The sequence below is a fragment of the Pectinophora gossypiella genome, unplaced genomic scaffold, assembly GCF_024362695.1.
Source record: "Pectinophora gossypiella unplaced genomic scaffold, ilPecGoss1.1 Pgos_52, whole genome shotgun sequence".
Lineage (NCBI taxonomy): Eukaryota > Metazoa > Arthropoda > Insecta > Lepidoptera > Gelechiidae > Pectinophora > Pectinophora gossypiella.
In genome coordinates, this window is record NW_026063262.1 from 318,392 (window position 1) to 390,480 (window position 72,089).

General features: G+C 38.7%; 2 protein-coding genes across 2 annotated transcripts; both read left to right on the forward strand.

The window, feature by feature from the left end:
* The first annotated feature begins 13,804 nt into the window (after positions 1 to 13,804).
* Positions 13,805 to 26,315, forward strand: LOC126381431 (uncharacterized). The gene is made up of 2 exons (XM_050030903.1): positions 13,805 to 14,791; positions 26,227 to 26,315. Exons 1-2 carry the CDS (start codon positions 13,944 to 13,946, stop codon positions 26,237 to 26,239), a joined length of 861 nt encoding a protein of 286 aa, XP_049886860.1. The 5' UTR covers positions 13,805 to 13,943; the 3' UTR covers positions 26,240 to 26,315.
* A 5,194-nt stretch (positions 26,316 to 31,509) lies between these two features.
* On the forward strand, positions 31,510 to 33,828 carry LOC126381438 (uncharacterized). Its single transcript, XM_050030911.1, has 4 exons — positions 31,510 to 31,599; positions 31,918 to 32,040; positions 32,305 to 32,497; positions 32,813 to 33,828. The coding sequence occupies exons 1-4, from the start codon at positions 31,510 to 31,512 to the stop codon at positions 33,793 to 33,795; spliced, it is 1,389 nt and encodes a 462-aa protein (XP_049886868.1). The 3' UTR covers positions 33,796 to 33,828.
* Positions 33,829 to 72,089: the final 38,261 nt, after the last annotated feature.

The following is a 72,089-nucleotide window of genomic DNA, read 5'->3' on the forward strand; positions in this document are numbered from 1 at the left end:
ATGCGTGCTAGATTGAATCAATTGATTGAATTGTTTTTTTTTTAATTGATTGTTCATTGAGTTTTAATTTTAATACACACTTCCTCTCTTCCCTTCAACGTTGCTGTGCCCTATAGGGTCCATGTTTTAGTTCCTATGCCTATGTAACACCCTATTGTACTACATGGAATGCAATAAATAATTTAATTGAATTGAAAATATCTATCTTACGCGGTTTCGATTTTTTCATACAAATGTTTTTTTCCCACTAACTCCCGTTTCCGTGGGAATTTTGCAATATCCTGTTGCAACTAAGCTTTAAGTTAACTAAGGTACCTGCATGCCAAATTTCAAGCGTCTAACTTAAGCGGTTTAGATTTTTCATACAAAAAGATTTTCCCGCTAATTTCCGTTGCCGTGGGAATTCCGGGAATTCCTTTCTTAGTGCACCTCTACGGTACCTAAGCTATGTCCCTTCCAAATTTCAAATGCCTACGTTTAGCCGTTCAGGCTATGCGTTGATATATGTCAGTCACTGAGTCAGTCAGTTTCTCTTTTTTATTTAGATTTGATTTTTTCATACAAATGTTTTTTCCCGCTAACTACCGTTCCCGTGGGAATTTTGTAATATCCTGTTGCAACTAAGCTTTAAGTTTACTAAAGTACCTGCATGCCAAATTTCAAACGTCTAACTTGAGTGGTTTAGATTTTTCATACAAAAGGATTTTCCCGTTAATTCGCGTTCCCGTGGGAATTTGTGAATTCCTTTCTTAGTGCACCTCCACGGTACCTAAGGTACCTGCATGACAAATTTCAAAGGTCTAACTTGAGTGGTTTAGATTTTTCATACAAAAGGATTTTCCCGCTAATTCCCGTTCTCGTAGGAATTTCGGGAATTCCTTTCTTAGTGCACCACTACGGTACTTAAGGTATCTGCATGCCAAATTTCAAACGTCTAACTTGAGTAGTTTAGATTTTTCATACAAAAGGATTTTCCCGCTAATTCCCGTTCCCGTGAGAATTTTGGGAATTCCTTTCTTAGTGCACCTCTACGGTACCTAAGCTATGTCCCTTCCAAATTTCAAATGCCTACGTTTAGCCGTTCAGGCTATGCGTTGATATATGTCAGTCACTGAGTCAGTCAGTTTCTCCTTTTATTTAGATTTGATTTTTTCATACAAATGTTTTTTCCCGCTAACTACCGTTCCCGTGGGAATTTTGTAATATCCAGTTGCAACTAAGCTTTAAGTTTACTACAGTACCTGCATGCCAAATTTCAAACGTCTAACTTGAGTGGTTTAGATTTTTCATACAAAAGGATTTTCCCGCTAATTCCCGTTCTCGTGGGAATTTCGGGAATTCCTTTCTTAGTGCACCACTACGGTACTTAAGGTATCTGCATGCCAAATTTCAAACGTCTAACTTGAGTGGTTTAGATTTTTCATACAAAAGGATTTTCCCGCTAATTCCCGTTCCCGTGAGAATTTTGGGAATTCCTTTCTTAGTGCACCTCTACGGTACTTAAGGTACTTGCATGCCAAATTTCAATTGTCTAACTTGAGTGGTTTAGATTTTTCATACAAAAGGATTTTCCCGCTAACTACCGTTCCCGTGGGAATTTTGTAATATCCTGTTGCAACTAAGCTTTAAGTTTACTAAAGTACCTGCATGCCAAATTTCAAACGTCTAACTTGAGTGGTTTAGATTTTTCATACAAAAGGATTTTCCCGTTAATTCGCGTTCCCGTGGGAATTTCGGGAATTCCTTTCTTAGTGCACCTCCACGGTACCTAAGGTACCTGCATGACAAATTTCAAATGTCTAACTTGAGTGGTTTAGATTTTTCATACAGAAGGATTTTCCCGCTAATTCCCGTTCTCGTGGGAATTTCGGGAATTCCTTTCTTAGTGCACCTCTACGGTACTCAAGGTATCTGCATGCCAAATTTCAAACGTCTAACTTGAGTGGTTTAGATTTTTCATACAAAAGGATTTTCCCGCTAATTCCCGTTCCCGTGGGAATTTCGGGAATTCCTTTCTTAGTACACCTCTACGGTATCTAAGGTACCTGCATGCCAAATTTCAATTGTCTAACTTGAGTGGTTTAGATTTTTCATACAAAAGGATTTTCCCGCTAATTCCCGTTCCCGTGGGAATTTCGGGAATTCCTTTCTTAGTACACCTCTACGGTATCTAAGGTACCTGCATGCCAAATTTCAAACGTCTAACTTGAGTGGTTTAGATTTTTCATACAAAAGGATTTTCCCGCTAATTCCCGTTCCCGTAGGATTTTCGGGAATTCCTTTCTTAGTATACCTCTACGGTATCTAAGGTACCTGCATGCCAAATTTCAAACGTCTAACTTGAGTGGTTTAGATTGTTCATACAAAAGAATTTCCCTTCACTACTCTGCTCCTATTGATTGTAGCGTGATGAAAAGTAAACTATAACCTGTCCAGGAGTGTGAAGAATAATTGTACCAAGTTTCATTAAAATCCGTCCAGTAGGTTTTGTTTCTATAAGGAACATACAGACAGACAGACAGACAGACAGACAGACAGACAAAAATTTTACTGATTGCATTTTTGGCATCAGTATCGACCACTTATCACCCCCTGATAGTTATTTTGAAAAAATATTTAATGTACAGAATTGACCTCTCTACAGATTTATTATAAGTATAGATTAAAATATCCCATACAAACTTTCAACCCCTATTTCAATCTCTTCGTCCCTTCTTTTCGCAATAAAAGGTATCCTATTTTCTTTCTCAGGGTCTAAAGATTGTCTGTGCTAAATTTAATCAAAATCGGTTGAGAGGTTTAAGCGGGAAAGCGAAACAGACAGACAGGACAGAGTTACTTTCGCATTTATAATATTAGTAAGGATTATTTTCCCTCGTTAAATAGTAAACAAACTAAGTGTAGGTGTTATAATTTCGTTGACGAACTGATTACCTATCCGTTTCTTTGTCTAAAATGAGTATTACCTTATTACTATGATTGATTACTGGGCTTAAAGTTCGTATAAATGTCTATCGAATTACCTCCTCAAGTTTAAAGCGTAGCTAGTCATGTAGTACTATATTAATTATGTGGTGTAAGTAATTAGATTTTATCTGTATGTAATGTAACAGTCAGTTGAATAAAAAAACTTATACAAATCAGATCAATTAATTGGCGTAATGTGATTCTAGAAAGAGTTTTAATGTAAATAGATAGCTAGCTATAGCTATGTGTAGGTTCCTGTAGGAATGAGATATAACTGTTTAATAAAGACAGTTGCATCAAAATTTTATCATAAATTCCCTAAATTATGGCGCCTACCTACCCTCTAAGTTAGAAAAGTGATCAAATACTAACTTGAAGTCACTCAGTTTAAAAAAAAACATCGAAATCATTCCAGTAGCTATGGCGTCATGCGCTTCTTGACACGATCACGAAATCTAGATTTCCGCGGGAATGAGGTATTTTCCCGCCATAAAAAGTAGCCTGTGTCCGTGCCTAAGATCCTATCTTTAAATTAACCAAGTCTTATAAAATTCCGTTCAGACGTTAAGGCGTGAATGAGGCAAACTTTTAAAACAAACAATTAAAAATCACTAATCTAATTAGTTTTCTGTCTACTGCCTACGCCTTAAGTACGATAGCATAAATATTAATAGGCCATATCCTTTTCTAGATTACTATCTATCAGCTAACTAAATTTCATCAAAATCCGTTGAGCCGTTTAGGCATGATAGACAAAACTCCCAGCAAAAACCATAAAAAAATCACTAACTCAATTCAGTTTTCTGCCTACTTCCTACCCCCTAAGTACGATGACGTGATCAATTTGATCGTACAACCGTTTTTAGATAACCAACTATTACCTTACTAAATTTCATTAAAATCCGTTCAGCCGTTTAGACGTGAAAGAGCAAAAGTCCCAACAAAAACGACTACAAATCACTAAATCAATTTAGTTATCTGCCAACTGCCTACCCCCTAAGAACGATGGCGTGATTATTTATAGCCTATGACCATTTCTAGGTTATCATCTATCACCATACCAAATTTCATCAAAATCCGTTGAGCCGTTTAGGCGTGAAAGAGTAACAGACAGACAGACAGACAGACAGACAGACAGACAGAGTTACTTTCGCATTTATAATATTAGTATGGATAAAAGCTTATGCTTTCCCTATGATTCTGGCAAAGTTCTATCAGATTCTGTCCCGGGGTTCTTTTTTTACGGCCATGTTTGTCCTGGCTAAAAATGTGATAAAATACAGTGGGAGCTAAAATCGGCTCAAGATTTGTTGCTGGATAACTAAGTCTACATAAATAATTATGTATCATATTGTATATCATTTTAAAGAGGATCTTTTCCAAAATCCGAAATATAAAAAAAAAACAAAAAAATCTTTATGTAAGCGAATTAAAGTCAATTTACTTCTGCAGCGCCATTGTTTCTCGGTAGCTAAGTTCAAGTTTCATGCCTTTTACCCCTTCCAAAAGTATCTTACCGATTTTTTTTATATTGCTTCCTGAATTTGATCTGAGTGATAATAACAAGAAAAATAAATATACACCTCTCCGATAGAGACCGCCTAAGCTATTGCCTATTGCAAGAAATCGTCATCATTAGCAAGTCATTACGGTATTGCATATAAGCTTATCAGCAACTTGGAACTTGGTCCAAGAACCTCCACTGATGAGACTTGCATGTAATGATAGCTTATACTTGTCCTATGATTCTGGCAAAGTTCTATCAAACTCTGTTCTAGGGTTTTTTTACGGCCATGTTTGTCCTGAGTGTAAATACAGTAGAGGACTGCAAAATCACCTCAGGATTTGTTGTCGAAAAACTATTTAACTAAGTCTATATACATAATTATATATCATAATGTATATCAATTTTAAAGGGGAAGGTTATCAGAATCAGAAACACAAATAAAAAAAATGCATTATGTAAACGACTTTTAGCCAACTCACGTCCGTAGCACCATTTTTCTCAGCAGCTACGTACGAGTTTCGCGCCTTTCAACCTTTCCAAAGGAGTCCAATCATTTTTTCCTTCTTCTGATATTGATTAACCTGACAAGTGATTCTGTTTGTTGTACCATACGGCATTGTTTATAAGACAAGCCATAAGCCTGGATTAATAAAACAAGATTGTGGTGAAATAAAACATACTAGATTTCCGTCCTGCCGCATTCTAATCATGTTACGTCTGTTGGATTATAATGACTAGCCTTTGAGTACGTTATCTTGCAATAGGTCCATAGCTTACGCGGCCTCTATCGGAATGTTATCTTTTTTTTTCTTATTGTTGTCACTTGTCAGGTTAAGAATGCAATATCAGAAGAAAGAAAAAAAGGATTGGACTCCTTTGGAAAGGTTGAAAGGCGCGAAACTCGTACGTAGCTGCTGAGAAAAATGGTGCTACGGACGTGAGTTGGCTAAAAGTCGTTTACATAATGCATTTTTTTTATTTGTGTTTCTGATTCTGATAACCTTCCCCTTTAAAATTGATATACATTATGATATATAATTATGTATATAGACTTAGTTAAATAGTTTTTCGACAACAAATCCTGAGGTGATTTTGCAGTCCTCTACTGTATTTACACTCAGGACAAACATGGCCGTAAAAAAACCCTAGAACAGAGTTTGATAGAACTTTGCCAGAATCATAGGACAAGTATAAGCTATCATTACATGCAAGTCTCATCAGTGGAGGTTCTTGGACCAAGTTCCAAGTTGCTGATAAGCTTATATGCAATACCGTAATGACTTGCTAATGATGACGATTTCTTGCAATAGGCAATAGCTTAGGCGGTCTCTATCGGAGAGGTGTATATTTATTTTTCTTGTTATTATCACTCAGATCAAATTCAGGAAGCAATATAAAAAAAATCGGTAAGATACTTTTGGAAGGGGTAAAAGGCATGAAACTTGAACTTAGCTACCGAGAAACAATGGCGCTGCAGAAGTAAATTGACTTTAATTCGCTTACATAAAGATTTTTTTGTTTTTTTTTTATATTTCGGATTTTGGAAAAGATCCTCTTTAAAATGATATACAATATGATACATAATTATTTATGTAGACTTAGTTATCCAGCAACAAATCTTGAGCCGATTTTAGCACCCACTGTATTTTATCACATTTTTAGCCAGGACAAACATGGCCGTAAAAAAAGAACCCCGGGATAGAATCTGATAGAACTTTGCCAGAATCATAGGGAAAGCATAAGCTTTCATTACATGTAAGTCTCATCAGTGGAGGTTTTTGGACCAGATTCGCCCATTCTCCTTTATAATCTGTGCAAACGATATACTCTGTACATTCGTACCATTCATTCTTCCCTTCCAAATAAAGACGCGAACGGAGCTGCAAGTAATTTCAGTTTTTTATTTAATTTCACCGAAAAACTAAGTGCTTCCCTCTTCATGGTCCTTCTTCGCCGACATAAAAGTGTTTGAATCATTTTAAGAAGAAAATCACAGTGGATCCTGCATTATAGTGAAATTAAAACATACTAACTACAACAGTGAGCAGTTTTGGATCGCCATTTTACTTTGGCTTATTGCAAAGCGAATATTCGTTGATTCGCTCACTCAAGGTCACGCGGTCCAGTGTACGCCACGATTTCGGTTCCGTTCCGGTCATTCGTTCCGTTCGTTCCCGTCACACGAAAAACGACGCAATTTATCGCCATTTTGTTTATTCATTTGTCTATTGCAGTGTAAAACAATTTTATTAATATTTCGTGTGAACAAGCGAGCTTACAACAATGGATAATACGAACGAACAGTTATTGAAGCGTCGTTCTGTCCTGAAGGGATGCCTTACAAGGTTGGACAACGGTTTGACACCAGAATTTCTACAAACTGCGTCAGCGCAAATGTTGAAATTAAAAGAAGAACGCGCACAAGAAATTTTTCATGAATATATGGAATTGCTGTCACAAATCGAGGACGATGACGATGATGATCCCACGAAGATGGAAGATAGATACTTCCACTGCATGGACGTGCTCCGAGTAAAACAACAACAGTTGTCCACGCTGTTAAAAAGTGATTCCTCCAAACGCGGCATAAGTGCTCCAGTGAAGTTACCAAACATTAACATACCCGATTTCAATGGTAATTATTTGGAATACAAACAATTCATCGAACTTTTACTGCATTGGTGGATAAAAATGAAACTATACTAGATATTCAAAAATTCATGTATTTGCGTAGCTTTCTGAAAGGCGAAGCCTATGATTTAATAAAAAATATACCTGTCCAAGGGTCCAGCTACGAATGTAACTTCATTGAGGAATTTCATATCAGAGGCAAAACAGCATGTTGCAGCGCTCAAAAACTTAAAGGAGCCAGTAGATCACTGGGATAGTATATTGGTGTGCATTTTAACACGAAAGCTTGACCAATTTACAAGCAGGGCATATTGTTTAGATAGAGATGTGTCTATTAAACCCACCTTTTCAGATTTTATAATGTACCTGGAAGCCAGAGCACTCGCATTCGAGAACTCTGACAACGGCAGAGCAACTACAAGTGGATGTCCACCTCCAAGAAGGAGCCAAGGTGAATTTAAAGTAGCTAATGTAGCCTCACAATGCCTCTTCTGCAGTAAGTATGATCACAAGCTTTTCAGTTGCCCTAAGTTTCTTTTGACCAATCCTACACAGCGGATTTGTGAATAGCAAAAAGCTTTGCAAGGTTTGTTTGAATGGTCACAATGGCAAATGCAGATTTTATTTTAAGTGTGCACATTGTAAACAAGGCCATATAAATAAATAAATAAATAAAATAAAATGCATTTATTTCAGGTAGGCACCCATATTGTAAGATATAATTATGTCCAATATATTAAAATTAAAAATAATAATAATGAAATAAAGTTAAAAATTATTAAAATCAAAACTTAAAATTAAAATCATATTTATTAAAATGAAAAATTAATTAATATTGAGTTAAAAATAAATAGGTATAATAATAAAATCCATTTAGAAGCGCCTTTCCGGCACTGGCACAGAGAGGTGTCTGTCACAGCAATGCCGAAGAAAAGGGCAGTCCAGCCTGGATGCAATCATCATCAGGACGCTGTTGGAGCTGGCCCGCACCCTGCGCACCAGCGACGTGGCGCGCGCGCGCATCGTCGCGTGAAAGCAAGCAGTTCTTGCGTCCGCGAACATCCCCGAAGCACTGCAATGCCGGGGCATACCCAACAACATCCTGAAGCTATTGTTATACAGGACTCGGAGGTCGCTGTACCGCTTCTTAGCATAATCAGCCCACAGGCTGCACGTGTAGAAAGACGTACAGTAAGCTCTAAATAGAGTTACTTTCACCCTAGCTGAGCAATATGCAAACCTGCGGGCTATCATATTAGCTCTGACCGACAGCGACCTCCTTTCCCTGTCGATGTCATCGTTATCTTTGAGGTCGGAGGTAACAATATGCCCGAGATATTTAAATCGAACTACCCTTTCCAGAGGGACACCATTCAAAAGAACGGAAGGAACTTCCTGAGGGACCTTTCCACCCGCACCAAAAACCATCCATTGGCTTTTCCTTACATTATACTGCAGACCATGGCCACACGCGTATTCCTCACAAAGTTTGATCAACCTTCTCAAGCCACAGACCGAGGCACTCAGCAGCACCATGTCATCAGCATAACTTAAATTATTAACACAAACTCCGTCAACGTGGCAGCCAACATGCTGACTGCTGAGCGCACCGATCAGCCCGTTGATGTACAGGTTAAACAGGGTTGTAGAAGTGATCCCACCCTGTCTGACACCGCATTCCAACCGATAGGGACCCGACATGGCTCCCGCCCACCTGACACTGTTGACCTGGTGCGTATACCAGTACTGGAAAATCCTAATGAGTTCTTCGGGCAAATTAATTTCCTTCAACTTAGTCCACAGCAGGTCATATGACACCAGGTCAAAAGCCTTGGTCAAGTCCAAGAAGCAGGCATAGACGGGAGTGTTACGATCAGTATAGTATCTGACAGTGTGCTTAAGGGACAGTATAGCACCTTCGGTGGACAGCTGGGGACGGAACCCGAACTGATTATCGTGCAGCGTGACATACTTATTTAACTGCGCATCAAGCAAGCCGTCGAACACCTTCGCTATTACAGTAGCTAAAGATATAGGTCTGTAGTTATATTTATCAGTATGATCACCTGTTTTGTTCTTAACCACAGGCACTACTACCGTTCTCATACATTCAGCTGGTAGATAAGAATGGCTCACGCATAGCGAGTAGAACATAGCCAGAACCCTACTAATATGAGGCCCCGCATTTTGAAGATGCTCCACGCTGAGTCCGTCGTGTCCAGGGGACTTCCCTTTCGCAATCTTCCGAATGGATTTAGCTACATCTTTAGCACGGAACATAGTCCCTACTACTTGCCCCTCAACGCTAGCGTCGAGCACCCCCAACGCAGGTCCTAACGGTGACTTCACGGTAAACTGGTCTTTGAAAATATTTGCTATGCCCCTCGGTTCGTTCACACCCGAGATACTCGCAGGTAAGCCAGGACGTACATGTATTTTAGCGGTGTCACGCCAGAACCCGCGAAAATCACCCTTGCCATGTTTTTCCGCAAGAGCGTCCATTTTTAAACGTTCTTGATTATTTTGGCACCACTTTAGTTTGCTCTTAAATACTCTGCGGCTATCGCACATATCTCGATAAACAAGACCAAATCTTGGCCTTCCACACATCAACCACTCAGCGAACTTAACCCTGGCTACCCTGTGAGCGTCACGAACGTGTTTATTCCAACCCATGAAACGAGACCCCTTCCTGCCGCCAGTTACAGACCCCCGACTCACCCGCGCCGCGTCCCTAAGGGCAGCGACAATATCGGCGTACAGCCGATCCAAAACACGCCTGTGACCACGGTTATTACAATATTTATCTGCACACATTAAACAATCTGAAGGAAAGTCAATCAGTTTTAAACGGCTATGACACTCCCTGATGAAAACAGAAACCTGCTTATCACTCCTTTCACCCCATATAACATCTTTATTTACGTTAATAACATCAGGCGCTATCTTACGTGCAAGCACTGCCAAATTACATTCAATAAAGAGCGGGTAGTGGTCCGACCAGCGAGTGTCATGTTTTACATAAACATTAGTCACTGATTGACTAGCCGAGCGAGTCGCCACACAGTGATCAAGCCAACTGTTCGTTCCAAATACCTCATGTGTGAACGTAATTGTACCAGAATTAATTCCTAGCATATCCACGTCCACACATGACCATTGTTGCTCTTCACAAATTTTAACAAGTTCACCGTAAAACGACTCACCCGGGTTTGCGTTCAGATCTCCCAAAACAAACACCGACTCGTTCTCGTACTCATCGATAATTGCACTTACTGCACTCAGACAATTAACAAACTCCTCTAAATTTTTAGGACAGTCCGTCGGTAAATACACGCATAACACAATAATACATTTATCACTAGCTGCAATTTTAACTCCACAGATGCGAGGATTACCACACTGTATTACTGTAACCTGTTCGAACGCACTATATCTCCATAGCAACGCTACCCCGCCGTACGGGCGGCCGTTTAATATACCTACACTAGTGTCCACCGCTGACGTCGCCGTATAGCCGAACTTACTGTCAATCGTACCAACAATTGGGATATCGTACGGCATAAGCCAAGTCTCCAACAGGCACACTATGTCACATTCATTACACAATCGTCGTACATCCTCAATCGACCGTTTTACGCCCTTACAATTAAAGGTTGCAAAGCAGTATGCGCGACTACCCATTACCGAGATGATTAGAGCCACCTGCAGTAGCTGAACTGCTCGCATTCCTCTCTTTATAATGCACAAAGCGGCGAAATATCACACCCGCTGGCCATAGTTTCTCATCCAGATATTTGTGTAAGTTGGCCCCTGATATCATAAATTTGTATGCTTTATGACCTCTTTCGTATTTCATATTAATTTTCTCCAATATAACCTTCTCCTGCGTTTTGCTGTAGATATGTTTTATGATATCATTCTCAGTCGTAGACACGTGAACATTTGTTATAAACATAGGGACTTTCTTATCTGCAGCGCGAAAACTACACTCCATATCCCTGGCTACGCCCGCTTTTCCTTGAAATCGATACTTTGTTTGCTTTTTACGATTAACAATAGTTTGCCATCCAACTCGGTCATTATTTTCAACCACGGATACTCGTAAATCTCGCTCTGGCTGGTTAATAACATCTGATCCGCCACGACCAGTATTTTCGTTTGTTTTGTTCTGTCTCGCTGTGTCTGTTGTGTAACTACGCTCGCTATTGGCAGTCGAGACGGTCAGCTGATGCGCCACCTGTGCATATGCGCTCGGTGCGTATGACGTCACCGCAGAACAGGTCCGCGCACTCGCCTCCGGCTGACTCATGGACTGCCGCACTCCTCCCGCGTCGCCTCCGTCGCCCGCGTTATCCTGTTCACGTTCCACCGACCGTTGCCGCCGATCGAGAACGCAGTCCGCTTGTTTACTTTCTGCTACCCTCAGATCTCTGAATTGCATCAACGGAGAATTCGTACGCGATGATTCACTAATGTTATCAGCAATTGACACATTGTTCGAGATATTAATGTAATCCTCTCTCGTATGTGAAAGCCCTATGGGTCCACTATCTGTCCAGGCCCCTCGCTTCGTGGTAACTGTGAAAGCCGATGCCGGTGGTCGTGGGTCGCATTTCATCCACAGAACTTCGTCTTTTAACCCATTCAAGTCTGTGAGCGTTGCATATTTCGACTTTATATTTTCAATTTCATCCTTCATTATTAGAATGTCTTTTAATACCTTCGAACAGTCCAAGTGATCCCATAATATCGGCGGTAACTTATCTAACTGTCTTGCAACAAAGACGGGAATTACGTCCGGCTCCGTCGATTTGAATAGATTAATAATATCTATTAAGTCACGCTCTTCCTTTCCTTTGTTTTTGCGTAATATTTTTCTCGACCCTGTTGGAATAGATTCGAACAGAAGCGACTTAGAATTCTTGATCTCTTCGCTCGTAAAACTCGAGACACAAATACGCACTAAAGTTTCCTCGTCTGCAATGGATACTTTATTTTGTATATACGATAAAAGTTCGTCTATAATGATATTACACTTGTTGCACTTCAATAAATTCGTCATTTTTTTTTTTTTTATTAGTCACGCGCGCCGGATACGCGCGTGTTATCCGTGGCGCGGTATACGCATAACACGCTTCTGCACACTAACACCGCATCTCAGCCTGTGGCCCATGTGTCTGTGGATTCGCCGCCGCAGTCCATCGATCTGAAAGAAAATGTGTCATTATTATCAGGTTTAAATAACAACAAGCATGTATTGCTTCCCACAGCTAAAGTAAAGGTACTTACCAATGATGGCAGGGAGCTTACTGTCAAGGCCCTACTTGATTCAGGGAGCCAATCATCCTTCATAACATCAAACCTGGCCAAAACATTAGGCAAAACGCTTTCCATGGGAACAATAAACATAAAGGGCATAGCGAACACAGTACAGAACATAAATAATTCTGTACAGCTTGATGTTTTGTCACTGGCTTTTCCTTATAAAGCTCATGTCAACTGCCTTGTGGTGGACAAAATTACCACTAAGTTGCCACAAAATACGTTTAATATCTCTGACGTCGATATTCCAGCACATATTACACTTGCTGACGATACTTTCAACCAAACAAGTGACATTGAAATTTTATTGGATGCTGGTGTCTTTTTTCAGTCGTTGCTGCCCCAGCCTGAAGAGCAGCACAAGTCCAGTGATCCTGCACAGCCGCGCCTGGTTGCGACAACCTTCGGCTATGTAGTTGCAGGCAACATCCCGGAGCAACCTCGCCAGAATACTGCTGTCTCCCTATTTTGTCAAAATTGTGAGTCCGATATTAGCAGCACAATTAATAAGTTTTGGCAATCAGAGGCTGTCCCGGAAATATTCACTGGACATACATCTGAACAAGCATACTGTGAACAGTATTTTAAAGACACTGTAAAGCTAATAAATAACAAGTTTGAAGTCTCAATGCCCCTCAAAATCCCCATATATGACATAAATAATACACTGGGCGATTCACTAGGCTTAGCATTGCGAAGATTTCTCAATTTGGAGAGAAGACTTCAAAAAGATCGCTCTCTATTCGATGAATATCAGAAATTCATCCATGAATATATTGACCTCGGTCATGCAAGTTATGTAGATATCACAAGTTATGATCTATCACGAGATGCGGTGTATTTTATGCCTCATCACCCCGTCATTCGGGAGAATGCTGTCAGCACACAGTATTTGATGGATCCATGAAGACTTCAAACAAAATTTCATTAAATGATTTAATGTTAAATAGTCCTGTAGTCCAAAACGACTTGTTCGACATATTAGCGTTGTTCAGACTTAACAGGTATTTTTTCACATGTGACATCAGACGTATGTTCAGAAATATATCCATAGAGAAAAGCCAACGATCATTACAAAATATTCTATGGCGAGACAATGATAAAGATCCAATTAAATGTCTGCAATTAAATACTGTCACATACGGGTTAAAAAACTCGTCATTCCTAGCCACAAGATGCTTGAATGAGCTAGCAGAAAGATATAAAAATGACTATCAATTAGCATGTCCAGTAATATTATCATCAACCTATGTTAATGACATTTTATATAGTCACAACAATCTCAAAACACAATAATTCAAACTAAAAATCAACTTGTTGAATTGTTAAGTAAAGGGAGCTTGATGTGTATATCTGCGCGCGCGCCGACCGGCGCCCGCCAGTAATAAACTAGCTCGTGGTTATGACACATGTCGTTTGATTTCTAATCCTCGGAACACACACTACATACGAATCTATCAGTGGCGACGAGGCAATACCTACCCGCGCGCGAAATACGTACGTTAATGGTAAAATGAGTGCTATAATCGGATCGCTGGGATTATTCGACTATAAAAACCAAGAATGGTCTGTTTTCTACGGGAGATTAAAGCTATTTATCAAGCTAAATGACATCAAGGCCGACAAACAAAGTGCAGTATTGTTGACGAGTTTTTCTGACGACTCTTACCGATTAGTCAGTAATCTACTGCACCCAAAAAGAGTCGACGAGGCGACATTCGACGAGATGGTGACAAAACTCAACAGTCATTTTACACCGAAGAGGTCTACGTTTGCAGATCGAAGCAGGTTTTACGAGGCGGTAAAATTTGATAACGAAAACGCAGAAGAATGGGCGGCAAGGTTACGTGGTTTGGCGGTGCACTGCGAGTTTGGGACGGAGCTGGAGGTGGTATTACGCGATCGGTTCGTTTTGGGTTTCAGATCAGGGCCTGAACGTGACCGACTTTGTGAACAGGATATTTCTTCATTAACCTTGGCAAAGGCGTTACAAATAGCTCAGCAGGCAGCCTGTGCGAGGCAAGCACGGGCTAGCGATTCCGTTCCGGCAGTCATCGTAAAGGAAGAGCCGTTATACAAGACGAATGCCAACCGCGCTGGACGCAGCGGGGGCGGCGGCGGTGCCGAGAGGCGCCGTGGCGATCAGAAATGTTGCACGGTATGCGGTCTTAAAAATCACGTGGCAGAAAAGTGTCGATTTAAGAACTATCGGTGTAACAAGTGCAATAATAAAGGCCATCTTAAAAAAGTGTGCGAATTAAAGGTGAATAATATTGAATCACAATCGGTACGCGACTCGCCTAGCCTGAATGAACCAGAAGACAATGAAGATTGCGAGGAATGCCAGCTGTTAAGCTCAAGGTGTGTGAACGGAGATCCTATTTTATTATCAGTATACATTTTTGACTGTAAATTTGATATGGAATTAGATTCTGGTTCGAGTACTAGCGTAGTTTCAGATAAGTTTCATGGTGAACATTTTTCTCGGTACCCTCTCGTTACAAATTGTAACGTGAAAATGTGCTTTTATAACGGTCATAAAATATCGCCTGTCGGTTACTTCACAGTGCCTGTTAATTATGGGAACTTGAAAAGAGATGTATCTTTTTATGTAATTAAAGACGGCGGAGCACCGCTTCTCGGGCGAGATTTTATGACTAAATTTGGCATCTCTTTTGTGATGAATAATAATAAAATAGGTACATCTAAAAATTCCGGGGAAATTGAACGCTTATTGTACAAATATCAGGACCTGTTTAGTGACGGATTAGGCTGTTATAAAGGGTTGGAGGTAAAACTGCAGTTAAAAGAAAATGTAACCCCTAAGTTTTGTAAAGCAAGGCCAATTCCTTTTGCAATTAAAGGTAAGGTAGAATCCGAATTAGACCGACTCGTGTCGAAAGGAATTTTAATACCAGTGAGTCACTCTGATTACGCTGCACCCATTGTACCCGTATTAAAACCGAACGGCAGTGTCAGAGTGTGCGCGGACTATTCAGTAGCGCTTAATAACGATATTATTGTTGATAAATATCCTTTACCGCGGATTGAGGAGGTATTTGTCAAACTCAGTGGAGGGCAACAATTTTCGAAGCTAGACTGCAGTCAGGCATACAATCAGTTGTTACTTTCGAAAGATTCACAGAAACTAACCACCATTAATACTACCAAGGGTTTGTTCATGTATACAAGGCTGGTGTTTGGCCTGGCGAGCGCCCCAGCCATATTTCAACGGGCGATTGAAAATCTTTTAGTGGGCATAGAGGGGGTGACAGTTTTTCTCGACGATGTATGCGTAACCGGCCCAAATAAAGAAGTACATCTTGAACGGCTCGAAAAAGTTTTTCAGCGATTTAAAAATGCAGGGTTAAAATTGGAAAAAAATAAGTGTGCTTTATTTCAAGATAAAATCACGTATTTAGGGCATGTTATAGACAAAAATGGTCTGCACAAGTGTTCGAGCAAAATAGAATCAATACAAAAAGCGCCGAAACCTACCAATGTGACGGAATTAAAACGGTTTTTAGGTATGGTCAATTACTACCGTAACTTTGTACCCAATGCGTCGTCCATAATGAATCCACTTCACGAGTTGCTTCGCGCCGGCGCCCGATGGGAGTGGACAGAGCGACAGCAGGCGGCGTTCGAACGAGCGAAGGACGAGCTGACTTCAGAGCGCGTGCTGGCACACTTTGACCCGAGCGCACAGCTGGTGCTCGCAGTGGACGCCAGCCCCGACGGGCTCGGCGCAGTCTTAAGTCAGGTAGGTACCGATGGTATGGAACGACCGCTAGCTTTCGCCTCCAGAACATTGTCTAGCAGTGAACGAAATTATAGCCAGCTGCAGAAGGAAGCGACAGCCATCATTTTTGGTGTCAAAAGATTTCACCAATACTTGTATGGTCGCCGGGATCCTTTCATTTTAAAAACAGATCACCGACCCTTGCTTGCTATATTCGGTAAAAAGAACGGAATCTCACCAATGACCGCCGGTCGCTTAGTTAGGTATGCAATTTTTTTGTCAGGTTATAATTATAAAATCATATATACAAGAGGAAGAGAAAATCAGGTAGCCGATTATTTTTCTCGCGCCGTGACATCGACGGATGTAGCTGAGCCGAAGGTAAATTATAATCATAGTCACAGTATCAATGCATTGCAGGTGACGTCACTGCCAATTACGTACGAACTTATTCGAGACGCAACGTCGTCAGATAACGAGTTAACTACCGTATGTAGGTATGTAAGAAACGGATGGCCAAGAAAAAATAAATGCCTAGATATTTTACCTTACTACTTATGTAGAAATGAAATCGAACTGGATAACGGATGTTTGCTACGAGGTCATCGTGTTATCATTCCACAGTGAAACAAAAATCTTTTGCTACCTATAGACAAGGTAGGTGAATAGAAAAGGTGTTAAAATACTGATATGTTTCAGAAATTTATAAAGTGGTGTTTACCTGAAGGGCACAGCTAGATGTTATAGACCGGTGAGCATGAGACAAAGAAAACTCCCTTGAATTTGTACAATGTATATTTTTAAATCTACAAATTTCATTAACCATAGGTAGGTCAAAAACCCTATGGAGGGAGACAGGTCGCGCTTTGGTCCGTCAGGTTAATTGTCACTCCGTAACAACCATGGGATATCACTATATTTAAAACACTGTCCGTACACCTGTAGGCACCTCACTTACTCGAGGACCTCCGACTATCAGGCCTACCTGAGGCGTTCCGGAATACCATACAGGTGATGCGTTGAGGCCGGCTCAGGCCAGGGCGTGCTGGACGATGGCGGCGCAGCGGGCCAACTGTTACGCAGCTGGCGGGCTGCACGTCCACCGGTCAACCTCGCAGACCTTCACCGGGCCTTATCCGGTGTGTTGACAAAAGGAGAGGCGCGGCACATCCACATGCGCGCCGCACAAAGGAAAGCTTCGACGTGCAAACAACCAAGGCAAGCTCCGCCGAAATGAAGCTTGAAATAACTTGCAAACGCAGAAGAAAACAGTAGCAATCTTCATTCACAAAATTTGTTGAAATAGTCTGATCCAATCATAAACTTCTTCTTAGATTAAAACTTGCAAAACGTTCGACGTTAAAAACTTGCAAAAACGTTAAAACTTCAAAACGTTAAAAACTTAAAGAAAAACAAAAAACTCAAAAACTTTCAAAACAACCCCATCTGCAACAAGGAATGGCAATGATTAGCATGTGGTTCAGCTGACAGCGTGGCAATGCAACTCACGAGTGTAAAACAAAGAAAATAACTTACAGGTTCATCCGGGATAGTTGGGCATCGCTCGGATGAAACCTAATCCCACCCACTGGACCTTCGGTGATGGGATTTCAGTGAAGTTGCTGAAAACAAAGGACCTCGAGGTTATCACAAAGTTGGTGCAAAAATATGCACGAAAAATTGCGAGGACTCACCATCTCGGTTAAGTTGTTTATTTAAATCGAGACATCGGCTCTTGATGTCGCCGATAAATCGTGGCTTTTAATTTGCCCACATTATTGTTACGGCAGTGGAGTCTCCGGCGCTCTCGCGACGTCCCCACTTTCCATAACCTGTCTCTCAGCTCAGCCAGCTGTCAGTCTGACACAAGAACCACGAACAAAGTTGCCAAACTAGAAAAAATCTACCAAACCATAAATTCGCCGAATCAACGACAACAATCGATCGACTTGTTTGATCCCAAAATTTAAACAATATAATTATAATATATCAAAAATAAATGTTGCAGATAATTTTAATATACCAAATTTTGAAGAAAATAAAATAATTAAAAATATTCGGGCCCATCGATAACCCTGCAGCGCCATCTGTGATTTCCTGCGGGTAAAATATAAAAACAACGTTATATCGCCAGAAACCACAAGATGTCGCTACAAGGCTCGTTGGTCCGAAATGCTTCGTTACAATACCCCCCTACCCACGAGAGGTTTCGAACTGGGTGAGAAACACGGCTGCCCTCAGCCATAGAGCCTGGAGCGCACAACCAGTCTAAATTAAAAAAACTGTCTCTAAAGACGAGACGACAAAACAAGACGACAAAACAATTCATAAAAAAACGTAACGAAGCACAACTCAAACATCTAAACAGCACAACCCTAAGCACAACAATTACCCCGACCTGTTATTCATCACCATTCATTGATCACCTTTCACTTCTTTCATATAGTAGCACCCAGTATCCATTTCACTGGATGTTACCCACAATCATACCCCTGTTGAGCTGACAACTCTCTTAGTGTCACTCGATCCCCAATTCTGAAGACAAAGACAAAAAACAAAACACAGTTGTTGGTGGCTTATTTAAGGAGTCACTACCCGCTCCGTCGAAAAACAAAAAAAATAGTCAACCTAATGAGGTTCCCTATCAAAAAAAAAAATCCTAATAATGGCTACTATAAAGCCTAAAAAAAATGTTGTCACGAGCAACGTATAAACTATACTTAAATAGTTGGCTATAATCGCCTATACAAAAAAAACATAAAAATATGAAACGCTATATTGGGCGTTCATAAAAACGCTGCGTTGCAGACGCAAGTGTGTATGGGCCTTATCAGCGCACCATAAACACACTAAAAAAAAAATCATTAAACATAAACAAACATAAAACATCTATTGGTAAATGTACCTAGTTATTTTAAAATCAAAAGACTAATTAATAGTCTTTAACTACATAAAAAAAAAAAATGTGTTTGTTATAAATAGGTTGTTACTTGGTCCTAATGACACAAGTAAACACACCAAAGTTTTATATTTCTAAATTAAAATGTTATGAAAGCTAATTATGAAAAGGAAAAATACTGTAGCTTTCTTTATAAACGTAAATTTTGAAATTGAGCCAAAACAAAGATCCAAGCCGGTAAAATGTTTTTTAAAAAAATATGACTAGGGGAATACAGGGCAATTCGGAAATTAAATTTTTATATCCTTTATGTGCCAAGAACCTAAGTTCTTGCCACTAAATGAAACTAATTCGTACACCAAGGGTGATAAAACTTTTTTGACTACGCACTGCTCGTACTTCGGGGCAAGTTTCGAGGCTTTAAAATTTGCGGCGTCACTCTGTACGTACGTTTTCCGCCACACTACTTGACCTTCGCGCAAAGTATTAACGTTACGGCGTCGCAGGTTGTAGTACTTCGCGTTCGTCGTGTGAGCCTTCTCGATATTAACTCGAACCTTATTAAAAATATCCCGAAGGACCCCAAATTCACCCGCATACTCGTCCCTTGGCATAGAGATCTCATATTCCCTGTCATCATTATAAAAAGAACCGTTAATAATTGGTTCCCGGCCATGGACTAAAAAGAATGGACTAAACCCAGTGGTTTCGTTCACCGCACTATTTAATGCAAACTGCACCTTAAATAAATTAAGATCCCATGTCCTATGATCGTCAGCTACATAAGACGAAACAGCTGTCATGACTGTTTTGTTGTACCTTTCCACCATGTTAATCTGTGGCGTATACCTAGGCCCGTAGTGAACTCTTGGAATATTGTACTTCTTGAGAAGGCCACTGAATTCTGATCCCGTGAATTGAACCCCATTGTCGGTAATTACGGTTTCAGGAATCCCGTGAGCTAGAAGCACATAATTCTCAAAGTTTTTAGCTACTGCAGCACTAGTCGCTCGACGAAGTGGAAATAACATGGTGTACTTTGAAAAACAGCATGTTACTACTAAAAGGTGCATGTAACCCGAACGTGATCGTGGAAGAGGTCCTATCAAATCTACGGATACAGCTTGAAACGGCCTATAGCACTGCTTAGGCTGACCCATGATCCCAGGAGTGAGTTTGGTCCTGTGCTTATAAGCAGAACAAATACGGCATTTGTTGACAAAATCAAGCACGTCGCGGTACATTCCTGGCCAGAAATACCTCAAACACAACCTACGGTGCGTTTTAAACACTCCGAGGTGTGCCGAGGTCGGTGGTTCGTGGTTTTCGGACATGACCTGCAGACGGTTTGCCTTTGGCACAACAATCTTCCAATCAAACTCCTGAGTCAGGGCATACTTACCCTTGCTGTATCGTAGAAGAGTACCATTTTCGACGCGATAATTGGGATAATTTTTGGGATAAGCCGTACAACCAGAGAAAACCTTATCATACCACTCATCACCGGTTCCTGCATTTGGAGCATCGATGGCATCCACATGCAGCAATCGTGAGAGGGCATCAGGGACGACATTATCCTTCCCTTTCCTATGCTCGATTTTAAAATTAAATTGGGATAACCTACAACCCCAACGAGCTAAGCGTCCCGTAGGATTCTCCAAATTCATGAACCACCTAAGCGAAGCGTGATCGGTTACGACGGTGAATGGTCTACTACCCAAATATGGTTCAAATTTCTCAACCGCGTACACAACTGCTAACGCCTCCCTTTCGGTAGCACTATAGTTACGTTCGTTTTTATTAAGGGATCTGCTGATATAAGCGATAGGGCGGTCATGGCCATCAATATTCTGCGCTAACACACCTCCTACGCCAAAATTAGATGCATCGCAGTGAACTGAAAATGGTTTGCTAAAATCAGGGCAGGCTAAAATTGGAGCTGAAACTAATGTGTTTTTTAAAGTGACAAAAGCGTTTTTTGGGTTGTTACATTTTGGGCACGACCTTACCGTAAACCCTAAATGACCGCACTTAAAACATTTAACTGTCTTGTCCCTACACCTTGCGGTTGAGTGAGTAGACACTTTACATCTTTTGCAAAATACTGATTTGTTAGCCGCAGATTTTGTCCTATAACTACCAGGCTTTTCATTATTTGGCGGTTGTCGCTGCGTAAAAGTTTGAGCCTGAATTGGTGGCTGAACTGCCGAGACCTGTTGTGTTTCCCTAACATCGGCGGATTCGCTGACGGGCATTACATGTTTCGTTTTGCCTTTGTACACGAAATCATTACTTAAAATAGACTGCTTTGGTGGTTCGACAAACAGCTGTGTCATTTGTCGCGCAGATTCTATTTTACGGCATTTATCTTTTAGTTCAGCTATCGTAGCTACGTCGTGCAATGCTAACTGTTCTCTAAAAACGGGCCTAATATTGTGCATTAAAATTTCAAATTTGTCATTATCCGAAAGAGGTCGTTTCAATTGTGAAAACATACAGTTCATAACTGCAAAATAGATGTGTGTTGGTTCATCCTGTCCTTGGGTGCGAGCTCTAATCTCCCCCAGCAAACGATAATCAAAATCAACGGGTGCGAATTCTTGGACTAAAAGCTCACTCAATTCCTGCCAAGACGAAACCTGCTCCTTAACACCTCTAAACCATAGAAGACCTTGGTCCGAAAAGAAACAAAAGGCGGACTTGAAAAGTACATTGTCACTAACTCCGAACGCTGAGGCGCGTTCACCTATCGATTGCAAGAACGTATGTGGACTCGTACGGCCGTCGAATTTAATGTTCCACTTCATTAAATTTATTGCTGAACCATCTGTCCCTTTTCCCCTGTTTTCCTCTTCTGGGTCGATGACGTTTTTTGTTGTCAACAATTTCTCCAATGAGTGACCGCAGGCTATAAGATTTTTATTCAGCTTCAATTTTATGTCCCTATCGACAGACTCCGTGCATACCACACGCTCAAGACGGTGATGAAGATGATTATATAAAGCCCTAGCACGCATAAGGTGATGACGTTCCCTAGACTTCACTGCTAAATCAAGTTTTGCCTGCAGCTCCTTCAGCTTTTCGGTGATGATTGGGAATTCTGCCTGTGGTCTTCGTTCATCATCCATTATTTCATCCGGAGAGAAACCAGTGATCAACTCCCTAAGCTGTTTCTTCAATTTGAGAACAGTATCAGCTGGTGCTTCTGCACGAATACTCACCTCATATATTAATTCATCACGGAGCAGTGAATGTAAATAAACAGTTTGGATATCCATGGTTGTGTTTCAGAGTTATAATTTCAAGATTGAAAAAAGGTTTGAAGTAAACTGAAGTAAATTTATGTTTCAAAATGTACCCGTCTGCCTCCAAACTTATTTTCTAATATATGTACACAATTTCCATTAAATATAAACCAAATAAGTGTAATTATCACACAACATCAATTCTCAGTCTATCCCTGTGAATAATTTTCAAAACAATAAAAGAAACAACAGTGTTTTATATAAATTTTGATTTAGGTTATGTTTACTATGAAGTAAATGTTTATTTTTAAGTTGTAATATATTATCAATCAATATGTAAAGATGGTAAAGGAAATTTACTACTGAATACTCAATAAAGTTGATGATGAAAGACAGTTCTATAATTATTTCTATAAAACAAGCAAAATGTTTGCCAAGCAGCGGCACACACAACAGTCAATAATGATGATGAAACAAAGATACTAAATTTCAATTTCTAACTAATGTCCTGTTATAAATATGTTTATTGCTGATATGATGTAGAAAATATTTTTTTTTAAAAGAGTGAATTTATGTTTGTTTTTTATTATCATTAGTCCAAATTTTATCAAAACAACTCAATACTGATAAAAAAAATATAGCTAGTAAGTATCAAAAAATGTTCAAAATTGGTTTTAACCTGTAATTTATATAAACAAGGTAAAAAAAAAGTAAACACAAATGTAGTACTAAAAATGACAATAAGCCCTAGAATTGGGTTAAACTTATTGTACAAAATAAGTATTTAAGTTAGGTCTCTTTAGGAGGCCTTGAACCTTACTTATACTAAGAAACAGACACAACTTAACCTAAGATGCAAACAAAACACAAACAATTCACACAAAATCCCATCACTTTTAATAATAAAAAATACACTGTTTTCACAAAAAAATTACTTAAAGTTTATGCCAACACCACTTATATTCTAAAATGGTTGTACAGAGCGACAATTTCACCAAGAAGGGCGCCACTGAAACACTAGATTTTTGCTTACCTTATAGGAAGGTAGTGTAAATAGGAAATGGAAAAATACTGATATGTTTCAGAAATTTATAAAGTGGTGTTTACCTGAAGGGCACAGCTAGATGTTATAGACCGGTGAGCATGAGACAAAGAAAACTCCCTTGAATTTGTACAATGTATATTTTTAAATCTACAAATTTCATTAACCATAGGTAGGTCAAAAACCCTATGGAGGGAGACAGGTCGCGCTTTGGTCCGTCAGGTTAATTGTCACTCCGTAACAACCATGGGATATCACTATATTTAAAACACTGTCCGTACACCTGTAGGCACCTCACTTACTCGAGGACCTCCGACTATCAGGCCTACCTGAGGCGTTCCGGAATACCATACAGGTGATGCGTTGAGGCCGGCTCAGGCCAGGGCGTGCTGGACGATGGCGGCGCAGCGGGCCAACTGTTACGCAGCTGGCGGGCTGCACGTCCACCGGTCAACCTCGCAGACCTTCACCGGGCCTTATCCGGTGTGTTGACAAAAGGAGAGGCGCGGCACATCCACATGCGCGCCGCACAAAGGAAAGCTTCGACGTGCAAACAACCAAGGCAAGCTCCGCCGAAATGAAGCTTGAAATAACTTGCAAACGCAGAAGAAAACAGTAGCAATCTTCATTCACAAAATTTGTTGAAATAGTCTGATCCAATCATAAACTTCTTCTTAGATTAAAACTTGCAAAACGTTCGACGTTAAAAACTTGCAAAAACGTTAAAACTTCAAAACGTTAAAAACTTAAAGAAAAACAAAAAACTCAAAAACTTTCAAAACAACCCCATCTGCAACAAGGAATGGCAATGATTAGCATGTGGTTCAGCTGACAGCGTGGCAATGCAACTCACGAGTGTAAAACAAAGAAAATAACTTACAGGTTCATCCGGGATAGTTGGGCATCGCTCGGATGAAACCTAATCCCACCCACTGGACCTTCGGTGATGGGATTTCAGTGAAGTTGCTGAAAACAAAGGACCTCGAGGTTATCACAAAGTTGGTGCAAAAATATGCACGAAAAATTGCGAGGACTCACCATCTCGGTTAAGTTGTTTATTTAAATCGAGACATCGGCTCTTGATGTCGCCGATAAATCGTGGCTTTTAATTTGCCCACATTATTGTTACGGCAGTGGAGTCTCCGGCGCTCTCGCGACGTCCCCACTTTCCATAACCTGTCTCTCAGCTCAGCCAGCTGTCAGTCTGACACAAGAACCACGAACAAAGTTGCCAAACTAGAAAAAATCTACCAAACCATAAATTCGCCGAATCAACGACAACAATCGATCGACTTGTTTGATCCCAAAATTTAAACAATATAATTATAATATATCAAAAATAAATGTTGCAGATAATTTTAATATACCAAATTTTGAAGAAAATAAAATAATTAAAAATATTCGGGCCCATCGATAACCCTGCAGCGCCATCTGTGATTTCCTGCGGGTAAAATATAAAAACAACGTTATATCGCCAGAAACCACAAGATGTCGCTACAAGGCTCGTTGGTCCGAAATGCTTCGTTACAACAGGTGTACAGAGGGAGGTTAATAACGGAACTACACAAGTCGCATCAAGGCATTGTGAGGACAAAAAGCGCAGCGCGCGCTCGCATGTGGTGGCCCGGAATAGATAAACAAATTGAACAAATGATAGCCGCGTGCAGTGTGTGCAGCGCGCTACGGAGCGCCCCGCCCCGCGCCCCGCCCGCCCCCTGGCCGCGTACTGCCGGCCCGTGGGAGCGAATTCACATTGACTACATGTCAATAAACCAGAGGTCGTACTTGGTGGTGGTAGATTCTTTTAGTAAATGGGTCGAATGCTTAGATATGGAAGGTAATGTTACAACTAAACATTTAATAAAAAAATTAAAGGCTTTATTTTCTAGGTTCGGGTTACCAAGACTGATTGTATCTGACAATGATCGAAAAATTGCATCCCAAGAGTTTTTAGAGTATTGTAAAATCAATGGTATTAACTATTTGACTTCACCTATATATCATCCGAATAGTAATGGCCAAGCCGAAAATTCTGTTCGTAATTGCAAAAAAATGATAAAATCAATAATGACAAATAACTCATGTATCAGTAAAATTAACGAAAAATTACAAGATTATCTGTTTGAATATCGTAATACGCCTCATTGTTCAACCGGCGAATCACCAGCGAAGCTGATGCTAGGTCGTCAGTTGCGAAGTATTTTAGATATGATTAAACCACCTACTCGGGTGGATAATAAAAATAATTTAGAACATAGTGAAATGAAACAAAAAAGACAGTTTTTTGAGGGGCAGAATGTGTGGGTTAAATGCTTTGACAATAAAAAGGCAAGTTGGTATAAAGGAAAAATTGTTAATAAGCTCGGAAATAGATTATATGATGTACTATTACAAGATCAGACTGTAAAACTAAAACGACATGTAGACCAATTGTTAAGCCGTAGTACAGACAATGATCATTATGCTTGTTCAGAGCAGTATTTAGGGGGAGATATTTCTTCCGGCAACACATCGTCACCAACCACACATCATGATCGTAGCTTAGAAACAGATGTTAGAAATAATGAGCAAGTTGATGAGATGTGGCATGAGGCGGTGGGAGACGAAGTGTTGGAGGAGGAAGTGGAACCGAGCAGCACTGAGCAACCCCGCTCGGTCCCATTGGATGAAGTTGTAGAAGTCGGTCAACCCGATGACCTGCATCTAAATCCGGAATCATCTCTTCTTCCTCCACATCCTTACAATCTGAGACCTAGGACTAAAAATATTAATTATAAGTTTTAACATGGTTGTTTTAGTTATGTTTAAGTTAGATAATTCTTTAATAATAAGTTACTTAATTAATTAGTAATTATTTATTGTTAACAGGTTTTGTAACTAAGGAAGGAGGAATGATGTGTATATCTGCGCGCGCGCCGACCGGCGCCCGCCAGTAATAAACTAGCTCGTGGTTATGACACATGTCGTTTGATTTCTAATCCTCGGAACACACACTACATACGAATCTATCAGAGCTTCACTCTACACAAGTGGTCAGCTAATGATGCCAAAATTATAGAAAATATTCCTATAGAGCAGCGGTATTCTGGAGAGATTGCTCTTCAAAAGGACATCAGAACGTTGGGTCTAAATTTTAATGAAAATTCAGACTCATTTACATTCTCTCCATTGCCCAAACAATCTGTGAAAACTAAAAGACAAATCTTAAGTTTCATAAGTCAGTTTTATGATCCATTAGGATTAATTGGACCAATTTTTGTGAAGGCTAAACAAATAATGCAAAGTCTTTGGAAGTCCAATACGGATTGGGATTCTGTTCCTCCAGCTGATATACAGAAGGAATGGCAAGCCTTTTATGATGAGTTATCAAGTATGCCTAAAATCTCAATCAAGAGAAATACATGTTTGTATCATAATAAAAAAATGCAATTAATTGGTTTTGCAGATGCATCTAACGTCGCATACGGCTGCGCAGTCTACATGAGAACAGTGAATAGCAATGATGAAGTGAGCATGTCCCTGTTATACTCCAAGTCACGCATTAACCCCGCGAACAGTACATTAACCATACCTCGACTGGAGCTCAACGCAGCTCTGCTCTTGGCTAGATTAATGTCTCGAGTCTACAAAAATATCAAACAACATCAAACAGTTCATAACGTACATCTGTTCACTGACTCTCAGGTAGTACTAGCGTGGTTAAACACCGATGCCATCAAATTAAATGCATATGTAGCTAATCGAGTTAAATTTATAAATGAGCTCACAGAAAACTTTACATGGGGTTATGTAACTACAGAAAGTAATCCAGCAGATTGTTTGAGCCGTGGAGTCAATCCCTGCAACTTACAAAACCATCACCTATGGTGGTCAGGGCCGACAGAGATGTCTAACTCTAATTATAATTTTTACAGATTATAGTTATGATGTGCCTAGAATTTTGCCTGAAACAAAAGCTGTACCGTCGCAACGAGGCGTAGTATGTGCATTGACACATAGTACTCAGGAATCATTTTTTGATACTTTTATCAACAAATTCTCTACTCTTAACAAAGCAGTAAGAGTACTTGCTTATGTCAAAAGGTTCTGTAGTAATATTCGACCTAACTCAGTCAAAGTCCAAGAAAATTTCATCACTCATTCAGAATTATAGTACTTCATTAAATTTATTAATTAAAAATGAACAACAAAAGTACTTTTCTACTGAAATTTCTCACTTGCAAAACAATAAACAATTAGTAAAATCTAATTTAATAAGTCTCAATCCTTTTATTGATAAGGAAGGCCTCCTAAGAGTGGGTGGGCGACTGCAACATGCTGAGTTGTCATATGCACAAAAACATCAATTAATTTTACCTAAGGAATCCATATTAACACATGAATGAATTTGAACATGTAAAATTGTTGCATGCAAGTCAAAAGCTCATAATGTATAATTTGAATCAGCGTTACTGGATTGTAAACGGCTTATGTTTAATCTATACTTATAATAAATCTGTAGAGAGGTCAATTCTGTACATTAAATATTTTTTCAAAATAACTATCAGGGGGTGATAAGTGATCGATACTGATGCCAAAAATGCAATCAGTAAAATTTTTGTCTGTCTGTCTGTCTGTCTGTCTGTCTGTCTGTCTGTCTGTCTGTCTGTCTGTATGTTCCTTATAGAAACAAAAACTACTGGACGGATTTTAATGAAACTTGGTACAATTATTCTTCACACTCCTGGACAGGTCATAGTATACTTTTCATCACGCTACAATCAATAGGAGCAGAGTAGTGAAGGGAAATCCTTTTGTATGAAAAACCTAAACCACTCAAGTTAGACTTTTGAAATTTGGCATGCAGGTACCTTAGATAACGTAGAGGTGCACTAAGAAAGGAATTCCCGAAATTCCCACGGGAACGGGAATTAGCGGGAAAATCCTTTTGTATGAAAAATCTAAACCACTCAAGTTAGACTTTTGAAATTTGGCATGCAGGTACCTTAGATAACGTAGAGGTGCACTAAGAAAGGAATTCCCGAAATTCCCACGGGAACGGGAATTAGCGGAAAAATATTTTTGTATGAAAAATCTAAACCATTCAAGTTAGATGTTTGAAATTTGTCATGCAGGTACCTTAGATACCGTAGAGGTGTACTAAGAAAGGAATTCCCGAAATTCCCACGGGAACGGGAATTAGCGGGAAAATCCTTTTGTATGAAAAATCTAAACCACTCAAGTTAGACGTTTGAAATTTGGCATGCAGGTACCATAGGTACCGTAGAGGTGCACTAAGAAAGGAATTCCCAAAATTCTCACGGGAACGGGAATTAGCGGGAAATACCTTTTGTATGAAAAATCTAAACCACTCAAGTTAGATATTTGAAATTTAGCATGCAGATACCTTAGGTACCGTGGAGGTGCACTAAGAAAGGAATTCCCGAAATTCTCACGAGAACGGGAATTAGCGGGAAAATCCTTTTGTATGAAAAACTAAACCATTCAAGTTAGACGTTTGAAATTTGTCATGCAGGTACCTTAGGTACCGTGGAGGTGCACTAAGAAAGGAATTCCCGAAATTCCCACGGGAACGGGAATTAACGGGAAAATCCTTTTGTATGAAAAATCTAAACCATTCAAGTAAGATGTTTAAAATTTGGCACGCAGGTACCTTAGACACCGTAGAGGTGTACTAAGAAATGAATTCCCGAAATTCCCACGGGAACGGGAATTAGCGGGAAAATCCTTTTTTATGAAAAATCTAAACCACTCAAGTTAGACGTTTGAAATTTGGCATGCAGGTACTTTAGTAAACTTAAAGCTTAGTTGCAACAGGATATTACAAAATTCCCACGGGAACGGTAGTTAGCGGGAAAAAACATTTGTATGAAAAAATCAAATCTAAATAAAAGGAGAAACTGACTGACTCAGTGACTGACATATCAACGCATAGCCTGAACGGCTAAATGTAGGCATTTGAAATTTGGAAGGGACATAGCTTAGGTACCGTAGAGGTGCACTAAGAAAGGAATTCCCGGAATTCCCACGGGAACGGAAATTAGCGGGAAAATCCTTTTGTATGAAAAATCTAAACCGCTTAAGTTAGACGCTTGAAATTTGGCATGCAGGTACCTTAGTTAACTTAAACCTTAGTTGCAACAGGATATTGCAAAATTCCCACGGAAACGGGAGTTAGCGGGAAAAAAACATTTGTATGAAAAAATCGAAACCGCGTAAGATAGATGTTTTCAATTCAATTCAATTAAATTATTTATTGCATTCCAGCCCACACCATAGAAGTCAGCGTCAGCGTCAGCGTCAGCGCTTTGTTGTGAGTGTACGCGTTAACGATGTCCGGTCCGGTGGGGTCAACGACCTCCACCGTGAAGTGCGCGAAGTGCAACATAGTTATCAATGAGTTGTTAGCATTCATTCAAAACAAATGTGATGTGATGGATGAGGAGGGAATTATCCGCCTATGTGTGACAGTTTTCAAGCCTGATGATATTTCAACAGCTAAGAATCTTTTGTTCCAATCTGTCGGAAAAACGGCAAGAAAAATTACCCGCAAGAGAGAAGGAAAGAGTCAACGTGAATTGGAGGATATCATCAGTTTAATTAAAGAAGTAGATCCCGAAGGATTACCGATATTTGTTGCTCGTGACTTACAAAAGTTACCCCCAGTCACTTTTGATCACATAGATGTGACAAGATTACTTAAAGATCTTATTGTGCTACGTAATGATCTTGAGTTCATTAAGGAAAATTATGTGAATAACGAGAAGTTTATACGGCTACAAAACGAAGTGATTAACCTTAAACAAGCATCAATAGTGAATAACTTTGAAAGTAAAAATTATGTGAACAAGACAAGGGGTACCCGCAATTCACAAAACTGTTGGCAAAATAGTTCTCTTTATGATAGTGGCCCGATTGGCATTATTCATATTCCGCACGGGTCGACGACCTCGAACATTCATACTGAGGCGACCTTGACTCACTGTAGCGATCCACAACCTGTCCTTGCGCAGCCTGCGCCGTCCTTGTCGAGCGCAGTGGATGACACATCTCCGCAGCCTACTCCGTCCTTGTCGCGCGCAGCGGATGACACATCACCGCAGCCTATTCCGTTGTCGCTTGTAAATAACTGTTTGACTACACAAACTAACGCGCGGATGAGTATGGCAGATATGGTGCGTAGTAATGCTAAAGAATGGAAGGATTCCGGTAATAAAAAAGGCGAGGAATGGAAGACCGTAGAGAGAAAAAGATATAGAAACCGTTTAATTACGGAAAAAGGTACCTGTACAGACACAGAACAGAAATTCCGCGCTGCGGATATAACTATACCCTTGTTTATAAACAACGTTCATGTGGATACTTGTGAAAATGATATTATATCATATATAAAAAGTAAGACCAACTTAGCAGTGATCCTACAAAAAATAAAGTCGAAGCATATCAAGGACTATAGTTCATACAAGGTACTTGTTCCTAAGCACAAATTAAGTATGTTCATGGATTGCAATTTATGGCCTGATGGGATAACATTTCGCCGCTTTGTTGATTTTCGCCATCAGGAAGTTAACCAAAGCGGGGTGAGTAGAAGTGTAAAAATAATTAAAACAAATGGATAAGACATCATTCATATCGTTTAATTGTAAGAATTTCAAGAGGTCTCGAGAGTGTGTAGCTAAACTTTCCCAAACGGCCGATATTATTGCATTGCAAGAAACCTGGCTTTTACCGCATGAAATATCAGAACTGAGCAACGTCAGCAGAGAGTTTAGCTTCTATGGAAAGTCAGCCGTGGATACTACACAGGGTATACTGCGTGGACGACCGTACGGAGGAGTAGCGTTGTTGTGGAATAAATTAAAGTTTAGTTGTGTATCTGTTGTTGAGTGTAAAAGTGACCGTATTGCGGCGATAAAAGTGTGTACTATGGACAGAGAAATTTTAGTGTTTTGTGTATATATGCCCACGGATTGTACAGAAAATTTAGTAGAATATATTCAGTGTCTCAGTGAGATTGCGGCTATAATAGAAATCTGTGATATTGAATCCGTTTATATTTTAGGGGACTTTAATGCCCACCCAAATGAACTGTTTGCTAATGAGTTGATAGATTTTTGTGATGAACAAAATTGGTCCTGTATTGATTTTAATATGTTGGGTTTAACATCGGATACATATACTTTTGTCAGTGAAGCGCACGGCAGCAGGAGATGGTTGGATCATTGCGTCATCACTGAGGCAGTAAGGAGGTCGGTGGTTTCCGTGAAAGTGCATTATGACGTTTATTGGTCCGATCATTTTCCACTAGAAATTCAGTGTGAAATATTTAACCTGATGCCGAGACAATCGCTGCCGCGTGCTGAAACGGATAGAATTATATGGGGAAATCGAGACAATACTCAAATAGAGTTGTACACAATGATTTGTAACAATAAATTAAAAGAAATTGACTTTCCAACCGAACTGTCTGCGTGTTGTGATGGTGTTTGCTCTAATCATAGTTTGGAACATTTGGTTATTTTAGATAATTTATATTTAAGAATTATTAACTCTTTGCAGGAGGCTGCTAGTCTTAGCTTTAAGAGTGTAAAGGGTAGTAGTAATAAATCACGCCCTATTGCAGGCTGGAACAAACACGTGCGCGATGCTCACCGGGATGCCCGACAGAAGTTCTTGAATTGGGTATGGCATGGACGGCCTCGGAATGGGCCATTATATGTTGAAATGTGTGAGACGCGGATTTATTTTAAATCCAGATTGAAATACTGCCAAAACAATCAGGAACAAATTAAAATGAATATACTTGCTTCAAAACATAAAAACAAGGATTTCCGGGGGTTTTGGCAGCAAACTAAGAAGATGAACCCAAAGTCGAGCGTTCCGGTCAGTATCGACGGTGTTAGTGACCCGAATGCGATTGCTAATCTGTTTCGAGCGCATTTCCAGGTCCAACCAGTTAGCTGTCCGCCCGGTAGGTGTGATGGTGCTGAGTCAGTGGTGGCCGGCGTGCCTGAGCGCTTCACGGCTAAATCAGTGTTTCAGGTAATTAAACAAATGAAGCGCGGCAAGTCGCCCGGCCACGACGGGCTCAGCATTGAACACTTATTGTATGCGGGGCCTCACTTGTCGAGGTTATTGGGTATGTTATTTACATTATGTAGGAGACATACTTATCTTCCTGGTGATCTAATGAGAACGGTCATAATACCCATAATTAAAAATAAAACAGGCGATACATCGCAGAAGACTAATTACCGACCGATCTCGTTGGCCACAGTGACAGCCAAGGTGCTTGACTGTTTGTTTGAGAGACAACTTAACCAGCACCTTAAATTCAATGACGCCCAGTTTGGCTTTCGACCGGGGCTATCAACAGAGTGTGCGGTTATGTCTCTCAAGCATATAGTCAAGTACTATACTAGCAGAAAAACCTGTGTTTATGCTGTTTTCCTAGACCTGTCCAAGGCATTTGACCGGGTTCAGTATGATATTCTGTGGGGTAAGCTGAGACAGGCGGGTGTACCAGCAGATACCATTAATGTGCTTCGATACTGGTATGAGCATCAAACTAATCAGGTCAGATGGCTTGGACAGTTATCGGATGAGTATAGGCTTGAGTGTGGGGTAAGACAGGGTGGTCTGACTTCGCCCTCACTCTTTAATTTTTATATCAACCAGCTGATCGATGAACTTAGCAGCGCATGTGTCGGTTGCTCTCTTGACGGTCTCTGCGTCAACAGCATAAGCTATGCCGACGACATGGTGCTGCTGAGTCCATCGATCGCTGGTCTCAGAAAGTTGATGAGTGTTTGCGAGCGGTACGCTGAATCTCACGGTCTTCTCTACAATGTGGAGAAGAGTGAACTCATGGTTTTTGTGGTAAAGGGTCGCAAGTTAAGTAATGTTCCCCCGGTCTACTTAAATAAGGTTCCCTTAGCTCGGGTGTCGTCCTTTAAGTATCTTGGACACATCGTGAATGAGAAACTGAAGGATGATACCGATATGGAAAGGGAAAGGAGAGCGTTGGCAGTGCGCTGCAACATGTTAGCACGCAGATTTGCACGGTGTAGCGCAGAAGTTAAAATAACATTGTTTAAAGCCTTCTGCCAAGCAATGTACACCTGCAATCTGTGGGTTGATTACACGCGGGGGGCTTACAATGCTCTCCGAGTCCAATATAACAATGCCTTCAGGGTGATGTTGGGGCTGCCACGTTTTTGTAGCGCGTCGGGCATGTTTGCGCAAGCTCACACGGATGGCTTTCAAGCAGTCTTGCGCAAGCGTGTCTTCTCACTTATGCATAGAGTGCGTGCCAGCGCTAACACCATCCTGAAGGTAATTAGCGATAAGCCAGATTGTCCACTTATGATGCACTGGGTACATGCACATATGCATGTGCCTAGTGCATCAGGCGGGCCTGGCAAATATTTAAATTAAATTTTGTTTTGTCACTACTAACATAGTTTTTAAGTTTTTAAGTTTTTGTAATACTAACAAATATGGGCATCTGTCTGAAATAAAATTATTTTATTTTTTTTATTTTTTTATTCCATGTAGTACAATGGGGTGTTACATAGGCATAGGAACTAAAACATGGACCCTGTAGGGCACAGCAACGTTGAAGGGAAGAGAGGAAGTGTGTATTAAAATTAAAACTCAATGAACAATCAATTAAAAAAAAATCAATTCAATCATTTGATTCAATCTAGCATGCATGCATACCTTAGTAAATATAAAGTTTATTTTTGGCTGTATTTTGAAAAATGGGAGTTATTGGGAAAAAAATTGTATGAAAAAATCTAAACTGCATAAGTTAGATGCTTGAAATTTGATATGCACTCCCACACACACAAAGATCTCTCTCTTATATAACACGCCACGCGGACGAAGTCGCGGGCAAAAGCTAGTCAAACATATAATTCACAAATGTACTGTATGTTTCCGTTTCAGGGCTACTACAGCCAAACAATTGATGGGGTCACTACCTGCAGATCGTGTAAATGTCAGCCGACCATTTGCAAAAGTGGGAATGGATTTCGCTGGGCCGATTATGATAAAGCAATCGCGCGCTAGAGGTGTCCTAACTACTAAAGGGTACATAGCTGTATATGTATGCTTTACAACTAAAGCTATACATTTAGAGCTTGTAAGTGATCTTACAACAGACACCTTTTTAGCTAGCTTCAAACGTTTTGTGTCTCGAAGAAATGTCTCTAGCGAGGTCTACTGTGATAATGCTGGCACTTACAGGTCTGCAAGTACCCAATTAACTGAATTGTATAATTTAAATAATTCAAAATATCATCAGGCTCAAGTGCAGAGTACAGCAGCTCAAATGGGGATCAACTTTCATTTTATTCCTGCATATTCACCGGTTTTCGGCGGTCTATGGGAATCTGCCGTCAAAAGTGTAAAATACCATCTTAAGAGACTACTTGGTAGTCACACATTCACATATGAGCAGCTGTACACTGTCCTGGTGCAAATTGAGGGAGTCTTAAACTCCAGACCACTCATGCCTATGTCTTCTGATGTAAATGACACGTCATATCTTACTCCGGGGCATTTTCTTACGGGAGCATCAATGTCCTCTCTCCCGGAACGAGATATCAGTAATGTACCAGAAAATAGACTTAAATTTTGGTCAAAATGTACTGCTTTAAAGCAGCAATTTTGGAAACAATGGTCAAAACAATATTTAAATGTTTTACAAAACAGACCCAAGTGGAAAACTAGTTATCCTAATGTAAAAATATAGGTGACCTTGTTATTCTAAAAGAATTAGATCAACCTCCAATGACTTGGCCAATGGCACGAGTAACAAACATATTTCCTGGTGCAGATGGCAAAGTAAGAGCCTTAGAAGTTAAAAAAGCCAATGGCAGAAGTCATAGGACGTCGGTCACAAAAATATGTTTATTACCCATACAATAAATGCCTTGTATTATGTTTATACTTTGTTTAAACTATGTCTCAACATAGACATGTTAGTAGGTTAAGCCTATGTTCTTCCTACTCGACACATTGTTTTCGTAGGCCTAGATGCTTCTCAGAATGTGCTGATTCACTTCTGAGAGGATGCCAAGAAACACTTAGATGTTAAGATTCAATTATAAGTAATATAAATAGTATAAGTCCTGTCATGTTAAAGAAGTTTATTTCTTTGTTTATGCTAAATATAGCATACAGTAGTAGTATATTATTGGGCATTCTGCCCCACCTATCGTTCGCTCTGCTCACGACCGTTCGCTGCGCTCACTTAGGTGGGTGGAATGCCCAATAATATAAGATTAACATCGTAATGTGTATATAAGGTAAATTATATGACTCTTTTAATCATTATAATTTTAGCTATATCAGGTGACATTCATTACCACTATGAAGTTTATTAAACAACCGGATTCGTTGCAAATTGACACTTTTTGTTTAGACACGCAAAACAAAAATATCCGTCATGGTAAACTATTACCTAATACCATCAGGTGTATAGTGTGCGGACCTTCTAATTGCGGGAAAACAAATCTTGTTATTGGTCTTCTTTTGCATAAGGATGGGTTGCATTTTAAAAATGTTTACGTGTATTCAAAAACATTAGATCAACCTAAATACATATTTTTGGAAAAAAGTCCTAGACATGGTGCCCAGTGTCTCATTTTCAAAATATAAGGATAGTGAAGAAGTTCTCAGCCCCCAGGATGCTAAACTGTTGGATATTTTGTGTATGTGATTGAGGGTAAACGGTGATCTTTTAATAAAAACTGAGTGTGACTGTAACCGTGGTATCATTCGCATATGACCCGCTCCTTGTCTATTTAAGTCATATTTAAATACATAATAACTGGCGACGATTGAGCCTAACGCGTGTAAATAATGTCTACAGGAGTGTCGTTTGGAATTTTATCAAATTTCGACCATTTAGTGCATCATTGGCATAGCTACAAAGCTCGGTTATCACAATGGTTCATCGCAAACGACGTCACCGATACAACGGACAAAGCCAAGGTCAAACGGAGGGCAATACTGTTGAGTGCGCTTGCGGAATCCACATACCAGCTAGCAAACGACCTTGCATTGCCAAAAAATGTCGAAGAGTTGGAGTATGACAAAATAATGCAGTTGTTGGATGAACACTTCACGCCGAAACGAATCGGATTTGCAGAGAAATCGTGTTTTTATTCAGCAATGCAGCAACCCGGTGAAGGTCACACTCAATGGGCGGCTAGACTTCGAGGATTATCTGCCCACTGCGAGTTCAAGTGCTTGGAGGAAGCCTTATTAGATAGATTTCTAATGGGCATGGCTGCGGGCCCTGAGCGCGATAAACTGTTCGCGCAGGATCAGCCCGAGTTAACTTTATCAAAGGCGGTAGACATGGCGGAGAGCGTACGGTGCGCGCGCCGCGCTGCCACGGCGGGCCCGGCCGGCGCCGGCGCCCCCGCGGCCGCTGCTCCTACTTACTCTGGATCCTGTGTTCGCGATCAATAACAAAGAAAAATGCAGTGTGTGCGGTTATTCAAACCACAAGTCAAATCAGTGCCGTTTCAAAAATTACACATGTAAAAAATGTAACCGGAAAGGTCATTTGCGTAAAATGTGCTCGCGTAATGAAAAGGAGGTGAAGTGTATTGAGGAAGATCAGAAGGATGTGGGGGATGATGGTGAGTGCATATTAAATATTCGCTGTATGAAGGGTAGGCCGATGACGGAGCAGGTCACTGTCGGTGGACTGTGTTTAGAATTCCAAATAGATAGTGGGTCGGCAGTCAGCTTAATTCCAGAGAAATTGTACAAATGTCACTTTTCAAAATTACTTTTAACAAACGCAAGGAAAAAGTTAGTGAGTTTTACAGGTGAAAGCATAAAAACAAGCGGAGTACTACATGTACCGATATCTTATAAAAATACCACTAAAGAAATGGATTTGTACGTAGTACGCGACAACTGTGTTTCGCTTTTAGGCCGCGATTTTATTCATCTTTTCGATTTGGAATTGGTGTCAGTCAAAAATGTCACAGTACGCTCACCGGTAAATACACTTCATGAACTAATTAAGAAATACCCCAAGGTTTTTTCGGGCGGTCTAGGGGAATTTAATAAATATGAAATAGAATTGCAATTAAAACCGGATTCAAAACCAGTTTTTTTTAAAGCTCGACCAGTAGCATTTGCGCTAAAAGAAAAAATTGATAAGGAGTTAGATAGATTAGTCAGGTTAGGCATATTGAAACCGGTTCAACATTCCGAATATGCATCCCCGGTTGTGCCGGCCTTGAAGAAAAATGGCGATATCCGGTTATGCGCAGATTATTCAGTCACCATAAATAAACAATTAAAAGTAGAAAAATATCCACTTCCGACTGTGAATGAATTATTTTCTAAGTTGAATGGCGGAATACAGTTCAGTAAAATTGATTTATCAATGGCCTATAATCAGTTTAGGCTTTCAAAAGCGTCACAACACCTTACAGTCATAAATACACATCGAGGCCTCTTTAAATATACCCGTTTAGTATTTGGGTTATCCTCGGCGCCGGCTATTTTCCAGCGCGCCATGGAATGTGTACTAGGCGGTTTAGAAGGGGTAGTATTATTTTTAGACGATGTTTTGGTGACTGGTAGGGACAATGACGAACATAAACAGCGGTTACATTCCGTTTTGCAACGTTTAGAAGACGCAGGGCTAACTGTACAAGAAAGTAAATGCGAATTTTATAAAAACGAAATCTCATATTTAGGACACATTATAAATCGAAACGGCATACAGAAATCAGCTGATAAGGTAAAAGCGATTGTAAGCGCGGCGAGACCACAAAGCGTTTCACAATTACAATCGTTTTTGGGATTAGTTAATTACTATCGAAATTTTGTACAGAATGCATCATCTGTCTTAAGCCCATTGTACAACCTGTTGCATAAAAAAGCAAAATGGGAGTGGACGACACAGCACGAGCAAAGTTTTAATCAGATAAAGAACCTGTTAGCATCGGATACTGTATTAGCACATTTTGACCCGGACGCAACATTAATTTTAACCGTGGACGCGTCACCCACGGGGTTAGGAGCAATATTATCGCAAATCGATAGTGACAACCTTGAAAGGCCAATTGCATATGCATCCCGAACGTTATCGGCAGCAGAAAAAAATTATGCACAAATCCAAAGGGAGGCGACTGCCATCATATTTGGGGTGCGACGGTTCCACCAATACTTATACGGCCGATCAGTACCCTTCGTGCTACGCACTGATCATAAACCGTTACTGACGATTTTAGGGCCCCATCGTGGCATTCCCGAAGTCACCGCAAATAGGCTCCAACGATATGCAATATTTCTGTCAGCTTATAATTATACGATCGAATACATAAGCAGTAAAAACAACAGCGCAGATTTCTTATCGCGATCGTCCTTATCAGTAGTCAGCTGTAACTCGTCGCAGGAGCGCGCGATGGCAGCGGCGGGAGGTGCGGGCGCGGAGGCTCAGTTACATCAGTGCGGTTTAGATGAGAGCGCGGCTTACGTTAATTTTGTTATCGAAGGTGATTGGCCCGTAACACAAGTCGACCTGCGTCATGAAACGGCGGCAGACCCAGTGCTCAGTAAAGTTATGCATTACGTAATTAATGGTTGGCCGAAGAAAACGACCGATTTGGAATTAATTCCTTATCATAGATGTCGATTGCAATTGGCAATAGAGAACGGGTTCCTAATGCGCGGGCATAAGGTCATAATTCCAACTTCACTACGAGCTCCTATTTGTAAGGAGTTACACAGTTCGCATTTCGGTGTAATTAAGATGAAAGCGGACGCGCGTAAGAGATTGTGGTTCCCCGGTATTGACGCCACCCTGGAACACATCGCGGGCGCGTGCGGCGTGTGTAGTAGCCTGCGCCCTGCCCCGCCGCGCGTCCCGCTGGCGCCGTGGCCGCATCCACCTAACCCGTTCCATCGCATACACGTAGATTTTCTAGGCCCATTCAACAATCAAATGTTTTTTATTATTGTTGACGCTTATAGCAAATGGGTGGAATGTTATATAATGGCTACTACGTACAACTCAAAAGCAGTGATTAATAAACTGTGCGATTTTATGTCAAGGGTAGGGATACCAAACACGCTAGTTAGTGATAACGGTACATCTTTTACTTCACTGGAATTTGAAAATTTCTGTAGATTAAACGGAATAAAGCACATACTGACCCCTACCTATCATGCGGCTAGTAACGGCCAAGCGGAAATTATGGTAAAGATGGTTAAAAAAGGGTTAAAATCGATGATACAAAGTAATATAAATAAAAAAACATACATGAGCAATTAGCAAAATTTTTATTCGATTACAGGAATTCTAAAAACAGTACCACGGGTATGTCGCCCGCCGAGTTAGTGTTCGGTAGACCTTTACGCACGAGACTAGACCTGTTACATCCTACAGCAACATCCCGTCAACCTTCTGATCTTTCTCAATCCGTCGAACGTAACCAGTGCTCACAGGCTAGATATTACAAAGGCAAACCCAGGCCAGACTTCGCGGTAGACGAAACAGTATGGATAACGAGACACAAAGGAAACAAAAAATATCAGTGGCAGGAAGGAGTAATAATTAAGAAAATAGGTACAGTACTCTACGCAGTGTACGTGCCAAGTATGAACTGTGAAGTAACCAGACACATAGACCAGATCCGAAGAAGAAAAACAACAACAACAGAGGGGAACTCTTATCACAGTAATTGGAGTCCAGACGTCATACCAGATATAGAACCCGCTGACAGCGACGCGGCAGTGAGTCGTGACGCAACACTCTGTCCGTCACCGTCGCCTGCGGGTGAATCACAGCTGGAGGAAGAGGGAGAGCCGGAGAGAGAAACTTCTTGTTGTCCAGAGTCGCCACCTCCGGCTGCCGTCAACCCCCGACGGCGAGAACTAACGCCAATAGTCAATTCGCCGCCTGCCGCTGACACTTCCAGTTCGAGCCCTGAGCCTAGCCTAGATCCGTCTGTAGGAACTTCACGTTCGTTTTTCAATTTCAGTGATCTTTTTAGTTAAACAAACAATAATTTTGTAATTAATTGTAAACTATGTGGGGGAGGGATTGTTGGATATTTTGTGTATGTGATTGAGGGTAAACGGTGATCTTTTAATAAAAACTGAGTGTGACTGTAACCGTGGTATCATTCGCATATGACCCGTTCCTTGTCTATTTAAGTCATATTTAAATACATAATATAAACCAAATTCAATAATTATATTTGATGACGTAGCGTGTGAAAATCAGAATAACATGCGAGATTATTTTGCGATGGGCAGGCATCGAAACATAGATTCGTTTTATTTAAATCAAACTTACAGTAAGGTTCCAAAACAACTAGTACGAGACAATGCTAATTTGATTATTCTGTTTAAGCAAGATGAAGTAAATATGAAACACGTTTATGATGAACACGTTAACACAGATATGTCCTGGAATGTGTTCCGTGAAATGTGTTCTAAAATATGGAGTGAACCATATAGTTATTTGGTGATCAATAAAGATTGTCAGAAAGATGAAGGATGTTATAGAAATAAATTTGACAGTTTTGTATTTTTTAATTGATCATATCATTTTTCTGATATATAATGTGATGTTACTTGGTAAATCGCGTTATTTTGCCTAAAGATTTTGCAGAAGCACAAACTTATTTTCATAATGGAAGCTTGTTTAAAACGCCAAATAGTCAATGCAGCAGAAGCTGTTAAAAAAAAGGTTAAGAAGTTGCGAAACATTGAAACCGAAAATGAAGAAGCTTTGAAATCTGTATTCAGACCTATAGACCTATAATAAATCCATTAAATAAAATTGCCAATAAACGCCCCCATAAATTGACAGAAAATGGGATTCGCAAAACAGAAAAGCCGAATTATGAAGATACTATCACGCAACCGTGTACTGCAAGTTGTGAAAACGTTAATGAAGATGACTATGAAAACAATAATAGTGCCAGTGATAAGGACTACAATGAAAGAAGTAATGATAGTGATAATCATAGTATTGATCTAGAAAATAGTAGTGACTCGTTCAAAACAGTTGAATGGAACGATGATACAGAAGACAATTTGTCTTCATGGTCACTAACTCCTGAAGATTTTACAAATGTTCCATATGGTGTGAGGAATGAACGAGGAAAATTGATGCTTGGTACAATTCCAATCACTATAGGAGACAAGACCATTAAAATAGATGGATACCGATATACTACTACTCCAGGATTAATTGAACTATTATATAAAAAAATCCAGATTTGTCTTCGGTTACAGAGGACGATAAAAAAATATATAAGTCACTGCTTTTGATTTCCAATGCTCACAGGCGCGATTATGAAAACCGATAAACGGCAATAAAGGTAGAAAGTATCTACAAATTATACAACCTCTTTTCAAGTTACCTAACGTTAAGCCGTTGGTCCCGGTTACTACTTACTGATGTAATTACTGATGTAAGTAAATGGTCGTTACATGAGTCATGTCAGGGGCCTTTGGCGGCTCAATAGTAACCCTGACACCAGGGTTGATGAGGTTGGTAATTCGCCTCAAAACCCACACGATAGAAGAAGAAGAGTTACCTAACAATACAACACCAAACCTTAGTCCAATGCCAAAAGGAAAGGGGTTGTCAGTAATGAAGAAGTGGAATAAAACGTAGATTACGTGTATTGGAATGATCCCAACGAATTAGTTGAAAGATTAAAGTTGTTGATTGCTTCTCAAGAGGCCGGCAATACAGGTTTAGATAATGAAATAATTTCTATTATAGAATAACTCAAAGAAAGTGGTATTATAAACTAATAAAATACTTCACAAAATATTTATAGTTTCATTCGTAACTTAATAATTAAAAGAACCACACCTGTTTCAAAACCATGAATATTGATAAATTTGGACATCACGTTCATAAAAGAATGCGGCTGCCTGAATTATATGATTTAACTAAAACTATTACAAGAACTAATAACGGGGAGTTTAATTTACATTCGCAAAGATTAAGAGGTGTGGTGATACCTATTGAAGCAGACGATGTAGTCAATAAAGAATATGTGGATCAAACAATTCGTAATTTTTATACAAAAGAAGAAATAAAAAGTTATATTCAACAAAACAAGAAAGAAAATATATTTGAAATGCAACTAGCAATAAATCGTTTAAAAGCAACTATTATTGCTTATATAGATCAGAAGTTGCAAAACCTTGAAACACCTTTAATAAATCTACTCAACATGATAAAACAACAAATAGTGAATGAAATTCATAAGACAGCTCGAAAAAACTTCATACGTCGCTCCGTTATTCTAAAAGGAATAGACGACTTATGGCAAGCAGATTTGATAGACTTTAAAAACATAAAACCCTATAATAAAGGGTTTAGCTTTATTTTGGTCGTGATTGACTGTTTTTCTAAATATGCTTGGGTAGTGCCACTGAAAACTAAAAATAAATTAGATGTTACAAACGCTTTTCAAGAAGTATTGGAAAAAAGTAAGAGAACCCCTTGTAATTTGCAAACTGATATGGGTACAGAGTTTTACAATGACAAGTTTTCAAATTTAATGCAAAGTTTGGATATCAATCATTACTCTTCGTTTTCAATCAAAAAGGCATCAATTGTGGAGAGATTAATTAAAACTTTAAAAAATAATCTTTACAAATTATTTAGCTTAAATGGAAGTTATAATTGGATTGACAAATCATTAAACGTTGTAGTGACAACATACAACAATACAAAGCATCGTACTACTAAATATAAACCAGTTGAAGTTAATCGAAATAATGCAGCTATTGTTAAAGAAAATATTCAGTCTAAGCTAAATAAACTGTCTTCGTTAACTAAGAATAAATTTAAAATTGGTGATTACGTACGCATAAGCAAATATAAAAGTAGCTTTCATAAGGGATACACTCCTAATTGGTCTACTGAAATATTTAAGATAAGAAAAGTGAATAAAACTGTCCCTGTAACATATTTAGTTGAAGACCAAAGAGAAATACCAATATCTGGGGCTTTTTATCAACAAGAACTTCAGAAAACATGTTACCCTGATGTGTATCTTATAGAAAAAGTAATTAAGAAAAAAGGTAATAAATTGTATGTAAAATGGTTAGGACTTAGTGATAGTTATAATAGTTGGATTAACAATAAGGCTATTGTGCAATAAATCACTTAATATAAATATGATTTTCAAATTAAATCCATAACATTATAAAACAAGCAATGCAAGGCAGTGGACTTCTCAATAATTTAATAAACAATTTACCGTTCGAGTTACATTTACCTGGATATAATTACTGCGGTCCAGGAACCAAGTTAGAAAAACGTTCACTGCGTGGTGATAAAGGAGTAAACGGATTAGACGAAGCTTGTAAGGCTCACGACATATCATATTCAAAATATTCTGATTTGAAAAATCGACATAAGGCAGATTTACTATTACTTAACATGGCTAAACATCAACTGAAATCAAAAAACTCAAGCAAAGGTGAAAAACTTGCTTCATGGTTGGTTAGCAAAGTTATGAAGGCTAAATTAAAAACTGGAAGTGGATTAAAAAAATTTGGTTCTCTGGTTTCCAAGATTCGTAAACACGTAAAAAACAGTAGCCCAAAAGATAACAAGACTATGATTAGATGTGCTTATCTCGCTGCGAAGAAACTTGTCTCTAAAAATCATAAAATTAGAGTGCCTCGCGTTTTGCCTTTGCCGAAGACAGGAGGAATTTTACCACTAGTTCCAATTTTTGCTGGATTATCGGCACTAGGCACTTTAGCCGGGGGTGCAGCGGGTATTGCTAAAACTCTTAATGAATACAAAGCTAGCCAACAGAGTTTACGAGAAACGGAACGTCACAATAGGGCAATGGAAATGAGAAAAATAGGGAAAGGTTTATTTGTTAAGCCGTACAAAAAAGGCAATGGATTATACATTAATCATGCAAAAAACTAATTAGTAAGCTACCTAATCGTGCTCTTAGTAATGTGGATATTCTAAAACTCGCCATACATATACCTTATTTTCGAGGTGTGTATATGAAAGATCAATTACCTACAAAACCTAATCTTATTGAATGTGGTATTATAAATTTGGATAACTCTGAAAATAACGGAACACATTGGGTAGCTTATGTCAAAGTAAATAATTATTGCGAATACTTTGATAGCTATGGGGATTTTAAACCCCCGTTGGAATTTTTATACTATGTTCAGAACTGTGAATTATTTTATAACTATACAAGGTTTCAAGAATTCAATTCTGTTAAATGTGGCCATTTGTGTTTAGAATTCTTAATAAACTTTTGGTTTAAATAAATTATGTATAAAGTAAGGAAACATTTTTTTATTTTATCATTTGCACCATGTCTTTTACACTATCAATAACTGGGAACTCCGCTCTTCTATCTACGTACATATTATACACCAACTTTACAATTAGAAGGCGAGTACGAATGTGCACTATTATATTTAGCAACATTTAATTCTATTCCAAATATTGATAAAAGAAACAATAAATTATACTACGGTGAAAACAAAGTCATCGAAATACCTGAAGGTACCTATGAACTTCAAGATATAAATGATTATATAAGAACCAAAATTGACGTACCATTCAATCTGTCATGCAACAATAATACAATGACAACATCGTTATTTTGTTCTAAAGATATTAATTTTGAGAAACATGATTCTTTAGGGCATTTATTGGGATTTTCTAATCAAGTTCTAGAGGGAAATATATTACACACGTCTCACCTTCCCGTTAACATTTTACCAACGACTGTGGTGAGGGTTGAATGTGATATAGTGAGCGGATCATTTATAAACGGAAAACCAAGCCATATTATTCATGAATTTGCTCCTAACGCACCACCTGGTTACAGAATTATAGAAAGCCCTACAAAAATAATTTACTTTCCAGTAAATCAAAGCAATATAAGTTGTATTCACATAAGATTATTAGACGCATACAACAATTTAATTAATTTACGTGGGGAAGAAGTACAACTATATTTCCATCTAAAGAAAACATGATAATCCATACTAATATTATAAATGCGAAAGTAACTCTGTCTGTCTGTCTGTCTGTCTGTCTGTCTGTCTGTCTGTCTGTCTGTCTGTCTGTCTGTTACTCTTTCACGCCTAAACGGCTCAACGGATTTTGATGAAATTTGGTATGGTGATAGATGATAACCTAGAAATGGTCATAGGCTATAAATAATCACGCCATCGTTCTTAGGGGGTAGGCAGTTGGCAGATAACTAAATTGATTTAGTGATTTGTAGTCGTTTTTGTTGGGACTTTTGCTCTTTCACGTCTAAACGGCTGAACGGATTTTAATGAAATTTAGTAAGGTAATAGTTGGTTATCTAAAAACGGTTGTACGAGCAAATTGATCACGTCATCGTACTTAGGGGGTAGGAAGTAGGCAGAAAACTGAATTGAGTTAGTGATTTTTTTATAGTTTTTGCTGGGAGTTTTGTCTATCATGCCTAAACGGCTCAACGGATTTTGATGAAATTTAGTTAGCTGATAGATAGTAATCTAGAAAAGGATATGGCCTATTAATATTTATGCTATCGTACTTAAGGCGTAGGCAGTAGACAGAAAACTAGGTTAGTGATTTTTAATTGTTTGTTTTAAAAGTTTGCCTCATTCACGCCTTAACGTCTGAACGGAATTTTATAAGACTTGGTTAATTTAAAGATAGGATCTTAGGCACGGACACAGGCTACTTTTTATGGCGGGAAAATACCTCATTCCCGCGGAAATCTAGATTTCGTGATCGTGTCAAGAAGCGCATGACGCCATAGCTACTGGAATGATTTCGATGTTTTTTTTTTAAACTGAGTGACCTCAAGTTAGTATTTGATCACTTTTCTAACTTAGAGGGTAGGTAGGCGCCATAATTTAGGGAATTTATGATAAAATTTTGATGCAACTGTCTTTATTAAACAGTTATATCTCATTCCTACAGGAACCTACACATAGCTATAGCTAGCTATCTATTAACATTAAAACTCTTTCTAGAATCACATTACGCCAATTAATTGATCTGATTTGTATAAGTTTTTTTATTCAACTGACTGTTACATTACATACAGATAAAATCTAATTACTTACACCACATAATTAATATAGTACTACATGACTAGCTACGCTTTAAACTTGAGGAGGTAATTCGATAGACATTTATACGAACTTTAAGCCCAATCAATCAATCAATCAATCATAGTAATAAGGTAATACTCATTTTAGACAAGGAAACGGATAGGTAATCAGTTCGTCAACGAAATTATAACACCTACACTTAGTTTGTTTACTATTTAACGAGGGAAAATAATCCTTACTAATATTATAAATGCGAAAGTAACTCTGTCTGTCTGTCTGTTACGCTTTCCCGCTTAAACCTCTCAACCGATTTTGATTAAATTTGGCACAGACAATCTTTAGACCCTGAGAAAGGACATAGGATACCTTTTATTGCGAAAAGAAGGGACGAAGAGATTGAAATAGGGGTTGAAAGTTTGTATGGGATATTTTAATCTATCTATCTATACTTATAATAAATCTGTAGAGAGGTCAATTCTGTACATTAAATATTTTTTCAAAATAACTATCAGGGGGTGATAAGTGGTCGATACTGATGCCAAAAATGCAATCAGTTAAATTTTTGTCTGTCTGTCTGTCTGTCTGTCTGTCTGTCTGTCTGTCTGTCTGTATGTTCCTTATAGAAACAAAAACTACTGGACGGATTTTAATGAAACTTGGTACAATTATTCTTCACACTCCTGGACAGGTTATAGTATACTTTTCATCACGCTACAATCAATAGGAGCAGAGTAGTGAAGGGAAATCCTTTTGTATGAAAAATCTAAACCACTCAAGTTAGACGTTTGAAATTTGGCAAGCAGGTACCTTAGATACCGTAGAGGTGCACTAAGAAAGGAATTCCCGAAATTCCTACGGGAACGGGAATTAGCGGGAAAATCCTTTTGTATGAAAAATCTAAACCACTCAAGTTAGACGTTTGAAATTTGTCATGCAGGTACCTTAGGTACCGTAGAGGTGCAATAAGAAAGGAATTTCCGAAATTCCCACGAGAACGGGAATTAGCGGGAAAATCCTTTTGTATGAAAAATCTAAACCATTCAAGTTAGATGTTTGAAATTTGTCATGCAGGTACCTTAGATACCGTAGAGGTGTACTAAGAAAGGAATTCCCGAAATTCCCACGGGAACGGGAATTAGCGGGAAAATCCTTTTGTATGAAAAATCTAAACCACTCAAGTTAGACGTTTGAAATTTGGCATGCAGGTACCTTAGATACCGTAGAGGTGTACTAAGAAAGGAATTTCCGAAATTCTAACGAGAACGGGAATTAGCGGGAAAATCCTTTTGTATGAAAAATCTAAACCACTCAAGTTAGACGTTTGAAATTTGGCATGCAGATACCTTAGATATCGTAGAGGTGTTCTAAGAAAGGAATTCCCGAAAATCCTACGGGAACGGGAATTAGCGGGAAAATCCTTTTGTATGAAAAATCTAAACCACTCAAGTTAGACGTTTGAAATTTGGCATGCAGATACCTTAGATACCGTAGAGGTGTACTAAGAAAGGAATTTCCGAAATTCCTACGGGAACGGGAATTAGCGGGAAAATCCTTTTGTATGAAAAATCTAAACCACTCAAGTTAGACGTTTGAAATTTGTCATGCAGGTACCTTAGGTACCGTAGAGGTGCATTAAGAAAGGAATTCCCGAAATTCCCACGAGAACGGGAATTAGCGGGAAAATCCTTTTGTATGAAAAATCTAAACCACTCAAGTTAGACGTTTGAAATTTGGCATGCAGGTACCTTAGATACCGTAGAGGTGTACTAAGAAAGGAATTTCCGAAATTCTTACGGGAACGGGAATTAGCGGGAAAATCCTTTTGTATGAAAAATCTAAACCACTCAAGTTAGACGTTTGAAATTTGGCATGCAGGTACCTTAGATACCGTAGAGGTGTACTAAGAAAGGAATTTCCGAAATTCTTACGGGAACGGGAATTAGCGGGAAAATCCTTTTGTATGAAAAATCTAAACCACTCAAGCTAGACGTTTGAAATTTGGCATGCAGATACCTTAAGTACCGTAGAGGTGCACTAAGAAAGGAATTCCCGAAATTCCCACGAGAACGGGAATTAGCAAGAAAATCCTTTTGTATGAAAAATCTAAACCACTCAAGTTAGACGTTTGAAATTTGGCATGCAGGTACCTTAGATACCGTAGAGGTGTACTAAGAAAGGAATTTCCGAAATTCTTACGGGAACGGGAATTAGCGGGAAAATCCTTTTGTATGAAAAATCTAAACCACTCAAGTTAGACGTTTGAAATTTGGCATGCAGGTACCTTAGATACCGTAGAGGTGTACTAAGAAAGGAATTTCCGAAATTCTTACGGGAACGGGAATTAGCGGGAAAATCCTTTTGTATGAAAAATCTAAACCACTCAAGCTAGACGTTTGAAATTTGGCATGCAGATACCTTAAGTACCGTAGAGGTGCACTAAGAAAGGAATTCCCGAAATTCCCACGAGAACGGGAATTAGCAAGAAAATCCTTTTGTATGAAAAATCTAAACCATTCAAGTTAGATGTTTGAAATTTGTCATGCAGGTACCTTAGATACCGTAGAGGTGTACTAAGAAAGGAATTCCCGAAAATCCTACGGGAACGGGAATTAGCGGGAAAATCCTTTTGTATGAAAAATCTAAACCACTCAAGTTAGACGTTTGAAATTTGGCATGCAGATACCTTAGATACCGTAGAGGTGTACTAAGAAAGGAATTTCCGAAATTCCTACGGGAACGGGAATTAGCGGGAAAATCCTTTTGTATGAAAAATCTAAACCACTCAAGTTAGACGTTTGAAATTTGTCATGCAGGTACCCTAGGTACCGTAGAGGTGCACTAAGAAAGGAATTCCCGAAATTCCCACGAGAACGGGAATTAGCGGGAAAATCCTTTTGTATGAAAAATCTAAACCACTCAAGTTAGACGTTTGAAATTTGGCATGCAGGTACCTTAGATACCGTAGAGGTGTACTAAGAAAGGAATTCCCGAAATTCCCACGGGAACGGGAATTAGCGGGAAAATCCTTTTGTATGAAAAATCTAAACCACTCAAGTTAGACGTTTGAAATTTGGCATGCAGGTACTTTAGTAAACTTAAAGCTTAGTTGCAACAGGATATTACAAAATTCCCACGGGAACGGTAGTTAGCGGGAAAAAACATTTGTATGAAAAAATCAAATCTAAATAAAAGGAGAAACTGACTGACTCAGTGACTGACATATCAACGCATAGCCTGAACGGCTAAACGTAGGCATTTGAAATTTGGAAGGGACATAGCTTAGGTACCGTAGAGGTGCACTAAGAAAGGAATTCTCGGAATTCCCACGGGAACGGAAATTAGCGGGAAAATCTTTTTGTATGAAAAATCTAAACCGCTTAAGTTAGACGCTTGAAATTTGGCATGCAGGTACCTTAGTTAACTTAAAGCTTAGTTGCAACAGGATATTGCAAAATTCCCACGGAAACGGGAGTTAGTGGGAAAAAAACATTTGTATGAAAAAATCGAAACCGCGTAAGATAGATATTTTCAATTCAATTCAATTAAATTATTTATTGCATTCCATGTAGTACAATGGGGTGTTACATAGGCATAGGAACTAAAACATGGACCCTGTAGGGCACAGCAACGTTGAAGGGAAGAGAGGAAGTGTGTATTAAAATTAAAACTCAATGAACAATCAATTAAAAAAAAACAATTCAATCAATTGATTCAATCTAGCATGCATGCATACCTTAGTAAATATAAAGTTTATTTTTGGCTGTATTTTGAAAAATGGGAGTTATTGGGAAAAAAATTGTATGAAAAAATCTAAACTGCATAAGTTAGATGCTTGAAATTTGATATGCACTCCCACACACACAAAGATCTCTCTCTTATATAACACGCCACGCGGACGAAGTCGCGGGCAAAAGCTAGTTTTAAAATATAAATCCATGAAACTTTATATTTAAGCACTTGATAAAAAATAATTAAACATTTGTTCTAGCGTTGCTGAAATTTCGACCAGTGAGGGGGTGAAATGAGGGTTGAAAGTTTGTATGGGAGTTCGTCATTTTTGGGGATAAAACCACGAAACTTTATATTTAGGTACTTGATAAGAAATAAAAAAACAATTTGTTAAAGCGTTTTTGAAAATTCGATCTTTGAGGGGATGAAATAGGTGTTGAAATTTTTTATGAGGTTCGTCATTTTTCAAGATAAAAATATTAAATTTTGTGTTTAGGCACTAAATAACAAACAAAAAATCGTTTGTTCAAGCATTTTGAAATTTTTACCAGTATGGGGGTGAAATACGGGTTGAATGTTTGTATGGGTATTCGTCATTTTTGAAGATAAAACCATGAAACTTGGTACGTAGGTCTCTTAGGATGTGCAGAGTTTTTCCGGATACAAACGGATTTTCCGAAATTCGAACGGAACGGAACGGATTCGGAACGGGAACTACGAAGCCAAACTTTTTGTATACAAAATATTAACCACTGAACCTAGGAACATGATATTTAGTAGTTTTGGGTGTATCAAGTTAAAAAAATTTGGCTTTTGTAGATAAAGTTCCTTTTAACGAATACTCTGCATCGCCGCCACTGCCGTCGGTCGTCGTTCGTCGTCGCGCACATTCGCCGAAGTGTGGCGGCAGTCAACGGCGCTGTCTTGTGGTGGGGGAGCGCACGTGGTGTATACGTGGCCTGCTCGCGAGTGTCGAGTCCAAACAATTTCTACATTTTAACAAATAATAACAAAATAGCAAACGTTGTGTACAAAAAAGTTTTAAATTAGGTCATTTTAAAATATTTTGGTACACAACGTGACGCTGACCCCTGTAAGTGTCTTGGACATAAGGGACCGATAAATATTCCTAGGTAATTTCTGCCACTCAATGGAATACATAGGTACTTTATAACGACTGTAAACAGATATTTTTTATTTTTTTAAATATACCTACTTACTCTCTTTTAATCACATGCTATACCGTTCCTTTTATATAATCCTTAATATTCAAATTATAAGTACGCAGACGAAGTCGCGGGTACCAGCTAGTTTTATTATATTTGTTAACTGTACACTCGTAGGACACCTTACTCTAGTGATGACTAGTGAAGGCCACAGATTATATTAATTTTACATACATACATACATAAATTCACGCCTATTTCCCACCGGGGTAAGCAGAGACTATAGAATTCCATTTGCTTCGATCCTGACACACTTCTTTTGCTTCCTCCACATTCATCAATCGCTTCGTACACGCACACCGGTTCAGAGTAGTTCGTATTAAACCTTTTCGAAGGACATCTCCAATTTGGTCAATGTAAGTTCTTCTCGGCCCTACCATCAACTTTCGCTTTATATACCGCTTTTGCAATTCTAATATCCTTCATCCGCTCTACATGTCCAAATCAACCTAACATTCCCTTCTCAATCTTAGTCACTATATCGTCTTTTACACCACATCTCTGTCGTATCACACTGTTTCTCTATCACTCAACTTCACACCGCAGATGCTACGCAAAGACCTCATTTCTACGGCATTAATCCTACTTTCATGCTTCTTCTGCCATACCCAACATTCACTACCGTACTTCAGCGTAGGGACAAGTACTGCATTGTGAAGAGCCATCCTCGCATCTTGCGAGATACATTGGCTACTAACAACTGCATGCATTGCCCCATTCACTGAACTACCCAATCTCACTCTCCTTTCTATATCTTCATCACATTTACCATCCCTTGTAAACAGAACCCAAATACACAAATTCATTCACTTGTTCCACTATTTCATTCCCAATGATAATTCTACACTCAGACACATTCTCTTCTCTTTCCATCACCAAAACTTTCGTCTTATTAACATTCACTCTCATACCCTTTTTTTGTAATTCACGTACCATTAGAGATACCATGTACTGAAGTTCCTCCGCCGATGATGCTACAAGAACTTGATCATCAGCATACAGGAGGCAGTTCAGAAGCAACTCCCCCATTCTTACCCCACTCACAGATTCTTTCAATTCATTCAGACAACTATCCATGAATAGATTGAACAGCCATGGTGACGCCACGCATCCCTGCCTGACACCAACAGAGATGTCGAACCAGGAAGACAGTGCGCCATTAACTCTGACACACGCACTAGAACCCTTATACAAAGACTTCAGCGCGCGTATCAGGTTGCCGTCCAACCCATACTCGGATAGTACACACCACAGTTCATCTCTCATCACTCTACATAGACCTTCTATAAATCTGTAAAGGCACAGAATACCTTCTGATGAACTGCCAGTTGTTTTTCGGTGATGCATCGAAGAGAGAAGACCTGATCCATGCATCCCATACCTCTTCTACATACCTCTAAATTTTCTCCTCTGTCTCTTTCATCAGACGTTCAATCAGTACTTTCGCATACAGTTGACCAACGACGCTGAGAAGGCTTATGCCACGGTAGTTCTTGCACTCTTGCTGTGAACCCTTGCCCTTAAACAACGGCACAATCACCGCCCTACACCAATCACTTGGCACAAGACCGGACGTATATTAATTTTATTTATTTATTACTAGCTTTTGCCCGCGACTTCGTCCGCGTGGCGTGTTATATAAGAGAGAGATCTTTGTGTGTGTGGGAGTGCATACTTATGCAGTTTAGATTTTTTCATAAGTACAATTTTTTTCCCAATAACTCCCATTTTTCAAAATACAGCCAAAAATAAACTTTATATTTACTAAGGTATGCATGCATGCTAGATTGAATCAATTGATTGAATTGATTTTTTTTTTAATTGATTGTTCATTGAGTTTTCATTTTAATACACACTTCCTCTCTTCCCTTCAACGTTGCTGTGCCCTACAGGGTCCATGTTTTAGTTCCTATGCCTATGTAACACCCCATTGTACTACATGGAATGCAATAAATAATTTAATTGAATTGAATTGAAAACATCTATCTTACGCGGTTTCGATTTTTTTCATACAAATGTTTTTTCCCGCTAACTACCGTTCCCGTGGGAATTTTGTAATATCCTGTTGCAACTAAGCTTTAAGTTTACTAAAGTACCTGCATGCCAAATTTCAAACGTCTAACTTGAGTGGTTTAGATTTTTCATACAAAAGGATTTTCCCGCTAATTCCCGTTCCCGTGGGAATTTCGGGAATTCCTTTCTTAGTGCACCTCTACGGTACCTATGGTACCTGCATGCCAAATTTCAAACGTCTAGCTTGAGTGGTTTAGATTTTTCATACAAAAGGATTTTCCCGCTAATTCCCGTTCCCGTGAGAATTTTGGGAATTCCTTTATTAGTGCACCTCTACGGTACCTATGGTACCTGCATGCCAAATTTCAAACGTCTAGCTTGAGTGGTTTAGATTTTTCATACAAAAGGATTTTCCCGCTAATTCCCGTTCCCGTGGGAATTGAAATTCCTTTCTTAGTACACCTCTACGGTATCAAAGGTACCTGCATGACAAATTTCAAACATCTAACTTGAATGGTTTAGATTTTTCATACAAAAGGATTTTCCCGCATTCCCGTTCCCGTGAGAATTTCGGGAATTCCTTTCTTAGTGTACCTCTACGGTATCTAAGGTACCTGCGTGCCAAATTTCAAACGTCTAACTTGAGTGGTTTAGATTTTTCATACAAAAGAATTTCCCTTCACTACTCTGCTCCTATTGATTGTAGCGTGATGAAAGGTATACTATAACCTGTCCAGGAGTGTGAAGAATAATTGTACCAAGTTTCATTAAAATCCGTCTAGTAGTTTTTGTTTCTATAAGGAACATACAGACAGACAGACAGACAGACAGACAGACAGACAGACAGACAGACAAAAATTTTACTGATTGCATTTTTGGCATCAGTATCGACCACTTATCACCCCCTGATAGTTATTTTGAAAAAATATTTAATGTACAGAATTGACCTCTCTACAGATTTATTATAAGTATAGATAAACGGCATTTAGCAAAGACCACTTGGTTAAACAGACTATCTTTAAAGGTCACAAGGTCAAATATATACTCGATAATTGCTAAAATAAACACCATCCGGCTGATTTACAGAAATAAAGCTAATTAAGACGAAATCTCGAAATGGTTTATAATTAACGTAACTTTTTTTCCCTTACATACCGAATTTAACAAATGAAGTGTCTTGGTTGTCCAGTAGTCACGCTAAATTTAATGTGGCGCCCTCTAGACGAAAACATTTTCGAATGGTAGTGAAAATTGTGATTACTTTACACCAATAAGCTATAATAAAGTGTATCGTGACAATTATGATTTTTACAGAACGCTCAAGGTCATTAGCGGCTATAGGGGCCTTAAAGCCAGTCATTAATGAAGGAGTGTCAATTAGCTTAGTAGATTTCAAAATTATGACCTTGTTATAATAAAAATATGATTATATGCGAACATTTATGTATTCATGAAATAGCTAGGTAATTTATCATAAAATATGTTAACACTTTCAAGGACAGAACGTCTAATGACGTTCCGATCCCAAGGTGTCATATATAAGTCAATTTCGCCCAAATTTTCGCTTAAACCCATTTGACTTTTGAGTCAAAAGTTAAATGTACCTACCGACTATTTTTTTTTATTTATTTAATTTTTTTTTATGGTTTTTTTTCTTCGGTACCTTGACGTTGGTAGAATCATCGTTTCTAAACGATGCAGCCATAAACTTTAAAAAGTGAAGTGAAAGTGAAGTGAGTCAAAAGTTTTGATCCTCGATATTACCTATTATGAACCATCAATGATCCATGCTATCTGTCCGTGAAAGGGTTAAAATGCACTGCAAACGAAAAAGCGATGACAGCCGCCGGTGGGGCACAAAACAAAGTTTAATTATATTTCTTCGCTTCATTCTTCGATATAATAAACCAGGTAGTCCCTTAAATCTACTAGGCAACATCGCACAATTTTTAAAAGACTATAGAAACAAACTTTTTGTCCCTCTCATATCTATCTGCGCCTGTGACAGTTACTCATTCCTTATTTGTGCGAGGCAACAAGCGCACGCGCTTCTGTCATTATGCCGAAACGCAGTGCAGAAGAAAAAATTAAACATTACGAAGCAAAAATAAGAAAATTGGAAGATCGAAAAAAAAGGAAGAAACGACGTCGCATTATATTATCATCCGATGATGAACTTATCGAAGAACGTAAGTACTTTGTAATTTTGTTGTCATTTACCGGCATGTACGGATTGACTGCGAGTCAATAAGTACCTTTTATAATACATCGGGGTTGACTGCGAGTCTCCAACGATGATATTCTATGTTAATACTGTAACATATAGACCGGTTCGTAGGGATTAACTGCGAGTTAATAACTACAATCATTACTATTCATTAAAAATATAAACCTACATATTTTATAAGTACATATAAATCGGAGTTCACCGCGAGTGTTCGACGATAATTAGAATATTATTATTTTACATTGTACATACGTAGGCCGCCATCGGCGCCGCACTGGCGCCACCGCTATTCTGTACACGGCGGCCGGGCGTTAACTTTTTATTCGCATACCCTCAGTTAAAGTTACAAAATTTTAATGCAAAATATCAATATGCTTGTTTTAGGTCAGCAAGACCAGACTATCATTAGTCCTAACTTCATCGAAGATGACGTTACGAGGGGAACCCAAGGAGATTCCACTGATCCCATACCAGAGATGATCATTGATCCTGAACCACCGTTATCAGTAGATCCTGACTTAGACCCAGAGTTATTATTAGCACTAGGCGAATCCACTTCGGATTCCCCAGACTTTGGAGATAAAATTCTTGAGAGCCAAGCAAAATTATGGTTACCGCTTCTAAAGAAGGGTATGTCGAAAGAAAATAAAGAAAATTTTCTTAAAGAGTACAATATTCCGGACAATTGCAGATTGTTGCAAGCTCCCAAGTTGAACCCAGAGATTGCAGCCGCTATACCCGATATGGTAAGGAACAGGGACAAAAATACCCTCTGTGTCCAGCAGCAACAGCTTGGTTCAGGAATTACGGCCATAAACAGAGCCATGGACATTCTTTTATTAAACGGTGACAAGATACAAGCCATTCGACACCTAAGTAACGGCTGTCGCCTATTGATGGATTTACACTTTTTGTTCACGCAGTGCCGTACGAAGCTTATCACTCCCAGTCTAGATAAGACTTGTCTTAATGTGATACACGACGCCGAAAGGGATGAAACTTTATTCGGAGCTCAATTAGGAGAAAAGATAAAAGCAGCAAAAGCCATCGAGCGGCAGGGCCTTCAAATAAAGAAAGCCCCGCCGCAGAAGCAAACCGCTAGCACTTCTCAGCACAATGGTGCTCGCCCGACGTACCAGGGAAACTGGCAAGCACCTCCTCGTTACCCTTGGAACAGAGGGGGGCGGGGAGGGGGAGGGACCCGTCGTCCGGCGCTATCAGCGACCCAGCGCCGCAACTACCATCCTCCGCAGAAGAACGTTCCTCAGAACAAGCCCCGTGCCACAACCAGTCAACAACAGTAGCACAGGTACACGCGGGCCGCTTAACTTACTTTTTAAATTGTTGGCGTAAGGTAACAAACAACGTAGTTGTCTTACAATGGATAAGACACGGATATTCCATCCCCTTTGATAAAGAGGTAAAGCAAACGGCGATACCTAAAAATAAATTTTCACATTCTGAAAAACTTGATATGTTACATGCTATAAATAAGTTGTTGGACTTGAAAGCAATATCCCCATGTACACCCACCAAAGACCAGTTCATTTCAAATATTTTTCTTGTTCCCAAATCAAACGGTAGTAAACGTTTCATTTTAAATTTAAAACCACTTAATAAGTTTATACCAAAATTACATTTTAAAATGGAGGATTACCGTACGGCAATAAAACTCATACCAAAAGACGGTTATCTAGCAACAATTGATTTGAAGGAGGCGTACCTTCTTCTACCTATTGCTGCCACAGACCGTAAATATCTGAGATTCGAATTCGAATCTGCTCCAGGTCAAATGACCACCTATGAATTTACAGCCATGCCGTACGGGTTATCATTAGCACCGAGAGTTTTTACTAAAGTTATTAAAGAAGTTTTATCCTTTTTAAGAAACCGTGGCTTTAGGTCGGTGGGATACCTGGACGATATATTATGTATCGGAGATGACTATGCTGAATGTTTAAATAACATCAATGAAACATTGGCCCTATTACAATGTTTAGGTTTTGTAATAAATTTTGAAAAAAGTTCCTTGACACCACAACAAACATGCACATATTTAGGCTTTGTATTTCATACAAATAATTTAACTTTGACTTTACCAAACGAAAAGCGAAACAATATAGCACAGTTAGTTAAAAGATATTCCGCTTTACCCCAGTGCACAATACGTGAGTTAGCTCAACTAATAGGAGTACTAACATCCGCGTGTCCCGCAGCCAAATACGGCTGGCTATACACAAAGATATTGGAAAGGTATAAGTTTCTTTTGTTAACAAAATACATAGATTATGAACATAAAATCAGACTTTCTAGCGAAATACTAAAGGATCTCAGTTGGTGGTCAGAAAATATCTTTTCTACTTTTAACCACATGCGATATTCACATTTTAAACTTGAAATTTACACGGACGCGTCGCGTACGGGGTGGGGCGCGGTATGTAACGACAGTCGAGCTAACGGTATGTGGTCCAGTTCAGAACGCGATAATCACATAAATTACTTAGAGCTGTTAGCAATTTTTCTAGGATTAAAGAGTTTTGTTCGATTTGAAAGTAACTGTGCAGTATTGCTTCGCGTCGATAATACTACAGCCATAAGCTATATTAATTAATAGGATGGGCGGGATACAATTCCCTCACTTAAACGAACTATCGCGTCTCATTTGGCAGTGGTGCGAGGAGCGAGACATTTGGATCGTAGCATCGTATGTGAATACAAAGGACAACCACGCGGATTTTGATTCGAGAATAATAAACCCAGACACAGAATGGGAACTGTCAAATAAAGCATTTGAAATAATTACAGAGAAGTTCGGTAAACCTAACATAGATATATTCGCTTCTCGCACGAATGCCAAATGTAAGCAATTTATATCTTGGAAACCAGATCCCGACGCATTGGCTGTGGATGCGTTTACCATAAATTGGCAAAGTTTTGACTTCTACGCATTTCCGCCTTTTTCATTAATTTTAAAATGTTTAAGAAAAATTGTTGATGATGAGGCGTCTGGCATTCTTGTGTTTCCATATTGGCCCTCGCAGCCGTGGTTTCCTCTGTTGAAGAAGTTGATACGTTCGGAGATATTTTATCTCGATCTTCATAAATACCCTCTCCAATCTCTTTTCAGAGATCAACACCCTCTTCATCAAAGTCTTACCCTGGCGGCAGCGAGGCTCTGCGGCAAGCCTTCTCCCGACGAGGCTCCCCACCCGACGCTCTAAGTCTAATGTTGGCATCGCTATCCGACAGTACTATTAAACAATATAACCTCACGTTAAAACTTTGGTGGCAATTTTGTATTACAAACAACACTAATGTATTCGAACCTCCAAAATCATCGGTTCTATCTTTTTTAAGTCAACAGTTTAACAACGGATGCTCATATGGTAGTTTAAACAGTCACCGTTCCGCATTGTCTTTGTTCCTAGGTAACGGTATTGGTTCTGACGAGAGTGTGAAGCGTCTGCTGAAAGGAGCATTCAGATTAAAACCATCAACACCCAAGTACTCCTGTACTTGGAACCCCCAATTAGTTTTGAATTTAGTTTCGCACTGGTACCCTAATACGGAACTCAGTTTAGAAAAGATCACAAAAAAGTTAGTTATCCTTCTTGCAATTTGTACTGCTCATCGAGTGCAGACGCTTTGCCTAATCAAACTCGAGAACATAACTCTTACCAGTGACGGTGTAAGAATTGCTATAACGGATCTTATAAAAACATCTGCTCCCGGACGCGATCAACCTCTCCTTTTTTTACCATATTTCAAGCAGGATAGCAGAATATGCCCTGCTACAGTTCTCAGAGACTATATTTTTGTAACAAAAAATAAGAGATCTGCTAGCACGGGTCAGGTGTTGTTAACGTACAAAGCGCCACACAAAGCAGCGACAACACAATCAGTCAGTCGCTGGATTAAGCAAGTCCTGTCGGAGAGCGGAGTCGACACGGCAATGTTCAGCGCGCACAGCACGCGCCATGCCGCCACCTCGGCCGCGCTCGCTCGTGGGCTCTCTGTCGAGACCATCAGAAAGACGGCTGGCTGGACCAGCACGTCAAACACGTTTGCAAAGTTCTATAATCGTGCGGTAATTAATGAAGAAAACTTTGCTAATATTATTTGTTTAACTTTATGATTGTAACTGAAATCATTGTACCAATGTCTATTTCTCAATAATTTAGAAGATGTTATTAAGAAAAGGCAGTACTAGCCTTATTTTTTCTTTTAGTTGGAATTAATTGATTTAGTTATAATCCATACTAATATTATAAATGCGAAAGTAACTCTGTCTGTCTGTCTGTCTGTCTGTCTGTCTGTCTGTCTGTCTGTCTGTCTGTCTGTCTGTCTGTTACTCTTTCACGCCTAAACGGCTCAACGGATTTTGATGAAATTTGGTATGGTGATAGATGATAACCTAGAAATGGTCATAGGCTATAAATAATCACGCCATCGTTCTTAGGGGGTAGGCAGTTGGCAGATAACTAAATTGATTTAGTGATTTGTAGTCGTTTTTGTTGGGACTTTTGCTCTTTCACGTCTAAACGGCTGAACGGATTTTAATGAAATTTAGTAAGGTAATAGTTGGTTATCTAAAAACGGTTGTACGAGCAAATTGATCACGTCATCGTACTTAGGGGGTAGGAAGTAGGCAGAAAACTGAATTGAGTTAGTGTTTTTTTTATAGTTTTTGCTGGGAGTTTTGTCTATCATGCCTAAACGGCTCAACGGATTTTGATGAAATTTAGTTAGCTGATAGATAGTAATCTAGAAAAGGATATGGCCTATTAATATTTATGCTATCGTACTTAAGGCGTAGGCAGTAGACAGAAAACTAGGTTAGTGATTTTTAATTGTTTGTTTTAAAAGTTTGCCTCATTCACGCCTTAACGTCTGAACGGAATTTTATAAGACTTGGTTAATTTAAAGATAGGATCTTAGGCACGGACACAGGCTACTTTTTATGGCGGGAAAATACCTCATTCCCGCGGAAATCTAGATTTCGTGATCGTGTCAAGAAGCGCATGACGCCATAGCTACTGGAATGATTTCGATGTTTTTTTTTTAAACTGAGTGACCTCAAGTTAGTATTTGATCACTTTTCTAACTTAGAGGGTAGGTAGGCGCCATAATTTAGGGAATTTATGATAAAATTTTGATGCAACTGTCTTTATTAAACAGTTATATCTCATTCCTACAGGAACCTACACATAGCTATAGCTAGCTATCTATTAACATTAAAACTCTTTCTAGAATCACATTACGCCAATTAATTGATCTGATTTGTATAAGTTTTTTTATTCAACTGACTGTTACATTACATACAGATAAAATATAATTACTTACACCACATAATTAATATAGTACTACATGACTAGCTACGCTTTAAACTTGAGGAGGTAATTCGATAGACATTTATACGAACTTTAAGCCCAATCAATCAATCAATCAATCATAGTAATAAGGTAATACTCATTTTAGACAAAGAAACGGATAGGTAATCAGTTCGTCAACGAAATTATAACACCTACACTTAGTTTGTTTACTATTTAACGAGGGAAAATAATCCTTACTAATATTATAAATGCGAAAGTAACTCTGTCTGTCTGTCTGTTACGCTTTCCCGCTTAAACCTCTCAACCGATTTTGATTAAATTTGGCACAGACAATCTTTAGACCCTGAGAAAGGACATAGGATACCTTTTATTGCGAAAAGAAGGGACGAAGAGATTGAAATAGGGGTTGGAAGTTTGTATGGGATATTTTAATCTATACTTATAATAAATCTGTAGAGAGGTCAATTCTGTACATTAAATATTTTTTCAAAATAACTATCAGGGGGTGATAAGTGATCGATACTGATGCCAAAAATGCAATCAGTAAAATTTTTGTCTGTCTGTCTGTCTGTCTGTCTGTCTGTCTGTCTGTCTGTCTGTCTGTCTGTCTGTCTGTCTGTCTGTCTGTCTGTATGTTCCTTATAGAAACAAAAACTACTGGACGGATTTTAATGAAACTTGGTACAATTATTCTTCACACTCCTGGACAGGTCATAGTATACTTTTCATCACGCTACAATCAATAGGAGCAGAGTAGTGAAGGGAAATCCTTTTGTATGAAAAACCTAAACCACTCAAGTTAGACTTTTGAAATTTGGCATGCAGGTACCTTAGATAACGTAGAGGTGCACTAAGAAAGGAATTCCCGAAATTCCCACGGGAACGGGAATTAGCGGGAAAATCCTTTTGTATGAAAAATCTAAACCACTCAAGTTAGACTTTTGAAATTTGGCATGCAGGTACCTTAGATAACGTAGAGGTGCACTAAGAAAGGAATTCCCGAAATTCCCACGGGAACGGGAATTAGCGGAAAAATATTTTTGTATGAAAAATCTAAACCATTCAAGTTAGATGTTTGAAATTTGTCATGCAGGTACCTTAGATACCGTAGAGGTGTACTAAGAAAGGAATTCCCGAAATTCCCACGGGAACGGGAATTAGCGGGAAAATCCTTTTGTATGAAAAATCTAAACCACTCAAGTTAGACGTTTGAAATTTGGCATGCAGGTACCATAGGTACCGTAGAGGTGCACTAAGAAAGGAATTCCCAAAATTCTCACGGGAACGGGAATTAGCGGGAAATACCTTTTGTATGAAAAATCTAAACCACTCAAGTTAGACATTTGAAATTTAGCATGCAGATACCTTAGGTACCGTGGAGGTGCACTAAGAAAGGAATTCCCGAAATTCTCACGAGAACGGGAATAAGCGGGAAAATCCTTTTGTATGAAAAACTAAACCATTCAAGTTAGACGTTTGAAATTTGTCATGCAGGTACCTTAGGTACCGTGGAGGTGCACTAAGAAAGGAATTCCCGAAATTCCCACGGGAACGGGAATTAACGGGAAAATCCTTTTGTATGAAAAATCTAAACCATTCAAGTAAGATGTTTAAAATTTGGCACGCAGGTACCTTAGACACCGTAGAGGTGTACTAAGAAATGAATTCCCGAAATTCCCACGGGAACGGGAATTAGCGGGAAAATCCTTTTTTATGAAAAATCTAAACCACTCAAGTTAGACGTTTGAAATTTGGCATGCAGGTACTTTAGTAAACTTAAAGCTTAGTTGCAACAGAATATTACAAAATTCCCACGGGAACGGTAGTTAGCGGGAAAAAACATTTGTATGAAAAAATCAAATCTAAATAAAAGGAGAAACTGACTGACTCAGTGACTGACATATCAACGCATAGCCTGAACGGCTAAATGTAGGCATTTGAAATTTGGAAGGGACATAGCTTAGGTACCGTAGAGGTGCACTAAGAAAGGAATTCCCGGAATTCCCACGGGAACGGAAATTAGCGGGAAAATCCTTTTGTATGAAAAATCTAAACCGCTTAAGTTAGACGCTTGAAATTTGGCATGCAGGTACCTTAGTTAACTTAAACCTTAGTTGCAACAGGATATTGCAAAATTCCCACGGAAACGGGAGTTAGCGGGAAAAAAACATTTGTATGAAAAAATCGAAACCGCGTAAGATAGATGTTTTCAATTCAATTCAATTAAATTATTTATTGCATTCCATGTAGTACAATGGGGTGTTACATAGGCATAGGAACTAAAACATGGACCCTGTAGGGCACAGCAACGTTGAAGGGAAGAGAGGAAGTGTGTATTAAAATTAAAACTCAATGAACAATCAATTAAAAAAAATCAATTCAATCAATTGATTCAATCTAGCATGCATGCATACCTTAGTAAATATAAAGTTTATTTTTGGCTGTATTTTGAAAAATGGGAGTTATTGGGAAAAACATTGTATGAAAAAATCTAAACTGCATAAGTTAGATGCTTGAAATTTGATATGCACTCCCACACACACAAAGATCTCTCTCTTATATAACACGCCACGCGGACGAAGTCGCGGGCAAAAGCTAGTACTTAATAAATCCTTATACTTACATATATAAATCAGTCTTTTATTGCAAAAACTTTCTGTGCCTGCTCTAAACATCTACCTGGTTTATTATATCGAAGAATGAAGCGAAGAAATATAATAGATGATCAAACGAACTTCTAAAGTGAAGTTCGATCATTATTATATGATTCGCTTCATTCAAAGATATAATCACCCTCCCACCCGTAGTGTAAACAATAAGTTTGATACACATCCCATAGCAAGAAAGTTTTTTTTATATTGCCTTTCTCTAAAGAATGAGTAACTGTCACAGGCGCAGATAGATATGAGAGGGACAAAAAGTTTGTTTCTATAGTCTTTTAAAAATTGTGCGATGTTGCCTAGTAGATTTAAGGGACTACCTGGTTTATTATATCTTTGAATGAAGCGAATCATATAATAATGATCGAACTTCACTTTAGAAGTTCGTTTGATCATCTATAATATGGTGAATTGTTATTTCAGGAGAATTTATTAAATTCAACAGAGCCATTGTATTATGCAAGGGACTACATAGATAATTATCCAGATAATTAACATAATTATATTATCTATCATCATAGACCTACAAAGATAAGAATGCAAGACTACATCTTCTACAAGACAATAATTAAAGCATTAGAAATAGACTTCTAAGGCCAATGATGAGACCTGTATATAGAATTTACCTTTTAGTCATATGGCTATTATCAACATTTACCACAGAAAATACTTCTAAGAGTTAGATACATATACACACAGCAGCATGTATACAGCAGTTATTAAATTATGTATATGTATAATGAAATGACTACTACCAAAATCAAAAGTACAGATTAGATATTGCCTTACTCTTGTATATGTTATTTTCCAGAAGACATATTTTTAAAACGGTATTTTTATGGTGATGCAAAACTAATAACATTACATATACATATAAACACGATGTAAATATAAGTGTTGCAAACCAATGGCAAAATTGAATAAATTACTAAATATTAAAAAAATAAACTATACATACATTCTTCAATGCCCCGTTTAAAAGGAGAAACATTGCGTGACAACAAGTTTCTCATTTCATCTTCAGGTCTTTGTTCAATGGTGCTTGTAGGTACACAGCTAAGGATGGGCAGAGATTTATCCACACTGCAAGGCAATAAAAATAATTGTAAATATTGAGGGTACTTCTCAAATAAATTTTATACTACACCTGTCCGAAATGCCTTCTTCCTTTTTTAAAGAGGGGAGATGTTACTGTCATACTAAATAAGTAGAGAAGTTTTCGAAAAATTGTATTGTTACTTTCTAAAATTAAAGTTTGTGACATGTCAAAAGACAAACAGCTTTGTAGCCGTAAATGTTACTAGTGCAGTGGTAGAGGAGCTTGGCGCGGCTGTACGTATTTCAATAAAAACAAAAGAAACATTATTATAATAATGCCATATTGTAGCATTATAAATTTCCATACAAAGCAGTTAGCTATTTTCCTTGTAGATGTAGCATAAAGCATTATGTATTTCTCAGGAGAGAGTATGATTCCCAATTCAGGTGTATTATGACTCTTGGCCAATACCCTCATTGGCCATTGGTCACTTTCTTTCCTTGGTGATCAACGTAGGTACTAGTAATATTATTAAAATAATACAAAAATATTTTTAATTAAGTAATGCTTACGTTGGATGAACTGGTGGAGGAAGGTTTGTAAAGTTAGATGGTCTCATCTCTTGCTGGGTCTCTGAAAATAAAAAAATATATTAAGTAGGTACCTCCCTATGCAATATATCATCGCTGACGTCGCTAACTGACGTATCTGAAACGTTTAGCGAATCTGATTTGCACCTTTTGTTATTGTCAATAAGACAAATTATTTTAGCAAAAAATTGCAGATATGTCAGCCACAATAGGTGAAAATGAAAACATAATAGTTATAAAATCTACACTAGGTCTTAAATAATTGTATTGCATGTTATAATTGTTTAGTAATAAATATATGTAACTGCATAACTTAATACCTTCTGATGTAGGTGATGGTTTTTTGAGATGACTTCTAGCATGTGGTGGCAGGACTCCAGTTCGATAAAATTCAGCTTCTTCAAATACTGATGCACGTACAAACCGGCAATTTGGAAATGTACACACAGCATTCTGGTAATTCCAGCAGAATGTATATACTCCAGCCAACTGAGATACGTCGACTTCATGTGCATATCTGCATACAGGCCTCTTGCAGTTGCCTCTAATAAATTCTTTGCAGATTTCTTTCTTGGGACGTTCTTCTGTCTGTTCTACAGCACGCTCTTCTGATGTTGTTAGCTCTTGGCTATGATCCCCCTCTCCACCTGAGCTGCTTTGTGACTCATCATCATCCTCTTTTTCTTGTTTAATAACAATATTTAGATTCAAACAATAACAACAACAACAACTGTAGTAAGACCACGGTAACATGATCATTAACTAACATACGGATACCTGGATATACATAAAGCTGCCTCAGGTACATCCATACTAATATTATAAATGCGAAAGTAACTCTGTCTGTCTGTCTGTCTGTCTGTCTGTCTGTCTGTTACTCTTTCACGCCTAAACGGCTCAACGGATTTTGATGAAATTTGGTATGGTGATAGATGATAACCTAGAAATGGTCATAGGCTATAAATAATCACGCCATCGTTCTTAGGGGGTAGGCAGTTGGCAGATAACTAAATTGATTTAGTGATTTGTAGTCGTTTTTGTTGGGACTTTTGCTCTTTCACGTCTAAACGGCTGAACGGATTTTAATGAAATTTAGTAAGGTAATAGTTGGTTATCTAAAAACGGTTGTACGATCAAATTGATCACGTCATCGTACTTAGGGGGTAGGAAGTAGGCAGAAAACTGAATTGAGTTAGTGATTTTTTTATGGTTTTTGCTGGGAGTTTTGTCTATCATGCCTAAACGGCTCAACGGATTTTGATGAAATTTAGTTAGCTGATAGATAGTAATCTAGAAAAGGATATGGCCTATTAATATTTATGCTATCGTACTTAAGGCGTAGGCAGTAGACAAAAAACTAATTACGTTAGTGATTTTTAATTGTTTGTTTTAAAAGTTTGCCTCATTCACGCCTTAACGTCTGAACGGAATTTTATAAGACTTGGTTAATTTAAAGATAGGATCTTAGGCACGGACACAGGCTACTTTTTATGGCGGGAAAGTACCTCATTCCCGCGGAAATCTAGATTTCGTGATCGTGTCAAGAAGCGCATGACGCCATAGCTACTGGAATGATTTCGATGTTTTTTTTTTAAACTGAGTGACTTCAAGTTAGTATTTGATCACTTTTCTAACTTAGAGGGTAGGTAGGCGCCATAATTTAGGGAATTTATGATAAAACTAGCTTTTGCCCGCGACTTCGTCCGCGTGGCGTGTTATATAAGAGAGAGATCTTTGTGTGTGTGGGAGTGCATATCAAATTTCAAGCATCTAACTTATGCAGTTTAGATTTTTTCATACAATTTTTTTCCCAATAACTCCCATTTTTCAAAATACAGCCAAAAATAAACTTTATATTTACTAAGGTATGCATGCATGCTAGATTGAATCAATTGATTGAATTGATTTTTTTTAATTGATTGTTCATTGAGTTTTAATTTTAATACACACTTCCTCTCTTCCCTTCAACGTTGCTGTGCCCTACAGGGTCCATGTTTTAGTTCCTATGCCTATGTAACACCCCATTGTACTACATGGAATGCAATAAATAATTTAATTGAATTGAATTGAAAACATCTATCTTACGCGGTTTCGATTTTTTCATACAAATGTTTTTTTCCCGCTAACTCCCGTTTCCGTGGGAATTTTGCAATATCCTGTTGCAACTAAGGTTTAAGTTAACTAAGGTACCTGCATGCCAAATTTCAAGCGTCTAACTTAAGCGGTTTAGATTTTTCATACAAAAGGATTTTCCCGCTAATTTCCGTTCCCGTGGGAATTCCGGGAATTCCTTTCTTAGTGCACCTCTACGGTACCTACGCTATGTCCCTTCCAAATTTCAAATGCCTACATTTAGCCGTTCAGGCTATGCGTTGATATGTCAGTCACTGAGTCAGTCAGTTTCTCCTTTTATTTAGATTTGATTTTTTCATACAAATGTTTTTTCCCGCTAACTACCGTTCCCGTGGGAATTTTGTAATATTCTGTTGCAACTAAGCTTTAAGTTTACTAAAGTACCTGCATGCCAAATTTCAAACGTCTAACTTGAGTGGTTTAGATTTTTCATAAAAAAGGATTTTCCCGCTAATTCCCGTTCCCGTGGGAATTTCGGGAATTCATTTCTTAGTACACCTCTACGGTGTCTAAGGTACCTGCGTGCCAAATTTTAAACATCTTACTTGAATGGTTTAGATTTTTCATACAAAAGGATTTTCCCGTTAATTCCCGTTCCCGTGGGAATTTCGGGAATTCCTTTCTTAGTGCACCTCCACGGTACCTAAGGTACCTGCATGACAAATTTCAAACGTCTAACTTGAATGGTTTAGTTTTTCATACAAAAGGATTTTCCCGCTAATTCCCGTTCTCGTGAGAATTTCGGGAATTCCTTTCTTAGTGCACCTCCACGGTACCTAAGGTATCTGCATGCTAAATTTCAAATGTCTAACTTGAGTGGTTTAGATTTTTCATACAAAAGGTATTTCCCGCTAATTCCCGTTCCCGTGAGAATTTTGGGAATTCCTTTCTTAGTGCACCTCTACGGTACCTATGGTACCTGCATGCCAAATTTCAAACGTCTAACTTGAGTGGTTTAGATTTTTCATACAAAAGGATTTTCCCGCTAATTCCCGTTCCCGTGGGAATTTCGGGAATTCCTTTCTTAGTACACCTCTACGGTATCTAAGGTACCTGCATGACAAATTTCAAACATCTAACTTGAATGGTTTAGATTTTTCATACAAAAATATTTTTCCGCTAATTCCCGTTCCCGTGGGAATTTCGGGAATTCCTTTCTTAGTGCACCTCTACGTTATCTAAGGTACCTGCATGCCAAATTTCAAAAGTCTAACTTGAGTGGTTTAGATTTTTCATACAAAAGGATTTTCCCGCTAATTCCCGTTCCCGTGGGAATTTCGGGAATTCCTTTCTTAGTGCACCTCTACGTTATCTAAGGTACCTGCATGCCAAATTTCAAAAGTCTAACTTGAGTGGTTTAGGTTTTTCATACAAAAGGATTTCCCTTCACTACTCTGCTCCTATTGATTGTAGCGTGATGAAAAGTATACTATGACCTGTCTAGGAGTGTGAAGAATAATTGTACCAAGTTTCATTAAAATCCGTCCAGTAGTTTTTGTTTCTATAAGGAACATACAGACAGACAGACAGACAGACAAAAATTTTACTGATTGCATTTTTGGCATCAGTATCGATCACTTATCACCCCCTGATAGTTATTTTGAAAAAATATTTAATGTACAGAATTGACCTCTCTACAGATTTATTATAAGTATAGATTTTGATGCAACTGTCTTTATTAAACAGTTATATCTCATTCCTACAGGAACCTACACATAGCTATAGCTAGCTATCTATTAACATTAAAACTCTTTCTAGAATCACATTACGCCAATTAATTGATCTGATTTGTATAAGTTTTTTTATTCAACTGACTGTTACATTACATACAGATAAAATCTAATTACTTACACCACATAATTAATATAGTACTACATGACTAGCTACGCTTTAAACTTGAGGAGGTAATTCGATAGACATTTATACGAACTTTAAGCCCAGTAATCAATCATAGTAATAAGGTAATACTCATTTTAGACAAAGAAACGGATAGGTAATCAGTTCGTCAACGAAATTATAACACCTACACTTAGTTTGTTTACTATTTAACGAGGGAAAATAATCCTTACTAATATTATAAATGCGAAAGTAACTCTGTCCTGTCTGTCTGTTTCGCTTTCCCGCTTAAACCTCTCAACCGATTTTGATTAAATTTAGCACAGACAATCTTTAGACCCTGAGAAAGAAAATAGGATACCTTTTATTGCGAAAAGAAGGGACGAAGAGATTGAAATAGGGGTTGAAAGTTTGTATGGGATATTTTAATCTATACTTATAATAAATCTGTAGAGAGGTCAATTCTGTACATTAAATATTTTTTCAAAATAACTATCAGGGGGTGATAAGTGGTCGATACTGATGCCAAAAATGCAATCAGTAAAAATTTTGTCTGTCTGTCTGTCTGTCTGTCTGTCTGTCTGTCTGTATGTTCCTTATAGAAACAAAACCTACTGGACGGATTTTAATGAAACTTGGTACAATTATTCTTCACACTCCTGGACAGGTTATAGTTTACTTTTCATCACGCTACAATCAATAGGAGCAGAGTAGTGAAGGGAAATTCTTTTGTATGAAAAATCTAAACCACTCAAGTTAGACGTTTGAAATTTGGCATGCAGGTACCTTAGATACCGTAGAGGTATACTAAGAAAGGAATTCCCGAAAATCTTACGGGAACGGGAATTAGCGGGAAAATCCTTTTGTATGAAAAATCTAAACCACTCAAGTTAGACGTTTGAAATTTGGCATGCAGGTACCTTAGATACCGTAGAGGTGTACTAAGAAAGGAATTCCCGAAATTCCCACGGGAACGGGAATTAGCGGGAAAATCCTTTTGTATGAAAAATCTAAACCACTCAAGTTCGACAATTGAAATTTGGCATGCAGGTACCTTAGATACCGTAGAGGTGTACTAAGAAAGGAATTCCCGAAATTCGCACGGGAACGGGAATTAGCGGGAAAATCCTTTTGTATGAAAAATCTAAACCACTCAAGTTAGACGTTTGAAATTTGGCATGCAGATACCTTGAGTACCGTAGAGGTGCACTAAGAAAGGAATTCCCGAAATTCCCACGAGAACGGGAATTAGCGGGAAAATCCTTTTGTATGAAAAATCTAAACCACTCAAGTTAGACCTTTGAAATTTGTCATGCAGGTACCTTAGGTACCGTGGAGGTGCACTAAGAAAGGAATTCCCGAAATTCCCACGGGAACGCGAATTAACGGGAAAATCCTTTTGTATGAAAAATCTAAACCACTCAAGTTAGACGTTTGAAATTTGGCATGCAGGTACTTTAGTAAACTTAAAGCTTAGTTGCAACAGGATATTACAAAATTCCCACGGGAACGGTAGTTAGCGGGAAAATCCTTTTGTATGAAAAATCTAAACCACTCAAGTTAGACAATTGAAATTTGGCATGCAAGTACCTTAAGTACCGTAGAGGTGCACTAAGAAAGGAATTCCCAAAATTCTCACGGGAACGGGAATTAGCGGGAAAATCCTTTTGTATGAAAAATCTAAACCACTCAAGTTAGACGTTTGAAATTTGGCATGCAGATACCTTAAGTACCGTAGTGGTGCACTAAGAAAGGAATTCCCGAAATTCCCACGAGAACGGGAATTAGCGGGAAAATCCTTTTGTATGAAAAATCTAAACCACTCAAGTTAGACGTTTGAAATTTGGCATGCAGGTACTGTAGTAAACTTAAAGCTTAGTTGCAACTGGATATTACAAAATTCCCACGGGAACGGTAGTTAGCGGGAAAAAACATTTGTATGAAAAAATCAAATCTAAATAAAAGGAGAAACTGACTGACTCAGTGACTGACATATATCAACGCATAGCCTGAACGGCTAAACGTAGGCATTTGAAATTTGGAAGGGACATAGCTTAGGTACCGTAGAGGTGCACTAAGAAAGGAATTCCCAAAATTCTCACGGGAACGGGAATTAGCGGGAAAATCCTTTTGTATGAAAAATCTAAACCACTCAAGTTAGACCTTTGAAATTTGTCATGCAGGTACCTTAGGTACCGTGGAGGTGCACTAAGAAAGGAATTCACAAATTCCCACGGGAACGCGAATTAACGGGAAAATCCTTTTGTATGAAAAATCTAAACCACTCAAGTTAGACGTTTGAAATTTGGCATGCAGGTACTTTAGTAAACTTAAAGCTTAGTTGCAACAGGATATTACAAAATTCCCACGGGAACGGTAGTTAGCGGGAAAAAACATTTGTATGAAAAAATCAAATCTAAATAAAAAAGAGAAACTGACTGACTCAGTGACTGACATATATCAACGCATAGCCTGAACGGCTAAACGTAGGCATTTGAAATTTGGAAGGGACATAGCTTAGGTACCGTAGAGGTGCACTAAGAAAGGAATTCCCGGAATTCCCACGGCAACGGAAATTAGCGGGAAAATCTTTTTGTATGAAAAATCTAAACCGCTTAAGTTAGACGCTTGAAATTTGGCGTGCAGGTACCTTAGTTAACTTAAAGCTTAGTTGCAACAGGATATTGCAAAATTCCCACGGAAACGGGAGTTAGTGGGAAAAAAACATTTGTATGAAAAAATTGAAACCGCGTAAGATAGATATTTTCAATTCAATTAAATTATTTATTGCATTCCATGTAGTACAATAGGGTGTTACATA

Bases quoted from the DNA above. Each gene is read 5' to 3' on its own strand.
- LOC126381431 (XM_050030903.1), top strand. From the start codon at position 13,944: ATGAGTGCTATAATCGGATCGCTGGGATTATTCGACTATAAAAACCAA.
- LOC126381438 (XM_050030911.1), top strand. From the start codon at position 31,510: ATGTTGGGTTTAACATCGGATACATATACTTTTGTCAGTGAAGCGCAC. The intron at 31,600-31,917 runs GTAAGGAGGTCG...AACTCTTTGCAG, and splicing joins ATTGCGTCATCACTGAGGCA to GAGGCTGCTAGTCTTAGCTT. The intron at 32,498-32,812 runs GTATGTTATTTA...CTGTTTTCCTAG, and splicing joins TCACTTGTCGAGGTTATTGG to ACCTGTCCAAGGCATTTGAC.